This window comes from Pelodiscus sinensis, chromosome 2 (assembly GCF_052426305.1).
Source record: "Pelodiscus sinensis isolate ZL-2025 chromosome 2, ASM5242630v1, whole genome shotgun sequence".
NCBI lineage: Eukaryota > Metazoa > Chordata > Testudines > Trionychidae > Pelodiscus > Pelodiscus sinensis.
Genome location: NC_143053.1, coordinates 260,925,432 through 260,996,873, shown reverse-complemented (window position 1 = coordinate 260,996,873; position 71,442 = coordinate 260,925,432). Strand labels below are relative to the sequence as shown.

At 48.6% G+C, this 71,442-nt stretch overlaps 1 protein-coding gene and 2 pseudogenes across 1 annotated transcript; 2 read left to right on the top strand and 1 right to left on the bottom strand.

Annotated features, from left to right (window-relative positions):
* The first annotated feature begins 21,170 nt into the window (after positions 1 to 21,170).
* Positions 21,171 to 33,917, top strand: LOC102449776 (GTPase IMAP family member 1-like; annotated as a pseudogene).
* A 16,172-nt stretch (positions 33,918 to 50,089) lies between these two features.
* LOC102454919 (GTPase IMAP family member 3 pseudogene) lies at positions 50,090 to 56,735 on the bottom strand (annotated as a pseudogene).
* Positions 56,736 to 68,151: 11,416 nt separating this feature from the next.
* LOC149525481 (uncharacterized) lies at positions 68,152 to 69,780 on the top strand. Its single transcript, XM_089776030.1, has 3 exons — positions 68,152 to 68,352; positions 68,656 to 68,895; positions 69,544 to 69,780. Exons 1-3 carry the CDS (start codon positions 68,152 to 68,154, stop codon positions 69,778 to 69,780), a joined length of 678 nt encoding a protein of 225 aa, XP_089632156.1.
* The last annotated feature ends 1,662 nt before the right edge of the window (positions 69,781 to 71,442 follow it).

Here is a 71,442-nt window from a genome sequence, read left to right as displayed (position 1 = left end):
AGCAGCAGTGGAGAGTCTACATAACAATTATTTTGAAATAGCTATTTCAGAATAGGCATTATTCCTCATAGAATAAGGTTTACAGAAGTTGGAAAAATCCATCTGTTATTTTGAAATTATTTCAAATAATGGAATTGCCGTGTAGACCTTTGCAAAGTTCTTTTGGAATAACAGCCATTATTCCAAAATAACTTTGCAGTGTAGACACACCTGTTTGGGCAAAGATCATATTGGGTCACTACTCAAGGAGGATTGAGTTAAGATTGTATAGGCATATACCTTACAAGCAAGGGGATTTAATTTGGGTGGAATGTGAGGTGCCCACTTTACCCCTGTAAAGGAGGGCTGAAGACACCCACACTTTAAAAGCTGATGCTATCTGCATTCAGGTAGCACTTTCACACCCCAGCATATTTTCAAGCACTTGGGCAGGAACCCAGAAATTTGAGGGGGGGGGGGAATATGATACTAATTAATGTCATTGTGTGGAAACGTAATAGAAGGCAAACAGAAATTTTGAACACGCTTCCCCTGAACTGGACATTGCACAACTCTCTAGCAGTGACTCAGGGGAAAATGTGATGCTATAATTCTATATTTTTATGGAAACAATTTTCTGTGTATTGAAATGCATAACTTGAATATGCTTTATGCAAAACAGAGCAAGAAATCTATCATTCAAGAGCCTGTGATCCCTGAATGTGTATATTCTTTTTGCATGTGTGTATCATTCTTGCATGTGAAGCTAGAAACATTGAGTGGAAATCTGTTTTATTAATTCTAGTTCTTCTAGTGAAAGGTATTTAAGGAACTTAGTGGTCTGGCACTCAAAACAATGATTTGCAAAGGATTTTGTTTTTCTTGTAATCATGAAATGTGCTTGGCCCTGCAAAGGCACATAACCCCTCCCACCTGGACCTTGTATCCATTCTGAATTTTCTACCGTTCTGGGGTGGGAGAGAAGGGAAACTGCACAAAGGTTTCCTGTCTTGGGGAAAATCTATTTAAATGGTGAGAGGCAATCAATGATCATCTTGAGCTGGCTTTTGAAATTGCCTATCCACCTGAGGTAAGAGAAAAAGAGCAGATCTTTCTTGAAGGATTTTACTAGGAATAGGCTGAGAAATGTGATTGGCAACAATTTATTTTGGTGTATTAGGCATACCTGGTATCTTTTGTTTATTTAATATTAGTGACTCATTTTGATCTGTTTTTCACTTGCAATCACTTAAATAATATTTTTCCCCTATTTAATGAGACACTTTTGCTTTTTATCAAACCCTGTGTAAAAAATTATAATGGGGGAGGGAGCAACAGTTGTTTCTATCTCATTTTTATTGATAAAGGGGGCAAATGTTATGAGCTTTCTCTGTGTAAAACGTTCATACAAAGACAGAGATTTATTTGGGGATCTGGTTCTATTTGGGGCTGTGCTTTTAGGTGTTGTCTAGTCCCTGTAACTGACCATTTAGAGCTGGGCTGGTTCAGTGTGTGTTACTCTGCAAGGGGGCTATTATCTCAGCTCTGTGGCTGTATTGGTGCAGACCAGAGATCAGAGCATCTGGCCCAGCAGGGCACCCCAGAGGGCAGGAGAGGTGGAGCAATGCCATGAACAACACACTGGGCAACAGTGCTAAGCAGATCTCTGAGATCCACCCTACCATATGGGCACCAACAGTCCCACAGTTCCAGGTTGTACTCTGGGGCTACATCTACACTGAAGGCTTCTTGCGCAAGAATGGCCGTTCTGGTGCAAAAACTTGCAGAGCGTCTACACTGCACACGTGTTCTTGCGCAAGTAAATTTACAGTACAGCATCGGAAAACAGGGCCTTAGACTGTCCACACTTGCAAGAGTGTGCGGAGTATAGACACCCATACCCAGCCAACACAAGAGTAAATAGCAATGTAAATGGTGAAGGACACCAGAAGCCAGGGGTGGCCAAACCTTTAGGCCTGAGGGCTACATCAAGCATCTCAAAATATATGGAGGGCCAGGTAGTAACCCACCTCTTGTCTTCTAGACCCCACACCTCCTATCTAAAACCATTTCCCCCACCACTTACGACTCTCCCCTTGTCCAACCACCTTGCTCCCCCAACTATGTTGCCTGGGGCACTGGCACAAGTGCAGCCTCATGGCCCAGCCAGTAATGTAAGCACACCATGGAGCATTGAGGTAGGCAGCTTGGCATAGAAAGAGCCTGGAGTGCTGTCACCCATAACATTGAGCTATAAAGGAAGAGTAAACATGAGCTATGAGAGAAGACTGAAAGAATTAGGCTTGTTTAGTTTGGAAAAGAGAAAACAGAGGCGACATGAGAGTGGTTTTCAGGTATCTAATAGGGTGTTATAAGGAGGATGGAGAAAAATGGTTCTCTTTGGCCTCTGAGGATAGAACAAGAAGCAATGGGCTTAAACGGCAGCAAGGGAGGTTTAGGTTGGACATTAGGAAAAAGTTCCTAACAGTCAGGGTGGATAAACACTGCAATAAATTGCCTAGAGGGATTGTGGAATCTCCATTCTTGGAGCTATTTAAGAGCAGGTGAGACAAACACCTGTCAGGGATGACATAGATCAGTATTTCTCAACCCGTGGTACCAATACCCTTAGGGGTATTCGAGAGAATTCTGGGGGGGTGTCAACACAACTGAAATTTGGAGAAAACTGATTTTTAGTTTTAAGTTTTACAGCGCTTTATTATTTTTGCACTTTTTATACCCAAAAATTTCATCGCCCGCCCTGATATGATTAAGTTGTTTAAACAAATGTGTTGCAATGATAGAAAAAAAATTGTTTGTCCGAAAACTATAGGTACTGTGGGTACTTATAATTGTTTTTTTAAAGGGTACTTTATTAAAAAAAAAAAAAAGGTTGAGAAATACTGGCCTAGATGGTGCTTGGTCCTCCTGTGAGGGCAGGGGACTGGACTTGATGACCTCTCGAGGTCCCTTCCAGTCCTAGGGTTCTAAGCTATTGAAAGGGGAATAGGAAGTAACCAGAGATAGAAGAAAAAGACTGGAAAACCCCTGTATAAATAAGTGCAATCAACATCCCACAAGAAAATGCAAAGAAACAAACACCTAAGTCTACCCTGAAATCTGAGATGGTCAGTGTGTGCTCTGTGTTGCTCAAACTGTGGCCTTCCCAGAGCTTGTCATCCCTGCCAAATGTGCTCCTCTTCTCCCCTGCTGAGCTCTATTAGTGTCTTTTCTTTCCTTTAGGATAATGGCCCAGAGTAGTTTGGTGACCATGAAACAACATTCTTACTAATGCCCCAGTGGACTCCCTTAAACTATTAATTATCCTTCACACTGCCTGCACTTCTTTGTGCAATGCTCCAAACCTCAGCTTTCCTGAATGCAGCCTATTTTTGGAGGAGTTCTGAAGAGCAGTGAAGAGAGAGGCATAATGCAAAGGGATCAAGGTGGATTCTAAAAGGAAATGGCAAATGAGACTCATCTTGAAAAAAACAGTTAATGCATTTGTGGAAAATAATCCAAACTATAGAATCAGTGAAAGGGAGAAACCTGGGAAGCACTTCAACTACAATAAATTTAAGAGTGGAAACTTTCTAGGAAAAGCAAAATTTTTGTGGGATAGGGGCTGAAGATAAAATGGCATCATAGGAGAGAATAGGAAGAAATAATACTTCTGTATATTGCGGTGATGGTAAATGTTCCTTGGCATTCGCCCAAGAAATATTGAGAAAATGGGGAGAAGTCATAGAAGCATAAAAATTATCAGAGGTCTGAAAGATTAAACAACCTAAGGTTATGTCTACCCTACAGCATTATTTTGAAATATCTAATTTTGAAATAACGTGTCTACACACAAAATAAATTTCAAAATAGCATTTTGCTATTTCGAAATAGCGCGTCCACACTGATTGGACGCTGAATCTCATTTAAGGCTGGCCGGAACTGGTTCCAGCAGGGCATCACGTAAGGAGTTACTTTGTGTGGCTGCTGCCTGAGGCTATCTGAGGCTCCTGCTTAAAGGGACCCTCCCCCACACAGCCAGTTCTCAGGTTTCCCTGCTTGCTTGCCTACCTTGTTGAGGGACAGCAAAACATTTTTTCTCTGTGTGCTCAGGACACAACAGTACTCTGCACCAGGTAGCTGGAGTCGTCCCTGGGAACTCTGGTGCTTCTCCTGGACGTGTTGCTGCGAGCCTGGCAGCACATTCTGCAGGTAATAACAGTCTCCCTGGTGTGCCCCACTGGGGCCTTGTGCCTCATTCCTCCCTGACATCCTTCTGCTTACCCCTCCCTAAGCCCCCTTCCTGCTGTACAATAAAGACACATATGTTGAAGAAAACAAACTCTCTTTATTGAACAAAATTGGGGGTGGGGGAATGAAGATGGGAGAGGGGAGGGGTAAACCTGGGAGGAGGGAACTGGAATGGGGAAGCATGGGGAGGAAGGGGGAGGAGAGGCTCAGGATTGGGGGTCTTGTTGGCTCTCTTGTCTCCCAGCACTGCAGGTGCGGGGGCCTCAGTGTCCTCAGTGTGGTGGAGGTTGGGGAGGGATGAAGGGTATGTAGAAACAGGCAGGAGGTGGAGCAGGAGTGAGAGAAGGAGCAGTAGCTGGGGAGGCAGTGGGGGCTGGATCAGCAGGAGGCAGCAATCTCTGCACCAGGGTCTGCAGACGGTCAGAGATGTCACAGCCCTTGGCAAGCAGCTCCTGCCAGTTCTTCCACCAGAGCTGCTGGTCTTCGTGCACCCAGTAGTCCAGGGTGCCGTGCATGTCTCGCAGGATCCCCAGGTGCTGCCGCTAGTACTCCTCCTAGTTACAGGTCAGCCTGCTGGCCCAGGTGTAGGAGGATGTCCTGGGCGGGGTGGTACACCCTGCACTCGTAGCTGCTGCAGCTGTGGAGAAGTGGTCAGTTCTCCCTGGGGACACAGTTGGTGAACTCCAGCCCCCCTCTACAAGGCGAGGATGACAGGTCTCCGCACCATCAGAGAAGATAGGCTTGCACACAGGCCATGTTCGGCATGTTCTGCTATCCCCGGGAGTGGGAGTTGGCCTGGGACTGCACCCATGCCCCTGTGCTGTATATAGTGTGGGTGTGCAGAGCGGGGAGAGATTCCCCTGCCTCTGCGTAGAGGGGGCTGGTGGAGGAGGGCAGTGTCCCACCCCTGGGTCAGGAGCATGTGATGTGCTTCATACATACACGTGTGTGGGTAACAGGCCAAGACCCCTGTGTGGCAGCCATCTGGGCCCACCTGCCCAGGGGTGGTAGGGCACATGCACAGGTTGCTGTGTGATCCATGGTCAGCAAGGCCCATGTGCGTGTTCCCTGGTCTCCCTTCCACCCCTGGAAGGCTCCTGGGAGCTGGGAGACTGGTCCTGGGGAGCAGTGGAGGCCTGGCTGGCACTGGCTGCCTGGCTCATGCTGGGGCCACTGGGTCAGGGGCTGTGACTGCTGGCTCTGGGCTAGCAGGCTTGGAGCTGGCACAGGCACTATGGCCAGAGTCTACCCGTTTAAGGGCTCTGGGGAGGGGGGGGAGGAGAGAAGTTTTCCTGGTTGGGGCCAGAGTGTCCAGTAGAGCACCCTGGGAAGGGCTGGAGGCCCCCTAATTCGAAATAAGCATCTAAATAGTTGAGTGGTAGAAGGTTCCCTTGAGCCTCATCTTGGAATTGTCTGTGCACTGGTCTAACACCCTTTCCTTTGCTTGATTTTTTTTCTCTCTTTTTGGTCTAATGTTGCTCCCTATTTACTACATGGACCTCTAGCTAGGTCACTATAGTACTCCTTGTCTGGGAGGAGGTTCTAGTCCAGGAATTTTCTAGCTAGCAACCCAGATCTACTCTTCACACTCTTCTCTACCTCCCTAGACCTCTGGGGGAAACACAGGCCTGTGAACCCCATGATCCCATCCATCAAAGCAAATTTCCTCATTGTTATCTCCAGTCAGATGAGTTAAGAATTAAATTTAAATTAAAAGGCAAAGTGGCAAAAGTAAAATCCCTACAAGTATAACCGCCACCAGGTGGGTTTGAATCTGGAACCGCGGGAGCTGACTATAGGAGCCTCTACCCTCTGAGCTAAAAGGCAGCTGGCTCCCAGCCCTTGCTGTAGAGGTCTCTTGAGCTTAACTGTTGCTGTGGTCTCAGTACCACTTGCTTTACTCAGTAACCACACTAGGGTTACGTCTACACTGGCAGCTTCTTGCAGAAGAACAGCAGTTCTTCCACAAAAGCTTGTCATCTGTCTACAGTGCACGAGCGTTCTTCCAGAAGTAAATTTATAGTACAGCGTTGGAAAACAGGGCTTCTTCCGGAAGAGTTATTCCTCTCCCCATGAGGAAAAACCCTCTTGCACAAGAGCTCTTCCACAAGAGGGCAGTGTAGACAGGCAACATGAATTTCTTGCACAAGAAGCCCCTCTGGTTAAAATTGCCATAAGAGCTTTCTTGCGGAAGATAGCCATGGATACTCTTGTGCAAAAACACATCTCTCGCGCAAAAGCACATGTCAGTGTAGACACTCTTGTGGAAGAGTTTTTGCACAAGAACTCTTCTGCAAAAGAGTTCTTGTGCAAGAAGCTGCCAGTGTAGACGTAGCCTAGGTGTGTGGGTTACATACTTCCCCTAGGTGAGGAAGTGCTTCCCAAGCTTCCGAGACCCAGTTGAGATCCCAGACGAGCCTCCTTATGTATGGGTTACACAAGCTGCATGGAAACTTTTCAAAAACACCTTAATAAAGGCCCAACTTAAATGTATACCCTAAATTTAAAAACACTGGGGCTACGTCTAGACTGGCCCCTTCTCCGGAAGAGGCATGCAAAGCAGGCAAGTCAGAATAGGGAAATCCGCGGGGGATTTGAATATCCCCCGTGGGATTTAAATAAACATGGCCGCCGCTTTTTTTCTGGCTTGGCACGATCCTCCGGAATAAAGCCCTTTTCCGGAGGATCTCTTATTCCTACTTACAAGTAGGAATAAGAGATCCTCCGGAAAAGGGCTTTATTCCGGAGGATCGCGCCAGTCTAGACGCTCTTTTCTGGCTTTTCCCCAAGCCGGAAAAAAAGCGGCGGCCATGTTTATTTAAATCCCGTGGGGGATATTTAAATCCCCCACGGATTTCCCTATTCTGACTTGCCTGCTTTGCATCCCTTTTCCGGAGAAGGGGCCAGTCTAGACGTAGCCAGTGAGAGAACCAAAAAAGTTCCACAAGTAAAAGAAGTGACAGATAAAAAGATAATTCTTAAAAAGTGAAAGTCAAATTCTATTGAGGAAAATATGATGAGGATGATGTTGGCTAATGCCTTAGGGTGTTCTAGAAGGAATGGGCTGAGTATATGATATGGAAATACAGATGAACATTCTCTAGTTATCTCATGGAATTGGGGTGTCTGTGACTGTGCTAACAGTATTAATAAACTACATTTGCAAATAGACAAGAGTTCCTATAGTGTGAGTGCTGCATCTGTGCCCATCAGGGTTCCCAACCATAAAATAATTGAATAGTAGGCCTGATCCTGGGACAAAGTTCCTGTCAGCCCTGAATGTGGTAACTGGAAATTCATAAGCAATCTTAGATTAGGCAAAACAAGAGAAGGGGCCCAGCCAACAGGCGAAGTCTGAGGGGAGGCAGAGTGATTGTCCCACAGAACCAGGACCCAGCTGACATTAGGTAGAGCCATCTTCACTCTTAAGAGGGGCTGTGCAGCTTGTAGCCTGGGATGACTGAAAAACTGAACGTACACACTGCTGCCTTCTACTGCAAAACTTCATGCACACCCATGCAAGCAAGTGTCTTAGACTCTGGACTCCTGAGCAGTGAATGCACTGTGTGGGTAATTGGTGGCAGTATAAATGACAGTTACAGATGTTTCACTTATTATTGTGTCCTGTGTGTGTTAATTGGCTTTATTCAGCTGCTCCCTATGGATTTCAATTACTAGTCATATTTAATCTTAGTCCATTAAACCCCTTTTCTTCAGGTAAGTGAAGGTGTGTGAAATCACATTTAAGTACCATGGCTGTATAACTGGTATTGTTGAAAAACAGCAAATAGCCTAGGGGTATGTCTACACTACAAAGTTAGTTCGAACTAACGTCCGTTAGTTCGAACTAACTTTCATAGGCGCTACACTAGCGCTCCGTTAGTTCGAATTTAATTCGAACTAACGGAGCACTTAGTTCGAACTAGGTAATCCTCATTCCACGAGGATTAAGCCTAGTTCGAACTTACTAGTTCGAATTAACGGGTGTGTAGCCCCTTAATTCGAACTAGTGGGAGGCTAGCCCTCCCCAGGTTTACCTGGTGGCCACTCTGGCCAGCACCAGGGAAACTTGTCTGCCCCCCTCAGACACCGAGGGGAGCATCTAAAGTGGCGTGAGTGATGTTACACTGTGCCTGAGTGGTCACTAACCCCTTGGCACCCCGGGTCATTCTGAATAGGCTCACCTGATGGAAACAGCCTTGAAAGCACCAGTTCCCCTTGTGCAATTCTTACTATGTATTTAGGTCGTGCCTATTACTACAACAGCTGCCCTTCACCATAATATCTGACCATGCCAGCGGGCAGAGCTTTGATGATGGGCAAAGATTGAGAGAGTATTAGCCTCTGATGTTTGTCTCCTACTTAACCCTGTTGTGCGTAGAGCTCCAGAAACAGAGTCTACAAACAAGAACATTTCAATACATGGAAGAAGTCGACACATGGGAAAGGAATCCAGAGGAAACCAATAAAAAGGACTGAAGGGATTTCTCCCCTTCCTCCGTTTTCTCCTTCACCTACAGTAGCTAACCCCTCAGGAGTATGAGCACTCGGGGCCATATTCCCCCATGCACCCCCACACACTACTGGACACTCTCTTCTTCCCTGCTGGGGGAAGCTCTCAGAGGATGTAAAGTGGCTGCTGAGTCATCTGTCCCATCCTGAGGGAGGGGTCTGAGGCAGGCCAAGGTGTGCATGGGGCAGAGCAGTTTCCCTCCACGGCTCCCAACTGACGTAGGGTCCCTTAGGGATCAGATCTGGATGGAGTAAATTACACCAGCCACTGGGCCTGGGGCTGCGGAAGACGTACCTAGCTCCTTCACCGCCTCCTTCTAAGTGTTGTAGGTCATGGCAGAGAGGAACGTCTGGTCCTTAGTGTCACATCAGAATAAGGCAACAAGGAAGCGCATTATGCCTCTGAGTTGGCTAAAGATACCAAGTAATGAAAGTAAAAACTGATGCATTGCAACTGTGAATTCTGCCTTTGGCAGGTGGGGAGAGTTGGCAGACGAAGCAGAGAAACTGCCAACTGGCACAGCAGGGGTTAAAGAAAGCCTCTGAGCCCAGTTAGCCCCACCCCAGTGTCCCTGCTGCCAACTGGAAGCCTGGAAGTGGGATAAAAGAAGGGAGGTTGGCTCAGCTCGCGCTGACCCGTGAAGAGGCAGAGGCTAGCCGTCTCCCTGCCTGAAGGGACTGAGCTCAGCCCTGCCAGCAAGCACTGGCATCCTGCCAGGTGAGACTGCAGAGGTGTCCCCGCACCACAGGTAACTGAGCGAATCCAGGGCCCTGTGGGGCTCGTCCCTACCAGTTTGTGGTTCCCTGCCCACAGGAGCCTGGGACGGCAGCAAGGTGCTATCCAGACCCCAGAGGGACTCCTGTGGGCAGCAAGCTGCCTGCTAGGCGGACTAGAGGGACCGTGCCCAGACTGAAGGGATTAGTGGACTGATGGGAGTGGCCCTGGGCAATGGATTTGGACTCCCTGCTGGGAGGGACACTAGCCCCTTTTCAGGGGCTGGCATAGACAGAGCCCTGAGCTGAGGTGAGGAAGGGCCTGAGTCCCCCTACTCACCTCAGAGACGGGGGCCCCTCACTCAGCCATCACCACAAAGTCCAGCTCCAGGGGATCAAGTGGGGAACTCGGTTCGATGGGGCGTGAAAACAACGAGTCGATCGCCAGCGGGTTCAGGTCCAGGTTACTGCAGAGGCCACAGGGCCTTGGTGCGTGTGTAGCTGTGGATGTGGTGAATGTCCAACCACTGTAGTGTCTGCATAATTGCTGCTGTGTGTTTGCACAGGGAATTCTCCCCTCTGCTTCTGGGAATCTGGCTTTTGAACCCAGACTGAGGCTCTGCAGCTCCTGACAGCTTTTACACTTTCCTGCTCCTGCCGAAGCTACCGGGGGTTCATTGATTTTCTGTTCATACAATGGTGTAGAAATAGCCTCCAAATTATAGCCACAAACTTAGATTGTTTCCCTCAAAGGATGCACCGTGCGTCTCCCAGGATGCAATTGGTAGATTTTTTTGTGCAGGCAGTCCCTGACCTACGCGGATCTGACTTATGTCGGATCCGCACTTACGAAACGGGCCTTTTCTCGCCCCAGAGCTCACGGGCGGCGGGTCGCCACCCGTGTCCTCCAGGGTGAGAAAATCTTCTCCCGGTCTCCCTGGTCTGCTGTGGGGGTCCAGCAAAGCCGCTGGACCCCCCCAGCAGACAAGGGACACCCGAACAAAGCCTCCCAGGAGGGGGGGTCCCCCCGCCTGGGCGGCTTTGCTCCAGGGCAAAGGAGCAAAGCCACGCAGGCAGCGGCTTTGCTCCGGTCTCCCTGGTCTGCTGGGGGGGGGTCCAGCAGCTTTGATGGACCCCCCCAGCAGACCAGGGAGACAGGAGCAAAGCCGCCCAGGCAGCGGGGGTTTCCCCGCCTGGGTGGCTTTGCTCTGGGGCAAAGGAGCAAAGCCGCACAGGCGGCGGCTTTGCTCCGATCTCCCTGGTCTGCTGGGGGGCAGGGGGCGCAGCTAGTACGCCCCCCCCAGCAATCAAGGCTTTTGTTGCGGACTCCTGGGGTAGAGCAGCTGTGGGCCGCTGGGTTGGTCCTGCAGCGCTGCTCCTCGGCGCTACTGGACCAACCCGGCAGCACCTCAGCTGCTCTGCCCCAGGCATTCTGATTCAGCCGCTGCTGGTCAGTTTCAGCAGCGACTGAATCAGGACGCCTGGGGCAGAGCATCTGGGGTACTGCCGGGTTGGTCCAGTAGTGCCGAGGAGGGGTGCTACTGGACCAACCAAGCAGCACCCCAGCTGCTCTGCCCCAGGCGTCCCCAAGTTACCCGCTGCTGAAACTGACCAGTGGCTGACTACAGGATGCCCCGGGCTTCCTGGAATCAGCTGCTGATCAGTTTCAGCAGCAGCTGACTTGGGGACACCTGGGGTAGAGCAGCTGGGGTGCTGCCCGGTTGGTCCTGCGGGGACCTACCCGGCAGTGCCCCAGCTGTTCTGTCCCAGGCGTCCAGATTAGGCCGCTGTTGAAACTGATCAGCGGCTGATTCCAGGAAGCCGGGGGCAGAGCAACTCTGCCTCGGGCTTCCTGTACAGGCAGTCCCCGACTTACGTGGATCCGACTTACGTCGGATCCCTAGATACGAACGGGGTGAGGCAACTCCCGCACATGCGCAGCAGCATTCCCGGGGCTCGCTCACCTGGGTCCTAGGATCCTCCTCCTCCTCGGGCCGGCTCCGACTGGGGTCCCGCAGAGCTGCCGGGCAGAGGAAAAGTGCCTCCCCATGCCTACTGCCCCCTGCACCCCCCTGCCAGCAACAGGCTGCCCCCTCCCCTGAGCAACAGGCTGCCGAACAGACAAAAGCAGCCTCTCTGCCCCTCCTCCCCTCTATACATGCCGGGCTCCCGGAGCGCAGCAGTGTCCCCGGGGCTCGCTCACCTGGGTCCTAGACTCCACCTCCTCCTCCTCTTCGGCCGGCTCCAACTGGCCTCTGCCTGCAGCAGCTGGCCACAGGGACAGGGATCCCGCAGAGCTGCCGGGCAGAGGAAAAGTGCCTCCCCACACCCGCTGCCCCCCCCCCCCGCAGCCTCGCATCCTGCACTCCTCCCCCCTCCCCCCCTGCCAGCAACAGGCTGCCCCCTCCCCTGAGCAACAGGCTGCTGAACAGCAGACAAAAGCAGCCTCTCCGCCCCTCCTCCCCCTATACATGCTGGGCTCCCTGGGCAAACAACGACTCCACCAAAACAAACAAAGTGCTGGCCTCATTGTGTTAGCAAAAAAAGGACCCTCCTCCTAGAACCCTGGGTGGTGTGTGGAAATAAAGCTATTAGCTCAAAGCATGGTGCAGAGCTGTTTGGTATTTGATGAGTTACTCCCTTAGTCCTGAGTTTGTCACAGGGACAGAAATAGATGTGAAATCTTCTGAACAGGGGAACAGACAGCAAAACAAACATTAGAGGGGAGTTAACCTTTCCCTATGCTATCCAAAACTAAAAAAAATGTTTGGCTAGAGTTTCCCCTACAATATGTACCAGTTCCGACTTACATACAAATTCAACTAAAGAACAAACCTACAGTATCTTGTACGTAACCCGGGGACTGCCTGTAGTCTGCCTGGTCAGTTTCAGCAGCAGCGGCTGAATCTGGAGCCAGTTCCGACTTACATACAAATTCAACTTAAGAACAAACCTATAGTCCCTGTCTTGTACGTAACCCGGGGACTGCCTGTATATGGAAATCAGACACATTTTCTGTACGTCTCCATTCTTCACCACTTTCATGTGTTTGTATGTTGTAATCCCATCCCCTCCTCTTCAGCTGCTTGTGTCTGTGTCCCGTAAGCCCTCATGAGCAGGGAGTGCTCTGGAAGACGGGATCCAACCGGAGCCTTTACTTGCTACCAATAATAGATACAGGTGTGATTATGATTAGTCACTAATGCCAACAATGTGCAATCAAAGAAATATATCCCAGCCTGAGTTCGTTGTCACCTTTTTCAGGGGCACTTTTGGCAGAGCATCAAAAAGGCATGCGTGTGCGCACACACATACACACTTGTGTAGATCTCTGATTAATCTAGTTGTGCACCTTGCTTTATGTCTTCCTAGACTCAATCCTCCATTTTCTCCCATACAATGGCTCATATTTACAACATGGCTATGTCAGCTGCATGCAGTTTATATGATATTTGTGCTACTGTCTTTATGGCTTTAAGTGTTCTTGTGCCCTCAAACACAGAGTGCATTGGCTGCAGGGTGAAGGTTCTAATACATTCTGCACCTACCCACCTCCTGTGAAAGTCAGATTTGTTTATTTAGCAAGTGGTATTTCCTGGTCAGTGGCAGCAGCTGGCACTGCATTTACATATTTAATGCTTCCACTGGGTAGTCCCAGCAGTAACCAGGGCCAGGTTCAATATCTAGGAGTCCATCTCATGCAAAACCAGCTCAAGCCCCCACTCACTAGACTGGGAAATTCACACACCCCTGGGCACCTGTGAGAGGCAATGCTTCCCCACGCGCAAGCACAGAGTATGAGTGTAGCAAAGAAACTTTTAATGAAAGAGAGAGAAGTCACATGGAATTATCTTGGGAAAATACCATAACAGAGTTTGTAACCCCCCTCCTCCCACGAGTAACTGTCCCAGCTCAAGGATTGAGCAATGTCTTTTGCCTCTTAGGCTCACCAATCCAACGAGGTAAGGGTTCCATTCACTTACCCAAACTTTCTCCGTACCCACTTTAGATGCCCTACTTACAGCTCTGTTCAGTCAGTGCAGACCCTGACACTTCATCCGGATGACTCCCCTCCTTGAGCCTGAGGCTAGGCCACCTTTGTGCTGCTCCTGTAGTCTGCTGGCTGTTCCAGCCAGCCGCTCCACTGGCCGCCAGCCGCCGCTCCGCTGGCCAGCAGCTACCGCTCCTACTGGCCGCCCACCGGTCGTTCCCACCAGCCACTCCGCTGGCCACTGGCCGCCACTCCTGCCAGTCATTCCTGCCAGACACTCCACTGGCTGCAATGGGTCTGGCTCCCAGCCAAACCAGTGATTTCTGCTTTTAGGGTATGTCTACACTACCCCCCTAGTTTGAACTAGGGAGGCTAATGAGGGTGACCGAAATTGCAAATTGAAGCATGGGATTTAAATATCCCATGCTTCATTAGCATGTTCCCGGGCGGTTGCCATTTTGAAAATTCACTAGTCCGGAAGAACTGCTTGCGTCTACACGTGGCAGAAAGAGCAATTCCAAAATAAACCCTTTATTTCCAATTACCAGTTATGAGGTTTAACTAGTAATGGAATGAAGTTTAACTGGTAATTCAAAGTAAAGGGTTTATTTAGTGTAGACATACTCTTTGGCTGTGTCTACATTGGCAATATTTTGCAAAAAAGCAACCGGTTTTGTACAAAAACTTGCTACCTGTCTACACTGGTGGGGAGTTCTTGCGCAAGAACACTGACGTTCTAATGTATGAAATCAGGGCTTCTTGTGCAAAAACTATGATGCTCCCGCTCAGGTATAAGCCCTCTTGTGTATCTGCTTGCACAAGAGGCCAGTGGAGACAGGCAACATGAATTTCTTGTGCAAGAAAGCCCGATGGTTAAAATGGCCATCAGCTTTCTTGTGCAAGAGAGCGTCTATACTGGCACAGATGCTTTTGTGAAAAAGCACATCTCTTGTGCAAAACACATGCCATTGTAGATGCTCTCTTGCGCAAATACTTTAATGCAAAAACTCTTGCGTTAAAAGTATTTGCGCAAAATCTTGCCAATGTCGATGTAGCCTTAGTGATTTCAACTCTTTAGCCATCACCTAGGCTGGCAAAAGATTCCAGCTTCCACTGGACTTGCAAAAAGACTCCTCATGGAGTCTGCTTTAGGTCTGTCCTTAAAACCTGGGGAAAAGGGGCAGGTTGAGTCAGTCTTACCGCTCATACCTGCAGGCATGAAGCAGGCTGACTGACTCTGACTCTGACTCTGACTCTGACTCAGCCCCCGCCCCCTCCATCCCCCAGCTCAGTTCACTCAACCCTGGCAGGGGGGAGGCTTGTTCCTCTGAGACCTCTTACAGTGATGGTGTCTCTCCTGCAAACACTAGGGTCATGTTTTACAGTTCCCACATTTAGGGGTAGCATGATTAGTGACCCCCACAACAGCCCCAAATTAGTCACAATACATCACATTCCATCCCAAAACTGAACCTCCATCAGCCCTGGCTGAATTGGATTTACAGACCCACAGCTCGGATTCCTTCCCCCTCCTGGCATGAGCTGTATTTACATACCAACAATTAACAGATAATTAACTTGCAGATCTAAACAACTGGGCTACGTCTACACTGGCATGGTTTTGTGCAAAAGCAATTGCTTTTGCGCAAAAATTTGCTGCCTGTCTACACTGGCCACAAGTTCTTGCGCAAGAACACTGACCTTCTAATGCAGGGGTGTCCAAACTTTTTTCAAAGAGGGCCAGATTTGATGAAGTGAACACGCGTGAGGGCCGACCATTTTGCCTGACATTCTTTGAACCATTAAAATTAAATGCAAATTAACTATTTTATGCAAAGTTTATTGCAAACGGCATACTTTTCATTTCGTCACATGGATGACAAATCTAAACAGGTGTTTGTCAGCCGACGGTCAGGGCAGTGTGTGTGTGTATGTTTCCGAGAAAAGGTTTAACGTCCGTGTCTTTACTGCTAGGACCGGGGTCCCGTCGCAGAGGGTGGCCAGCAGGCCAACAGACGCCCCGTTATATAGGAAGAGCTTATTACACCTTAGATTTTAGCTGCTAGAACACAGGGGTTCCTTCGCAGCGGGCAGCCTAGGAAAGGCTGAAAAGTGCCCCAACGGATCTGTCACCTGGGAGTGACACAGATCCAAACGCCCAAGCTCTCCCTATGTCTGTCCCTTTATGACCGGCTGAAGTGCTTTTAAATTGTGCTTGGTTCTGTTACAGCAACTGCAGGAGTCAGGTTAAAGCTTAAACAGTTACAGGTTTATTAAAAGACTTATAAAAGCATATAGTTACAATGGCTATTGTTCTATTTCTTAAATGCTAGCAAATATATAAATATAGGTCTTAAAAATGATCACAGGAAAAAGGTAAAGATAGAAAATAGAAATAATGGTACTAAGTGACAGCTTAATCTTTAAAGAGCTCTAAGTCTATGTATGTATATACTTAAACAAAGGACCACATCCAGGTACAATTTTTACCCCTTTCTGTGCCTCTCGACTCCAGCGTGTCAGGCCAGGGCCGGTCTCTCAATTCCTAGGAAAGACGAATACGAGGTGGGCGTCCCCTCTGGAACCTCGGGAGATCAAACACCTAACCCGACCAGCAGATAGATGGTAGATTGACACTCAGAGAAAATGTGCTGCTGGACCCATCTATATACCCCTGGGGGCCCGTATCATCTTTCTTATCTAAGATGCCGAATTGTACTGGTCCGTTTTGTGGCGCCAGTTCTTACAAGCAAGTTTCAAGTTAATTTACACTTGCAAGAGAGATAACTAAATTGTGAGTACTAGACATTTTTTTACTGGGCGAGAGATTCCTCCCCCCATGGATGGATGTGTGTTCGTATCAATATGGGTTTGAGTCAAGGACACTCCTTGGCAGCATCTTGGTCAGCAATTGGCGTATCTCTGTTTACTGCCATTCACGGTCACAGCAGCCTGGGCCTTCTGCTCTGTGTGCCCTGTATGCTCCAGGCAAGCAAAAATGGATGTTACAAGGGGGGTTCCTGTCTGGCTACAGTGTTAAATCACTCTGCCTTTCATATCTGAAGGCCAGATGAAAAAAATCCAGGAAGCTGAAATATATGTCAGGAACATTGTAAAGTACATTACATATTATTGGTAATAAAGGTTGTCTGTCAACTTTTAAGTTCAAAAAATATGAACAGGAACATAACACCAAGTATACATGTTGTGTCCAAATATATTTATAACTGATTTAGACCAACTGACATTAACTGAGATTTTACAATGTTTTCATCTCAATACATATGGATTCGTTGGGGGCCATAAAAGATAGATATTGCCAAATTACCTGTGGGGCCGTATTAAACTGGAACACGGGCCGCAATTGGCTCCCGGGCCGGACTTTGGACATGCCTGTTCTAATGTATGAAATCAGTGCTTCTTGCGCAAGAACTATGATGCTCCCGCTCAGGAATAAACCCTCTTGTGCAGCTGTTCTTGCACAAGAGGCCAGTGTAGAAAAGCACCATGAATTTCTTGCGCAAGAAAGCCTGATGATTAAAATGGCCAGCAGAGCTATCTTGCGCAAGAGAGTGTCTACACTGGCATGGATGCTCTTGCGCAAAAGCACATGCCAGTGTAGACGCTCTCTTCTGGAAGAGTTTTTGCACAAGAACTCTTCCCCAAAAGAGTTCTTGCGCAAAATCATGCCAGTGTAGACGTAGCCCTGGAGTGAGCACACCCACCCCCAAGGCAGCTCCCTCCTTTTAGCTGGCTGATAGTAAGCAGTAATTCAGCCCCAGCTTACACATAGAAAGAATTCTTAGTCACTGAGCAGTTGATTTTCATTTTCACAACAGTTCCATCAGCTATTACTATGAAGCTACTGGCAAAAAAAGGAATCCAGAAGACTCAGGCATTTCAGAGTAATAGCAACAGCTGGGAGGACTGTGCAGCTGCTTAATCTAAGAAAATATTGCAGATTAGATCTCCAAGTTGAGCTGACAACAAAAAGTGTGTGTGTGTGTGTGTGTGTGCGTGCATGTGCGCTCATGCTCATATGCCTGTGTGTATGGAGAATGGTGGTTTGCAAGGGGAAGTATTTTACATTACCCACAAAGCTTGAAAAATGAAAACATTTCTGAGCAGAGGAAATGCAGGGAGCAAGCGGATTTATCTTCCCTTGGTATATGGATGCATAAAGCCTGCCTGATACGGGCAGGAGGGTCAGTGGGAATACAGTTTGGACAGAGAATGCCTGAAAAGCACAGCTGGTTTAATTTGTTCTAAAGTGCTACAACCCCAAGGCAGCTGGGTGTCATTTGGGACTCTGCCCTATGAGAGGGTCCAGACTGTCCCAAGTTAGAGGAGGAACAAATGCATTAGAAAGCCACCTTCCTTCCTGCACAATCAGTCCTTGTCTTTGGTTGGCATGTCACTCCCAAGAGAATGGCCCAGAGATGCCAGAGAAAAAAGATCTTCCCTGGCTTGGAGGTTTCACTGAAATAAGAACAGTTCTAGGGTGAGATGGCAATATGTTTTAGGGTGCTCGAACTATCTAAGGGTATGTCTATACTACAAAGTTAGTTCGAACTAACGGACGTTAGTTCGAACTAATTTTCCTAGGCGCTACACTAGCGCTCCATTAGTTCGAACTTAATTCGAACTAACGGAGCGCTTAGTTTGAACTAGGTAAACCTCATTTTACGACGATTAAGCCTAGTTCAAACTAGCTAGTTCGAACTAAGGGCTGTGTAGCCCCTTAATTCGAACTAGTGGGAGGCTAGCCCTTCCCAGGTTCCCCCTGGTGGCCTCTCTGGGCACAACCAGGAAAACTCTTCTCCTCTCCCCCAGCCCCGGGCCCTTAAAGGGGTAGACTCTGGCCAGATGGCACTGGAGACAGACAGCCCTGCCAGCAGTGTCTACCCCTGACTGAGTGGCCCCACCATGAGCCAGGCAGCCAGTGGCAGTGAGACGTCTCCTGCCCAGTCCCCCAGCACCCAGGGGCCAGCCAGGGGCCGTAGACGGCGCGCGGCCCCCTGGACTAGTGCGGAGGTCATGGACCTCATTGAGGTTTGGGGGCAGGCCCCCAACGTCCATGATCTCCGCACTAGGAGGAGGAATGCGGCTGTCTATGGGCGCATAGCAGCCGCCATGGCCAGCAGGGGACACAGGCCACCCACGAGCAGGTGCACATTAAGGTTAAACAGCTGCGGCAGGCGTACGCCAGGGCCACAAGGGGCGGCGCTGCTGCAGGGGATGACATCTGCCCCTACTTCGCTGCCTTCCACCAACTCTTGGGGGGTGGGGCGGTCCGTGCCAGCCCGGGAGGCAGCGAGCCGGGACTGGAGGGCCCTGACCTGGGCACACCAGAAGGGTCACCGCCAGCAGTGTCGTCCAGGGAGACCATACCGGGTACGTAGTTTGAATTAAGTAGTTCAGGGGGGGAGGTGGGTGGGAGACCAGGGGACCATGCGCGTGGGGGGCCATGCCTCCCACGGATCACGCAGACACCTGTGCACGTGCGAGCACGTGCCATGCCACCCTTGGGCAGGTGGCTCCAGCTGCGTGACACCCAGGGGCCATTGCCCAATAGGCACATGCTTGTGAAAAGAGACGTGACATGCTCCCGACCCCAGGGCAGGACCCAGCAGGATGATTTCCCTTCACATGTCCCCTCTACACGGAGGCAGGGGACATCTCCCCTTCCCCCCCACCGCCCCGGCCACACTATACATGGCACAGGGAGATGGGTGCGGTCTTGGGGCAGCTCCCAGTCCCGGGGAGAGCCAGACATCCTGACCATGGCCTCTGTACAAGCACAGCGGCTGTGACGGTGCAGGACATGGTCACCCTCACGTTGCAGAGTTGGGGAGGGGGCTGGGCATCATCCTCTGCGTCCCCAGGGAGAACTGACCCCTTCTCTTCTTTCTCTACAGCTGCACCAGCTGCTCGTGCAGGGCGCACCACCCCGCCCGGGACATGCTCCCGCACCCGCGGCCTGCTCCGGACCATCAGCACAGAGCAGGAGTACAGGGACCAGCACCTTGGGGCCCTGCGAGCCGTGCACCGCACACTACAGGCATGGATGAGGGAAGACCTGCAGGTCCGCCACGAGCTGCTGTCTGAGCTCCGAGGGCTGAGCACCAACCTGCAGCTCCTGCTGCAGAGCATGGTGCCCCGTGCTGGTCCTGCGCCTGCTGCCCCCCCAACTGCTGTCCCTCCTCCCACTCCTGCTCTCCCTCCCACCTCTCCCTCCTCAACCCCCACAACCTCTTCCTCAATGTCCACACCCCCCACCTCAACCTCCGCACCCTCCACCCCATCCCCCCGGGGACGCCGAGGCCCCCTCCCTCACCATGCTGGGAGGCGGTTGGCCCGGCGAGACTCCCACCCCTGATCCTTCAGTTTCCCCACCCCTCCTTTCCCTTGCTTCCCCCTTTCAGCTCCCTCCTCCCAGTTTTCCCCCTCCCCTCTCCCAGCCTCTCTCTTTCCCTCTCCCACCTCCTTTTCCCAGTTTCCCTGAGTTTTGTTAAATAAACAGAGTTTCTATTTTTGAACACACGTGTCCTTTATTTTGTACATCAAGAAGAGGGGCTAGGGAGGGGTAAGTGGAAGGAGGTGACGGAGGAATGGGGCACGAGCCCCCGATGGGGAGGACTGGGCTGGCTCTGTGGGCTTCTGGGGGTGGAAGCTCTCCTGCAGTCCCCCAATTGCTCCCTCTCCCCAGATGGCAGCCTGCGGCAAGTGCAGCCGGTCTGATGGCCAAGTGGTGTGATGTGCCCAGTGTGGGTACTCCGGGCAATCCAAGCCAGGACTGGTTTTCAAGCGGGGCACCCCTGAGAACTGTCTGTCCGGGGTGGGGTTCGGGTCCCTTTAAGCGCAGCCCTGGGCGAGCCTGAGACAGCATCTCCAGGCTCTAAGTCCTCCTCTGATGGCACTTCTTCCGGCCATCCTTAAGCCCAGTTCAGGGTCCACTCTGTGTGGACATGCTAGTTCGAATTAGCAAAACGCTAATTCGAACTAGTTTTTTAGTCTAGATCCGTTAGTTCGAATTAGCTTAGTTCGAATTAACTAATTCGAACTAAGTTAGTTCGAATTAACGTTGTAGTGTAGATGTACCCTCAGTGTTTTCTATTATCTTAAATTCGTAAATTACTTTGCCTATTTTCACTTGCAACCACTGAAATCCTTCTGCTTGTACTAAATAAAATTACTTGTCAAGCCCAGTGTATATAATTGTTACCTGGGGGAGCAATCAGTGTGCACATTCCCCCTTTCTTTGTTAATGGGGACTTACCTGAATGGTTTATTTGGGCTTCTCATTCCATTTGGGGGTTGGGTTCATGGCTCCTGTGCCTGAAACGACATTCTCCTCAGACCTGAAGTGATTCTCAATGTGCATTGCTGACCAGGGAGTGGGGGAAGGGGCAGTGATCTCAGCTCTGTGCCTTGGCTGGGGAAGACCAGGAGATCTGGCCCAGCAGGACAGGGTGGTTAGAAGCCCCAGAAAGCAAGGAAGCGAGTGTCAGTGGCTTTGTCAGCACCCCGAGAAGCACCCCCAAGGGGTCTTCTGTGACTGCATCCGTCATAGCACCATATAAATATAATTAAGAAACAAGTCCCTCTGTCTGCACAGGAACAAGAGGACATAGACCGGTTGGGATTTGGCTTTCATGTGTATTAATTAGTACCATTGATTTTTCAGGAAGAAGCTTTTTAAGGTCCCTGTCTTAGAGGAGAAATGTCAGAGTATCGATCAGTTGGAACAACTGTGTGGGTACGTACTTCTTCTGCTTCTTCAACCCTGGTACTCCGAGTGGAGCATAGGTCATCTACAAGTTTCCTTCACTTCACTGTGTCTCAAGACAAAACGTCTAGCTGACTCCAGGAGTGCCCCAGTTGTTGTTTTCCAGTCTCAGTAGATCTTCTCTACATTGTCCAAGGACTTCCTCTTTTGCGTTTTCCTTGCGGGTTCCATGTGAAAGCTTGACGGACTATGCGGGTGATGGTTTTCTGAGAGTGCAGCCCAGCCATTCCCACTTTCTTCTCTGGATTTGAACATCAAGTGGTTCCTAGAATCATAGAATCATAGGACTGGAAGGGACCTCGAGAGGTCATTGGCAAAACGGGAGCTGGGAAAAGTGCGACAGGAAACACCCTCCTTGGCGAGAGCAGGTTTGAGTCCAAGCTCAGTGCAAAGCCAGTAACACAGACGTGCGCCGCAGGGAGGATGATGTGGAATGGGCGGGAGGTTCTGGTTATCGACACTCCCGATATTCTGGGCACAAAGGGCCCCGGGGAAGCCTCCACCCAGGAGATCACTCGCTGCATCGCGCTATCCTGCCCTGGCCCCCGCGTGCTGCTGCTGGTCACACAGCTGGGCCGTTACACTGCCGAGGACCAGGCAGCCGCCGGGCGGGTCTGAGAGATCTTTGGAGAGGAGGCCATGAGGTACCTGATCGTGCTGTTCACCGGGAAAGAGGACTTGGACGGTGGCTCGCTGAGCGACTATGTAACTGTCTATGATACCCCAGTTCTTCAGGGGCTGGTGGCAACTTGTGGGAACCGCTGCTGCGCTCTCAACAACAGAGCGACGGGCTCGGAGCGCGAGGAGCAGATCCGTGAGCTGAGGGAGGTGATGGAGGGGATGGTGCAGGCCAACGGAGGCCGATGTCTCACCAGTGAGATATATAGACATGCCATGGAGAAGAGGCAGCAGCAGGCCAAGGCCCTGGAGGAGAAGTACAGGACGCTTGAGGAAGCAAAGCTGAAGGACATAATCCATAACTTCAAGGAGAAACATGGTGCTCTGAATCAGGACTTACACTCCAGGCCAGAGGCAGCGCAGGAAATCCATCTCGCACTGGGCCAGGCTGTGTATCGAACTTTAGAAACGCTGTCAGAAGCGCAGAAAGCCACGGAGGCAGATGAGGAAGAAAATCTGCTGAGAGAAATACAGGAATACTACATGGAAAAGGTAAACCCAGCCCGGGAGGAAGCCAGCAATGAGGACAGGGTAATGGGATTAGCTCTGCATTTATCATAGAATCATAGAATAATAGGACTGGAAGGGACCTCAAGAGGTCATCGAGTCCAGCCCCCCGCCCTCAAGGCAGGACCAAGCTCCGTCTACACCATCCCTGACAGATGTCTATCTAACCTGTTCTTAAATATCTCCAGAGAGGGAGATTCCACCACCTCCCTTGGCAATTTATTCCAATATTTGACCACCCTGACAGTTAGGAATTTTTTCCTAATGTCCAATCTAAACCTCCCCTGCTGCACTTTAAGCCCATTACTCCTTGTCCTGTCCTCAGAAACCAAGAGGAACAAATTTTCGCCTTCCTCCTTGTGACACCCTCTTAGATATTTGAAAACCGCTATCATGTCCCCCCTTAATCTTCTTTTTTCCAAACTAAACAAGCCCAGTTCATGAAGCCTGGCTTCATAGGTCATGTTCTCTAGACCTTTAATCATTCTTGTTGCTCTTCTCTGCACCCTTTCCAATTTCTCCACATCTTTCTTGAAATGTGGAGCCCAGAACTGGACACAGTACTCCAGCTGAGGCCTAACTAGTGCAGAGTAGAGTGGCAGAATGACTTCACGAGTTTTGCTTACAACACACCTGTGGATACAACCTAGAATCATATTTGCTTTTTTTGCAACAGCATCACACTGTTGACTCATATTCAACTTGTGGTCCACTATGACCCCTAGATCCCTTTCTGCCATACTCCTTTCTAGACAGTCGCTTCCCATCTTGTATGTATGGAACTGATTGTTCCTTCCTAAGTGGAGCTCTTTGCATTTCTCTTTATTAAACCTCATCCTGTTTACCGCTGACCATTTCTCTACCTTGCTAAGGTCATTTTGAATTATGTCCCTATCCTCCAAAGAAGTTGCAACCCCACCCAGTTTGGTATCATCTGCAAACTTAATAAGCGTACTCTCTATCCCAATATCTACATCATTGATGAAGATATTGAACAGTACAGGTCCCAAAACAGACCCTTGAGGAACTCCACTTGTTATCCCTTTCCAGCAGGATTTAGAACCGTTAACAACTCTCTGACTACGGTTATCCAGCCAATTATGCACCCACCTTATCGTGGCCCTATCTAAGTTATATTTACCTAGTTTATCAATAAGAATATCATGCGAGACCGTATCAAATGCCTTACTAAAGTCTAGGTATATGACATCCACCGCTTCTCCCTTATCCACAAGGCTCGTTATCCTATCAAAGAAAGCTATCAGATTAGTTTGGCATGACTTGTTCTTCACAAACCCATGCTGGCTATTCCCTATCACTTTATTACCTTCCAAGTGTTTGCATATGATTTCCTTAATTACCTGCTCCATTATCTTCCCTGGGACAGACGTTAAACTGACCGGTCTGTAGTTTCCTGGGTTGTTCTTATTCCCCTTTTTATAGATGGGCACAATATTTGCCCTTTTCCAGTCTTCTGAAATCTCCCCTGTCTGCCATGATTTTTCAAAGATCATAGCTAAAGGCTCAGATACCTCCTCTATCAGCTCCTTGAGTATCCTGGGATGCATTTCATCAGGACCTGGTGACTTGCTGACATCTAACTTTCCTAAATGATTTCCTCTCTCGGCTTGTATTCACTACGTTAGGCACACCTCCAGACTTCTCGGTGAAGACCGAAACAAAGAAATCATTGAGCATCTCTGCCATTTCCAAGTTTCCTGTTACTGCTTCTCCCTCCTCACTAAGCAGTGGGCCTTCCCTGTCTTTGGTCTTCCTCTTGCTTTTAATGTATTTATAAAAGGTCTTCTTGTTTCCCTTTATGCCTGTAGCTAGTTTGATCTCATTTTGTGCCTTTGCCTTTCTAATCTTGCCCCTGCATTCCCGTGTTGCTTGCCTATATTCATCCTTTGTTATTTGTCCTACTTTCCATTTTTTATATGACTCCTTTTTTATTTTGAGATCATGCAAGATCTCCTTGTTAAGCCAAGCTGGTCTTTTGGCATATTTTCTGTCTTTCCTACACAGCGGAATTGTTTGCTTTTGGGCCCTTAACAACGTCCCTTTGAAATACTTCCAACTCTCCTCAGTTGTTTTTCCCTTCAGTCTTGCTTCCCATGGGACCTTACCTACAAGTTCTCTGAGCTTATCAAAATCTGCCTTCCTGAAATCCATAACCTCAATAATAACATTCAACATTCCTGTGGTGGAAGAGCACCTCAGCAGTCCAGCACTCTGGCATCTAATTTCAAAAAGGGGAATCACACAAAAATGAGGAGGTTAGTTAAACAGAAATTAAAAGGCACAGTGGCTAGAGCCAAATCACCTAAAGCTGCATGGAAACTTTTTAAAGACACCATAATAGAGGCCCAACTTAAATGTATACCCCAAATTACAAAACATAGCAAGAGACCTAAAAGAGAGTCACCGTGGCTTAACCACCATGTAAAAGAAGCAGTGAGGGACAAAAAGGTATCTTTTAAGAAGTGGAAGTCCAATCCTAGTGAGATAAATAGAAAGGAACATAAACACTGTCAAATCAAGTGTCAAAATGTAATAAGAAAAGCAAAAAAAAGATTTTGAGGAACAGCTAGCCAAAAACTCAAAAAGAAATAACAAAATGTTTTTAAGTACATTAGAAGCAGGAAGCTTGCTAAAAAACCTGTGGGTCCCCTAGATGATCGAACTATAAAAGGAGCAATCAAGGACGATAAAGCCATTGCGGAGAAACTAAATGATTTCTTTGCTTCAGTCTTCACGGAAGAGGATGTTGGGGAGATTCCCAAATCTGCACCGTCCTTTGTGGGTGATGAATCTGAGGAACTGTCCCGGACTGAAGTGTCATTAGAGGAGGTTTTGGAACAAATAGAAAAACTTAATGTTAACAAATCTCCGGCACCGGATGGCATTCATCCAAGGGTTCTAAAAGAACTCAAATGGGAAATTGCAGAACTATTATCTGCGGTTTGTAACCTATCCTTTAAATCGGCTTCCGTACCTAATGACTGGAAGGTAGCCAACGTGACACCAATATTTTAAAAGGGCTCTAGAAGCGATCCTGGCAATTACAGACCGGTAAGTCTAACTTCAGTACCGGGCAAATTAGTCGAAACAATAGTAAAGAATAAAATTGTGAAGCATGTAGAAGAACATAATTTGTTGGACAAAAGTCAACTTGGTTTCTGTAAAGGGAAATCCTGTCTTACTAATCTATTAGAGTTCTTTGAAGGGGTTAACAAACATGCGCACAAGGGGGATCCAGTAGATATAGTATACTTGGATTTTCAGAAAGCCTTTGACAGGGTCCCTCACCAAAGGCTCTTGTGTAAATTACATGGCCATGGTAAATGGGAAGGAGGGGGGCTTATGGCTGGGATTGGCACTTGGTGAGGCTGGACGTGCCACCTTGTGTCCAGGAACCTGAGCGACCTTGGGGGTGGGTGGGACAACAGGGAGTGGTCAGGAGGGGAGGCAGGAATGGGCTTAGTTATGGCAGGGTGAGGGGTGATAGGCAGGACAGAGGGGATAGGAGGGACAGGTGCAGGATTGGCAGGAGCCAGGTGTGCCATCATTTCCTGGCTGTGGATCCATCACTGGGCGTCATCTGGGATCTCCTGGGCCAGGGTTCTCTGCATGTTTAAGAGGACAGCCACGTGCTGTCCCATGAGGTTCTCCTGGACCCGCCTGTGCTTACAGCACCCCCGGGGTTGGGTGGATGCCTAGGAATGGCAAAGGAGCAGGAGTAGGAACAGGAGCTGGGTGTGCCATCATTTTGCAGATGGTGGCACATATGTTTTGGCCTTGCTGCACAAGATGACCCACATTTAGGTCCACCCACTACTGAGCCATTATTCTAGATCTTCTGGGCCAGGGTCTGTTGCATGTGCCAGAGGAAGGCCACGTGGTCCCTTATTAGTCCTTGTGGAACCTCCTGCACTTACAGCTCCCCCAGGATCATGCAGAAATTAAGCTAATTAAGCTAATTCAAAATAATGCATCTAGACACAAAAACTATTTCTAAATAGCACGTCCACACTGAGTGGACCCCGAACTGAAGTTAAAGCTGGCTGGAATCAGTGCCAGCAGGACAACAGGTTAGGACTCAGTGTGTGGGGCTGCTGCCTGAAGCCAACTGAGCTTCGTGCTTAAAGAGACCCTACTCCCACCCCGGACAGACAGTTCTCAGGGTTTCCAGCTTGCTTGACTACCTCAGTGAGGGACAGCAAAGCAGTCCTGTCTTGGAGTGCCCTGAGTGCTCACAATCAGGACACCACAGCACTGGGCCATATGGAGCCAGAGCTTCCCCTTGGACACACCGGTGCCTCTCGTGGGGTTGTTGCCATCAGGCCAGCTGCACTTGCTGCAGGCTGCCATCTGGGGGTCCATCAGGAGGGTGTTAGGATCCAGGAGGCCCTGAGGGAGAGCGTCCACCCCGAGGAGCCCTCAGAGCCACCCTGGTCCTCCCCACGGGTGCTCATGCCCCATTCATCCCTCACATCCTTCCACTTATCCCTACCTAGCCCCCCTTCCTGATGTCAAATAAAAGACACGTATGTTCAAAAATAGAAACTAGGTTTATTGAACAAAACTGGTGAGGGGGGTGGACCTCTGGGGAGACTGGGAAAAGGAGGTGGGAGAGGGGAAGAGAGAGGGTGGGAGAGGGGAGGGGGAAACCTGGGAGGAGGGAGCTGGAAGGGAGAAGCAAGGTGAAGAAAGGGGAGGGGAAGCTCAGGGCTCAGAGTTAGGGGTCTCACCGGACCAACCTGATTTTTATGCAAACCTGTTCCTGGGTTTGCATGTGGCCTTTGGTGGCCAGGCTGGCAGCTATCCTGCCATAGATGGCTGCTTTCATCCATCTAGTGCAGAGATCATGGACATTGGGGGCAAATCCCCCAAACCTGAATAAGGTCCATGATCTCCACCTTGGACCAGGAAGGCGCCCACCTTCTCCAGCCCCTGTCAGGCTCCTGGGAGCTGGCAGACTGCTCCTGGGGAGCGGTGGAGGGATGGCTGCCAGTGGCTGGCTGATTCATGTTTTGGGGCCATTGGCTCAGGGGCCCTGGTGGTCACTGCTGGCTCTGGGCTGGCAGACTTGGAGCTGGCACAGGCACTGTGGCCAGGGTCTACCCCTTTAATGGCTCCGGGGCTGGGGGAGAGGACAGTAAGTTTTCCTGGTTGTGCCCAGAGTGGCCACTAGGGCTCCCTGGGAAGGGCTGGAGGCCCCCTATTTCGAATTAAGTGTCTACACAGCACTTAATTTGAAATAGCTATTTCGAATTTGGCATTACTCACTGTAGAATGAGGTTTAACAAATTCAAAATAAGGGCTCCACTGTTTTGAATTTATTATTTCAAAATAGTGGTTTGCCTGTGTAGATGCTATTAAAGTTAATTCAAAATAACTGCTGTTATTTTGAATTAACTTTGTGGAGTAGACATAGATTAGTAAGACATGATTTCCCTTTAGAGAAAGCATTTTGACTTTTGCCCAACGAATTATGTTCTTCTGTGTCTGACAATTTTATTCTTTACTATTGTTTCAACAAATTTGCCCGGTACTGACGATAGATCTACTCATCCGTAATTCCCGGGATCACCTCTAGAGCCCTTTTTAAAGATTGGAGTTGCATTAGCTATCTTCCAGTCCTTGGGTACAGAAGCTGATTTAAAGACTAGGTTACAAACCACAGTTAATAGTTCCACAATTTCACATTTGAGTTCTTTCTGAACTCTTGGGTGAATGCCATCTGGTCCCAGTGACTTGTTACTGTTAAGTTTATTAATTAATTCCAAAACCTCCTCTAATGATACTTCAGACTGTGACTATTTCTCAGATTTGTCACCTACAAAGGACAGCTCAGGTTTGAGAATCTCCCTAACATCCTCAGCCATGAAGATTGAAGCAAAGAATTAATTTAGTTTCTCCACAATGACATTATCATTTTTAAGTGCTCCTTTTGTATTTCGATTGTTCAGGGGCCTCACTGGTTGTTTAGCAGACTTCCTACTTCTGATGTACTTAAAAACATTTTGTTATTACCTTTTGAGTTTTTGGCTAGCTGTTCTAATTTTGGCTAGCTCTTCTAGTTTTTGGCTAGCTGTTCAAAGATAATGGCCTCAGGCTTTGCAATGACACATCTACATTCTCGATACTACACTACAATTAAATGATGGACAAATTTACACCACCCTAAACCAGAAACCAACAGACCACTACACTTACCTTCATGCCTCCAACTTCCATCCCAGACATATTTTTCAATCCATTGTATACGGCCAAACCCTAAGATACAACCAGAATTGGTCCAATCCCATAGACAGAGACAAACACCTACAGGATCTATACAGAGCATTCATAAAGCTGAAATACCCACCTGGTGAAGTGTAAAAACAGATTGACAGAGCCAAAAAAGTACCCAGACATGAACTACTTCAAGATAGACCCCTCCCCAAAAAGGACATAATTCCACTTGGCATTACCTATGTCATGAATCATGAGTAGTGTGAATGGTTGACATGAATGAATTAATAGTAAGTGAGCTGAAGAGAGTCCATACTAGGGTATGAGTCAATGCCCCAGTGAATTATGGGCTTGTTTATCACTTTGAGAAAAAGACTGTGTGAAAAAAGACTGCATGTGATGAAAGAAGCAAAACAGCACAAAGGAGGCAAAGTTTCCAAATAAAAGGAGTCAGTAGGGAAAGAACTCGACCAAGGACATTCCATTGCTTATCACTTGTGGCTAGGCAAGCAGAATTGGGTGTTGTAAACAGGAGGTTCCAAGATCAGCCGTAAGCACACCCGCAGGTGGTGAAATCATCGGACATCGCCCCCACTCGAACTGTCCCTTGCCGAGGGAATATATACCACACCATTTTGCCGCACAGCTTTGAGTCCATCAGTTCAGCATATTAGGGTGATGTCAGACTTCTGCCTCAACCAAATTAACCAACATTACCTGGGAGTTGGCCAGCCCCAGAGGGTGAGTGTGTGTGAATCTGTTTGTGAGAGTGTGTGTTACAACTGGGTTGAGAATTAGACTGTTACATTAGTTAATAGTCTAATTCTTAACTCATTCAACTTAAACATTGCTTTTAACCTGCTTTTAATGCTTTTTAATTGCTTACTACTAAAATATATATATTCCTCCTGAATTGCTCCTGAATTCATGGTAATAAAAGTTTGTTAAAGGTATATTTAGTCACTGTGGATTTGTCGTTCCATAAAGCTGGTTTAGTGATCTGTTGTGCAGCCTGATCAACCGTGCAACAGCGCCCTGTGATGGGATGCTTACACTCTGCACTGTGGTTGGAGGGAGCACCATAATCTGGGGACAAAGTAACCCCACCACATTGGCCATGTAGCGCATGCTCCCAGGCTGCGATGGCAAATCCACTGCATTTTAGGACCTGGCGGAGGGCGGTGGCAAGAAGTGCGAGTGCACAGCTGGGGGCATTTAGCTACACCGGCATTCCCCTGGCTGGAAATATATGTGTTCCCGGACTGCTGGGGGAGTGGAGAGTGTTGGAAGGAGGATCATTTGGCATGGAGGTGGAGAGGGTGTGGGGGCCCGCCCTAGGTGATTCAGTCCACTGACCTTGAGCAAGAGTCACCCATCGAGAAATGATGAGTGAGCCAGGGGAGTCAACGTTCCTGTCCGGGGCAGATCAGGATTCCTCAGACCCACCTGAGCCAAGGGAAGTGCTCATGGCACCAGAGGGGATAGGTCACCACCAGACCATGGACTCTTGGCCAGGTAGGGATTCCGTAGAGATTGAGACATCAGGGATTGTTAGATCAAGCTGAATGTTCCTCACTTTGGCCATTGCTGAAGCATTCATCCCAACCAGTGTGCCTGGCTGTGACTCCAACTCCAGCGATGGACATTGACTCCTGGTAGGCAGCTGCTACATAGTAGGAAGTGACCAAGGGTGGGAATACTTTAATTACACCATGAGGGTTGATAAGTTTCTGCTCATCCCCACCAACCTGGGTAGTGGACCATTTCCCTGCTGTTAGGGCCCTGGGTCGGGACCCGGTCCACCTACACCCCCTACACCCAACCTGTGGGCTGACCCGTCCACTGGCTCACTCCAGGAGTACCCTGTTGTTGAGCTTCAGCCAAGAAGGCTGTACACCCTTGAATTAGAGACACTTACCTGTGGACTTTAGCTGAGAAGGCTGTGTTTCTGTTGAACCGAGCCCCTCACTGGGGAACCCCAGCCAGGAGAGGGATAGACTTCTGTTAATCAAGGACCCTACTCGTAGATCTTAGCCAAAAGGGCTGGACTTCTGTTAACTAAGGGACCAAGTTTTGTTAATAAAAAGACCTCTGCTGGATGACTGGACGCACGGTGTTAGCATTTATTTTTCAAGGAATTCCAAGGCACGGCTTGGGCTCAACCAGAGCCCATGACATGCCCCCTTCTGACACCTACAGCCCACAACTTAAACCCCTCCATCATATTCTCCACAATCTATAACCTTGGAAAATGATCCCTCACTCTCAGAGGCCTTGGGGAAAAAGCCTATTCTCGCTTACATATAACCCTGCAACCTGAAACAAATTCTTTCCAGTAACTATGCTATGCAGCTACATAATAAGCATCCCGGAACCCAGCCCTGCAATCAGACCTGGTGCCAACTCTGCCCACATATCTTGTGGCAGCCTGAGAGAAGGGAGCTACCGAGGCATCATGGAAGGCAGATATGTGGGGACTATTTGATGTCTGGGAGGTAGGTGGGTGTTAGCTGGTGGAAGGAACAGGGGAGTGGGAAGAAGGGGGGGCGCGACCTACACAGGGGCCGCAGCAGGGGAGTGAGTCCTGGCCTCAGGAGATTTTACCTTTTGGGTGGTGCTCTTGCCCTTTTCAGTCCCCAGGCCCTTCCCACCCTTCGGGGGGCATTCTTAATGACAACTGGAGGTGCCGCGGCAGGAGCGGTTGAGGCTCCGGGGTTCTCATCCATGTATGCCTCCTCTACCATAGTGACGGGGGGCCCAGCAGCCTCAAAGGGGTTGTCATTTTTAGGGAGGGGTTAACAGGGATGTCACTGGACAACCCCTCCATTGTGGTCAGGGGTGGGGAGGAAAAACAAAACCAAACAATTAGGGGAGAACCAAAAACACCAGGAGAGGGAACAATAAGGGAAGGGGAGGGGAGGAAGAAGGTTCACCGCTCCCTCCCCCCCCCCCCCCCCCCCAGGCTGGAAGTGGAGTGGGAAGGCGATAATTCAGAAAGGGGAAAAGGGAAGGAGTAAGAATACAGCTTCCAGCACAGGATGGAAAGGATGGCTCCTCCAGCTGCACTGGAAAGATGAGGGGTAAATTATTATTTAAAGAACATGGGGACAAGTGAAACTGTGTGTGTGGTAACTAAAAGGTAGGGGGAAGCTCAAGCGCCTAACAAAAGAATGGCGGGGGGGAAATGGGCACACAAGAAGGTGGAGAGGACAAGCGGTGGATAGGGAAGGCAGGCAGCGAAGAGATGCCTCCTCAAGGGCGAAAGAGTGGGGAAGGGAGGAGACACAGCTGGGGAAAGGAACCAGTGTGCTCACAGGCACTAGGGTAGCAGGCCCACAGTTCCTGCTGCAAGGCCCAGAAAAGTAAAGAAGTATAAAGAGGCAAGCAGTGGGGCCCAGAATGGAAAAAGGGTTGGGAAAGAGCAACTGGGGTTGGGAAGGAGCAGCAGCAGAAAGCAGGGAACAAGGTGGAGGTAAACCACCCCCCGTCTCCAGCACCCCACAAGACCCTCACCAGTCCTCACACAGGGGTCCTGATGGAAGTCCTGTTAGTCCCTCCCACACACAGGACAAGCTATGGAGAGAGAGAACCCCAGGGGCTGCCCTAAAGCAGCCCCCTTACCTCCTCTGCCTCAGGGAAAGCAGCAGCAGCAGGAATGGTGGAGTGCAGGCCTGCAGAGGTGAAGAAGAAAAGGGGGTGCCAAAATAGGCCCCCAAGAAGATGGGAAGGGGCCTCCCCGCCAAAGGCAGGGCAGCAGAGACCCCCTCCCCCCACCCTTCTGCACCCAGAACCTTCAGTAACTAGCTGAGGCAAAGGAAGGGGGAAAAGCTGCCAGCAAAAAGGCAGGTGGAAAAAAGGGGCCTGGCCCAGAATGTAGGTGTAGCCAGGGCCCAGCTGCCACAAAAGCAGCAGCCTCCCTTCACAGACCCCCCATACCAAAAAGGAAAAAGGGTGCAGGAGAAAGTCTAGCACCTCCAGGGTGCTGCAGCTATGAGGGACTATTTGGTGTCCGGGAGGTTGGTGGGCATTAGCCCACTCACATCTAAAGGACCTCCCTCCCAGCCTGTGGGAAGGGTCCACGGAGCCCAGAAAGCCAACTGATTACGTGGGACAAATAATGAGAAAACAGGGACAGGTGTGAGAGTCAAAGGGTTAAAATGAGGGAACCGGATGGGGACACCGAGCAGAGAACCCCGGACAGCGCCCACTGTCCCCCGAAGGTCTCGAGAGAACCAGCGGACGCTGCCCATTGGAACTCTGCCCGAATACGTGAGCGGATACAGAAACGGAAATAGGCCCCACAGTCGCAGGCCCCTCCCCCGGCCAACCTCTTCTCCCTGGTTTTATAAATTGCCAATTTGGACATAGCCAGGAGGAGGTTGACCAGGAGGTCCTGCGACTGTGTGTGGCCACGGATGGGGTGTGCGTAAATTAACAAGTGAGGGGAAATGTGCAGCCAGAACCTCAACAGGATCCAAAAGAGGGGCTGTAACCTGGTGCACTCTAGGTAGATGTGCGCCAGGGTCTCCCTCACGCCACAGAAGAGTCACGTTTCGGGGTGGGGGTAAACCGCGCCAAGCACACACCCGTGCTCACCGCACCATGCAGGATTCTCCAGCTGATGTCCCCGGTGGGCCGTGGAACCAAGGTCGAATAGAGGCTTGTCCACCGGGGCTCCCCACCCTCTATTGGCTTCTATATTGGCTCTATAACTTCTCTGGGTGGGACACAAGGGTGGGAAAGTGGAATGTGTGAAGCACCAGCGTGTACAGGTGACTCTTTGACGTGGTTCGAAAGGGGACTGGCTACATCTCATGCAGGCAGCTTGGGTGACAAGGGGGAGGCATTTGGGAAAGTACAGGGGGTTGGGGGCCGATGGAGAGATTGAGAGGGCTGAGGGTTAGGGGCGGGCGGGGTGCGCCCTCTACACATGGTAGAACTTCACGGTCAGCCTGTCCATGCCCGGGGATTTATTGGTGGGCATGAAACAGAGGGCTTCCGAGAACTCGAGCAGAGAGGCAGCTCTAGCCAGTCCCAGTCACCCACGCTGACCGTTGGGAGTTCGTTCCAGAGAATCCTATGGGAGTCGGCGTCAGTTGGATCTGAGGAGAAGAGAGAGGTATAGAAAGTACGAGCCCTCTCGCACATCTCCACTGGATCCATGAGGGGGGCACCATCCTCTGCCAGAAGGCAGACTATGTGCTTTTTAGCCCCCCTCTTTTTCTTCAGAAGAAGTGGGAGCCTCGATACATCTCCTGAAGGAGATGGATGCGAGAACAAACAAAGGCACCCCAGGCCTGAAGGTCCTTGAGGGCCCGGAGTTCCTCCCACTTCTCCTGGTAAGCTTCGCAGAGGGGCGGATCCTCGGGGCCGGTGGCAAGCCACCTCTCTAGCTCTAAAACCTCCTGTTCCAACTGCTCCATCGCTGCATCCCTCCACCGACTGGCCCCCCAAGTGTAGTCCCAGCAGAAGAGCCGCGTGTGCACCTTCCCCACATCCCACCACCACCGCGCTGAGGGAAAGGCGCACCACCATCCGTGCCAGGCCAGCCAGAACTCCTGGAAGGACGCTACAAAGCCCACATCCTCCAGCAGGCTGTTATTGAAATGGCAGTAGGCCAGACCCAGGGCCAGCTTTAGGAAGTGTGGGGCCCAATTCCAACAGTTTTGGCGGAGCACCCGCACCCAGGATTTTTTGTTGAGCAAAAAAAAAAAACCCCACCCACACAACAAACCAGAACCACACACAACTATCAGATCAGAAGTAGATAAGATAAAATGATGAAAATGTATATCAATATAGTTGAACATTTTCAAAAAAATTCCATTCTTTATTATGCAAAATTTTACACAGAATTAAATCAGTTGCCTTAAGTGTAGGTCAAATATTTTCAGTTGCAAACTATCCAATTTTTTCAATAAAGTTTAAAGTTTGATGTTTAAAAAGTTACCAGAGAGCGTTGCAGTTTTCTCTTACATTGATTTACTTTTTAAATAGCAAAAATGGAGTCTTTGTTTGGAAAGTGTCAGTTCTGTGGTCAAATTCCAGGCCTTAGTGATTTCAGCACCAATGATTTCACTAGGTAATATGGTACCTCCCCACCATTGCCTCCTTGCACTACCCTTCAACACATTGCCTGCATGTTGAGTCCAAGGTCAGTCTACACAAGATTTTATCAATGATTTTTGCTCAAGAAATCACTGAGACAAGACAAGGACTCTCAATTGATTCTAGGCAGCTCTGCCTTTAAACACTGGATGTAAAGTGTCAGATATAATTGAGGACTCCCAAACAGACTCTACACCCCCAGAAATAAAACCTGTTTCCATCTTCTGTGACTTTCAGTTAGATGTGATTCACTAGCCTCTGCTTAGTGTTCAAGTTATGGTAGACCCAAGCCAGATCATATTAAATTCAGGTCTTTTATCTTTTAATCATACAATATGGATAACAACATTTCATTCTCCCAGCTCCAAGTCTTCAGTGAATTTCAACCCAAAAGAGCCAAAACTGATCACCTTGACACATCAATGGCAGCCTGTGGCAAGTGCAGCCGGGCTGATGTCCGAGTGGTGTGATGTGCCCAGTGTGGGCACTCAGGGCACTCCAAGCCAGGGCTGCTTTGCAAGCGGGGAATCCCTGAGAACTGTCTGTCTGGGGTGGAGATCGGGTCCCTTTAAGCACAGCCCTCGGCTAGCCTGAGACAGCAGCTCCACGCTCTAAGTCCTAATCTGATGCCCTGCCGGCACTGCTTCTGGCCAGCCTTAACCCCAGTTCAGGGTCCACTCAATGTGGACATGCTAGTTCGAATGAGCAAAATGCTAATTCGAACTAATTTTTAGGTCTAGATGCACTAGTTCGAATTAGCTTAGTTCAAATTAACTAATTCGAATTAAGTTAGTTCGAATTAGTGCTGTAGTGTTGTAGCCAGACAGGCCCCCCCCGTCACATCAATCTTGCTTGCCCTCTGAGATGCCTGTATACAGGGCAGAGAAGGAGCAATAAAATCAGCATAGCTTTGGAAGCTTTGATGCGAGACCAGGATATGCGAGTCTCTCTCTGACCCCGAGTAAGCTGAAAACATAGATATGGGAAAGAACGATCAAGGCAATAAACTGACCTCGAGGCCGCGAGAACTGCCGGGCTGGCACCTAATGTTGATACGATCACACAGAACCGTCCCTGGGAGAGGAATCTCCCACTGAGAAAAGAATCCTCAGTACCTCCAATTTAGTTATCTCTCTTACAAGTGTAAATTAAGTTTGCAATTCCTTTGTAAGAGCTGGCGTCACAAGAGACTGACCAGCACCATTTGGCATCACAGATAAGAAAGAGAAATACGTGACCCCATGGGTATAAAGATGGGTCCAGCAGCACGCTCACTCTGAGTGTCAATCTACCATTTACCTGCTGGTCGGGTTAGGTGTTTGGCCTCCTGAGGTCCACGGGGATGCCCACCTCGTATTTTCGTCTTTCCGAGGAATTGAGGAACCGATTCTGGCCTGACACGCTGGGATCAAGCGACGCAGAAGGGGTAAAAATTGTACCCGTATGTGTCCTTTTGTTTTAGTTCATGCATAGAAGAGAGCTCTTTAAAGATCAAGCTGCCACTTGGTACCATTATTTCTATTTTCTATCTTTATTTTCTTTGTAACCATTTTTTTAAGAACTTATATTTGCTAGCAGTTAAGAAATAGAGCAATAGCTATTGTAACCATATGATTTAAAAGCCTCCTTAATAAACCTGTAACTGTTTAAGCTTTAACCTGACTCCTTCAGTTGCTGTAACAGAACAAAGCACAATTTAAAAGAACTTCAGATGGTCATAAAGGGACAGGTATAGGAAGAGCTTAGGCATTTGGATCGTGCCACTCTCAGGTGACAGGTCCATTGGGGCACCTCTCAGTCTTTCCCTAAGGCTGCCCGCTGTGAAGGAATTTTGCATTCTAGCAGCTAAAATCTGAGGTCTGATAAGCTCTTCCTATAAAGGGGCATTTGTTGGCCTGCTGGCCACGCTCTGCAACGGGACCCCAGTCCTAGCAGTAAAGTCATGGACGTTAAACCTTTTCTCGGAAACACACGCACACACACTGCCCTGACCGTCAGCTGACAAGTGTAGACATACCCTTACTTCCTTGTGTACCCCTGGCCAGAAAAACCTCTAAGTTATTCGTTGCAGGGTCTTCTCCCTCCCCAAACGTCTGGCCCACGGGTTGGAGTGTGCCAGCTCCAGGACCCTCTGCCATAACGGCGTCGGTACCAATAGCTGCCGGAGCACCCCGTGTCCCTCCCCGGCCTTTGTTACTCTGTATAAACGATCCCCACGCACTGTGAAATAAGGTCCACGCATAACCTTCTCTTCCTCGTCTATTTCTTCGCCACCTTCCGCGGCCTGCTCCCAGGCTCGCCCCAAGGCCAGATCCTAGCGCTGTTCCTGCACAAAGTCGTCTGCCATCTCCTCACCCTGGCTCAGCCCTGGTCCCCGAGGGGATCCTCGCTCCTCTCCTTGGGGCCCTCCCGGGGTCTCGGTGTTCTGGTTAGGGTTCGGCTCGAGGCAGCGATTAGCCAGTATGCTTTCTACCCCTCTGGTCTGCGGCCCTCTAGCCAGTTGGGGGGTCCAGGACTCGATTAGCCTCTGAAAACCCGGCCAGTCCCGTCCCAATAATACGGGGTACTCCAGATTCTCTGCTATGGCCACCTGGCATATCGCCTCCTCCTGTCCATTGGACAGCCTTACCCACACCGTTGGGTAGGGCCGGAGGTCCCCGTGGACACACTTCATCCATACCGGAACCCCTGCGGGCTCTGGCTGGGACACCAGTGTTGCATAAATTGCAAGGTTCGTCCTCTGGAGGCTACTGTAATTTGCCCACAGAAGAGAGTCACACTTTTAAGCTGGGTCCAACTCAATTTTATTGTTTGCAAACAAGGTTCGGCTAAGAAGCTCAGTGCCCAAAGCAAAGCCGAACCCCAGCATCGCGTAAGCAAGGGGTCTTATAGGGTTAACATCCTTCCTGGTTTATGTGCCTTAACATGGTTGGTTACCTTATTTTGCTTCTAATACCCTTGGAAGTCAGGTTTATCTCCAAATAAGGTTAAGCACTGTGCAAACCTGCTGACTCTGCGGTTACAGTTGTTCGTTACATTTATTTGCTTGCTTAACAATAGGCGGGTTACACTTCCTACTTGCCTGCTTGAACCTGTCAGAAGTGAAATATATCTACATTCTTACTCAACAGGAAATTGGTTTCACTTCCTGCTACACCAGTGAGGCCCGGATCATGGTTTGGCCACAGCCGGAGTCCACCAGAGCCCATACCATCTGCCCTTCCACATCCAACTTAGCCAGTACCTTCCCATTTTCCCAGGGCCGGGCCCTCAAGTGCGGGGCTACGACCTGCCCGAACCAGCAATCCATAAACGGACAGTCTCACTGAAAGTGGCCTTCTTGGCCGCACTTGTAGCATGCCCCTCTATTACTTACCCCCAAACCCAGCCGGTCTCCGGGCTCTTCCTTCCCAGGAGTCTTGTCACCTTTCAGTCCCTCCTCCAAGGGCCCCTCTCTTCTAGACACTATATATTCTCAGCCAACCCTTTGGGGTCCCCCTAGGCCTCGCCCTCAGCCCCCGCAGGGGGTCCTGGTCCGCCCGCCGGGGGGCGTTGGCCCTGTCCCTTCTCCAGGTTCCGGAGCCCCTCTCTGGCTCCCTCTGCAGCCATATATGCCTCCATCAATGTGACAGCATCGGTCTAAGTCGAGGGCTGTTGGTGACGCACCCATTTCTGGGGATCACTAGGGAGGATCTGAAGGAACTGTTCGAGCACAATCATATCAACTAGCTGAGCACTGGTTCATTTTTCGGGTTCCAGCCATCTCCGGCATGCTTCCCGGAGCTTCTCAGCGACCGCCCATGGGCACGCCCCAGCTGGGTAACGCTCTTGCCTAAATTTTTGCCTGAATTTTTGGGGGTCACTCCGATTTGATCTAGGATGGCTTCCTTTACTTTATAATAGTTAAGGGCCTCCCGGGGGTCCAAGCTCCGGTAGGCTAGTTGGGCAGCCCCCAAGAGGTAGGGCGCCAGCAGGGTGGCCCAGTGATCCTCGGGCCACCGGACCACCGTAGCCACCCATTCAAACATCTCGAGGTAGGCTTCGGGGTCATCCTGCGGCCCCATTTTTGTCAAACATATAGGTAACTGGGGAACATTCTCCTGCCCCCCGCTTCCTCCCGCCCTTGAGAGGGCAGCTCCCTGATGGAGCCATGTCTCCCTCTGAGCTTGTTGCTGTTCAGCTAATTCCCTAATTAACTGTCTCTGCTGCTCCTGCTGCTGAGCCGCTAATTGTTGCAGTAATTCGGTCTGCAGCTGTTGGTGCTGGCGTTGCTGTTCGGTCAGCCACGCCCACATCTCCTTTGCCTCCATAACCCAGCTAAGGTGAGGGTGGTTTTTTTTATCTATCCCATTCTCTCTCTCTCTCCTTCCCCTACACTCTAGGGTCGGGGACCACCGATACCCGCATTCTCCACAATCTGTCATGGGGCAGGTCATCCCTCAGGCTTACAGCCCTGTCATCATCGGGGTTACCTTCCCGTGTGCTGCCCCTCACCTGTGTCTCCCTACCGAACCCAGCCTGTCCACCCCGACAATAATGAAGAAAAAGGTCTGAGGCCCGTTTAAGAGCCCCTTGAGTCCCGGTCTCCCTGGGCACTATGGGACGACCACGAGGGAGGAGGGGGAGGAGGGCCCACCCTCTCTCCGAGTCCCGACCCAGGACACTAAAGGCAGCGGCGCCCGGCCACAGCCTGGTTGGTGGGGACTCCCCCGTAACCTACCAACCCATGGGATCTGGTTAAGGCACTGTTGCTGCCTGCTGTCCCCGTCCTGGGTCGCTTTCTCCTCCTCGCTGCACTGGCCACTCCTGTGGTGAGCTCCTCCGTTCCTGCAGCCACTGCTTGCTGCTTTATCCCCCTCAGGCCCCTCTTCCCTGGCCCGAGCATCTTCCCCCCATTCCTCTCTCCCCGGATAGCCTTTGAAGGGCCCGCCTTCCAGGGCCCCACCCTCCATGCCCGGACTCCCATTGATGACATCACCCGAGGAGGGGAGGCCCCTCCGGGTGATGTCTCCATCTCCGGCTATCCCTGTACAGACGGGGCACCTGCACCAGGGTGCCGCCCACAAGCGGTCACGTCTCCGGCTCTCGGAATTGTCTGCCCCGCTGACATTTCCTTTGCCCCTCACGGGCTCAGGAGTGTGGGGTGCCGTAGGTCCCAGGGCTGGAGGGACACGTGCCCTGTCACAGATACCCTCTGCTCCCAGTCTCCCACCCCCCTCATTTTTTCCTACCCCTCCTTCTCTCCTATTTATTTTGGGTCTGCACATCTTAAACTCATAACTCCGGTCATCTGAAGAAGTGGGCTGTGCCCACAAAAGCTCATGATCCCATCTACATGTTTTGTTAGTCTATAAATCGCTACCAGACCATTTGTTGTTTTTCTCTGTAAGGGTATGTCTACACTTGCAGCCCAATTCAAGCGAAGGGTGCAAATGTAGGCATTCGGAATTCCAAATCAAGCCCGGGATTTAAATATTCCGTGCTTGATTTGCATGTGCCCGGCCGGTCGCCATTCTTGAAACTTACAAGCCCGGACTAACTGCCCGTGTCTACACGCGGCAGGGAAACAGGCATTTGAAATAAAGCCTTATTCCGAAATACCTGTTAAACCTCATTCCAGGAGCAGTAACAGTTAATTCGAACTAAGGATTTATTAGTTATTATAAGGACTTAGTTCAAATTACTGTTCCACTGCCCCGTGTAGTCGCGCGGCAGTTACTTTGCGCTAGTGGAATTTCAAAATGGTGACCGGATGGGAACATGCCAATCAAGCACGGGATATTTAAATCCCGGGCTTCATTTGCAACTCCAGTTGCCTGCTTTGCCTACCTAGCTCAAATTAACGAGCTAGTGTAGACATACCCTAACAGAATAACTCAGCTACCCCCTGAAGCTAAGTTAACTAGATAAGTAATGAGGCACTTGAGCGGCATTACAGATTACTTACAATAATTTGATAAGCGCAAAATCTTTTTATCTTTTATTCATTAAAGCAACAAGTTACTTGTTTGCTATAACAGTGGTTTTTAATGCTTACTTTAAATATAGTGATGAAATTCATATTTAGGTTATATAACTTTTTTCTCGTGTTTGACATTCTCATATGAAAGACATGAACCTAATGAGAATGGGAAATATATCAATTAAAGAGAAAAAGTATTACAGAATGTAAACCATAAACACTATAATTTATATTTGTCTGTAGTTACTATCTAAGGGTACGTCTACACTACAAAGTTAATTCGAACTAAAAGACGTTAGTTCGAATTAACTTTGATAGGCGCTACACAGGCAAACTGCTAGTTCGAACTTAATTCGAACTAGCGGAGCGCTTAATTCGAACTAGGTAAACCTCATTTTACGAGGACTAACGTCTAGTTCGAATTAAGGGCTGAGTAGCCACTTAATTTGAACTACTGGGAGGCTAGCCCTCCCCAGCTTTTCCTGGTGGCCACTCTGGGCACCACCAGGGAAACTTGCCTGCCCCCCTCCTGGCCCCAGAGCCCTTAAAGGGGCACAGTCTGGCTACGGTGCCCATGCCAGGTGTAAGCTTTCCAGCACCCAGCCAGCAGACTCTGCACCTGGCATGGTACAAGCCAGCCACCCACTGCCACTCATCCCTCCGCCTCTTCCCGGGACCAGGCAGGCGGCTCCCAGGAGCCTGCCCGGGGCCACAAGAGGTGGGCGCCCGCCTGGTCTCGTGCGGACATCGTGGACCTCATCCACGACCTCCTCACTAGGCACAGGAAAGTGGCTGTCTAGGGCAGGATAGATGCCAGCCTGACCATCCAGGAGCAGGTGTGCATGAAATTCAAGATGGTCCAGTGAGACCCCCGACCCTGAGCCCTGAGCTTAGAATGGCCATACTGGGTCAGACAAAAGGTCCATCTAGCCCAGTAACCTGTCTGCTGACAGTGGCCAACACCAGCTACCCCAGAGGGGATGGACCGAAGACAATGACCAAGCCATTTGTTTCGTGCCATCCATCTCCAGCCTTCCAAAACAGAGGCCAGGGACACCATTTCTATCCCCTAGCTAATAGCACTCCATGGACCCAGCCTCCATGACTTTATCTAACTTCTCTTTAAACTCTGTTAAGGTATGTCTACACTACAGCACTAATTCGAACTAACTTAATTCAAATTAGTTAATTCGAACTAAGCTAATTCGTACTAGTGCATCTAGACCTAAAAACTAGTTCAAATTAGCATTTTGCTAATTCGAACTAGCATGTCCACATTGAGTGGACCCTGAACCGAGGTTAAGGCTGGCCGGAAGCAGTGCCAGCAAGGCATCAGATTAGAACTTAGAGCGTGGAGCTGCTGTCTCAGGCTAGCTGAGGGCAGTGCTTAAAGGGACTTTAGAAAAGAGGAGACTGAGGGGGGATATGATAGAGGTCTATAAAATCATGAAAGGTGAGGAAAGGGTGCATAAAGAAAAGCTCTTCATTAGTTCCCATAATAGAAGGACTAGAGGACACCAAAGGAAAGGAATGGGTAGCAGGCTTCAAACTAATAACAGAAAGTCCTTCTTCACAAAGCAAATAGTCAACCTGTGGAACTCCTTGCCCCAGGAGGCTGTGAAGGCTAGAACTATAACAGAGTTTAAAGAGTAGTTAGTAAAGTCATCGAGGTTGGGTCCATGGAGAGCTATTTCCCAGGGGATAGATATGGTGTCCCTGGCCTCTGTTTGTGGAAGGCTGGAGATGGATGGCACGAGACAAATGGCTTGGTCATTGTCTTCGGTCCATCCCCTCCAGGGCTATGTCTAGACTGCAAGCCTCTTTCGAAAGAGGCTCTTTCGAAATATACTTTCGAAAGAGCCTCTTTCGAAAGAGAGCGTCTAGACTGCACGTTGAACTTTCGAAAAAGCGGCTTGCTTTTTCGAAAGAAAGCATCCAGTGAGTCTGGATGCTCTCTTTTGAAGAAGCCCTATTTACATTGAAGAACGCCTTCTTTCGAAAGAGGAACTTTCGAAAGAAGGCGTTCTTCCTCGTGAAATGAGGTTTATCGCCATCGAAAGAAAAGCCGCGTTCTTTCGATTTAATTTCGAAAGAACGCGGCTTGAGTCTGGACGCAGGGGAAGTTTTTTCGGAAAACCTACACTTTTCCCGAAAAAACCCCTGAGTCTGGACACAGCCCAGGGTACCTAGTGTGGGCCGCTGTCGGCAGACAGGCTACTGGGCTAGATGGACCTTTGGTCTGACCCAGTACGGCCATTCTTATGTTCCCAAGCCGGAAAAAAAGCGGCGGCCATGTTTATTTAACTCCCGCGGGGGATATTTAAATCCCCCGCGGATTTCCCTATTCCAAAGTTAGAAATTAACATGCCTCTTCCGGAGAAGGGGCCAATGTAGATGTAGCCACTCTGTTTTCATGCTACATTTGTAAGCAGAGTCAGGGTAAACTCTATCCTGACATCTAGTGGTGAACTGTGGCAAGTGCTGAAAAGAGACTTCAGGGGCTGAGCCCAATTTGCATAGACACACCCACCCTGTTTAGGAAGCCTGCTAAAAAGCCTGTGGGTCCCCTAGATGATCGAGCTATAAAAGGAGCAATCAAGGACGATAAAGCCATTGCGGAGAAACTAAATGATTTCTTTGCTTCAGTCTTCACAGCTGAGGACATTGGAGAGATTCCTGAATTTCCACCGTCCTTTGTGGGTGATGAGTCTGAGGAACTGTCCCGGATTGAAGTGTCATTAGAGGAGGTTTTGGAACAAATAGAAAAACTTAATGTTAACAAATCTCCGGGACCGGATGGCATTCATCCAAGGGTTCTAAAAGAACTTAAATGGGAAATTGCTGAGCTATTATCTGTGGTTTGTAACCTATCCTTTAAATTGGCTTCCGTACCTAATGACTAGAAGGTAGCCAACGTGACGCCAATATTTAAAAAGGGCTCTAGAGGTGATCCTGGCAATTACAGACCGGTAAGTCTAACTTCAGTACCAGGCAAATTAGTCGAAACAATAGTAAAGAATAAAATTGTGAAGCATGTAGAAGAACATAATTTGTTGGACAAAAGTCAACATGGCTTCTGTAAAGGGAAATCCTGTCTTACTAATCTGTTAGAGTTCTTTGAAGGGGTTAACAAACAAGCGGACAAGGGGGATCCAGTAGATATAGTATACTTGGATTTCCAGAAAGCCTTTGACAAGGTCCCTCACCAAAGGCTCTTGTGTAAATTACATGGCCATGGGATAAGAGGGAAGGTCCTTTCTTGGACTGAGAACTGGTTAAAAGACAGGAAACAAAGGGTAGGAATAAATGGTAAATTTTCAGATTGGAGAGGGGTAACTAGTGGTGTACCCCAAGGGTCAGTCCTGGGACCAATCCTTTTCAACTTATTCATAAATGATCTGGAGAAAGGGGTAAGCAGTGAGGTATTAAAGTTTGCAGATGATACCAAACTGTTTAGGATAGTCAAGACAGAAGCAGACTGTGAGGGACTCCAAGAAGATCTCACCAAACTGAGTGATTGGGCAACAAAATGGCAAATGAAATTTAATGTGGATAAGTGTAAAGTAATGCACATCGGGAAAAATACCCCAGCTATACGTACAGTATGATGGGGGCTAATTTAAGTAGGACAAATCAGGAAAGAGATCTTGGAGTTATCGTGGACAGTTCTCTGAAAACTTCCACACAGCGTGCAGCGGCGGTCAAAAAGGCAAATAGGATGCTAGGATTCATTAGGAAAGGGATAGAAAATAAGACCCAGAATATCTTACTGCCCCTGTATAAAACTATGGTACACCCACATCTTGAATACTGTGTACAGATGTGGTCTCCTCACCTCAAAAAAGATATTTTGGCCTTGGAAAGGGTTCAGAAAAGGGCAACTAAAATGATTAGGGGTTTGGAACAGGTCCCGTATGAGGAGAGGTTAAAGCGACTGGGACTTTTCAGTTTAGAAAAGAAGAGACTGAGGCGGGATATGATAGAGGCCCATAAAATCATGAGTGGTGTGGAGAGGGCTGATAAAGAAAAGTTATTTATTAGTTCCCATAATAGAAGAACTAGAGGACACCAAATGAAATTAATGGGTAGCAGGTTTAAAACTAATAAAAGAAAGTTCTTCTTCACACTGCGTGTAGTCGACCTGTGGAACTCCTTGCCAGAGGAGGCGGTGAAGGCTAGGACTATAACAGAGTTTAAAGAGAAGCTGGATAAATTCATGGAGGTTAGGTCCATAGAAGGCTATTAGCCAGGGGATAAAATGGTGTCCCTGGCCTCTGTTTGTCAGAGGCTGGAGACGGATGGTAAGAGACAAATTGCTTGATCATTGTCTTCGGTCCACCCTCTCTGGGGCACCTGGTGCTGGCCACTGTCGGCAGACAGGCTACTGGGCTAGATGGACCTTTGGTCTGACCCAGTACGGCCGTTCTTATGTTATTGAGGCAGGGGGGATAAAAGTGTTATTATCCTGATTAGGCGAATCAAGGACAATGGAATAGTGGAACTGTTAATGACAGAGGGATTCGCCATAAATTAAGTAGCACTCGCTAGACAAGGGGCATGGGTTCCAAACCCTGTCAAATGGAGAGAGGTTGGGGATAGGTCTTTGTACCTGGTGGTGGGGCCCTGGTTGAGGGCCTAAACAACACTGATTGCACTCCCTCCTCTCTCCACTGTGGAATATCAGAGTTAATTTAGATTCTGTTAAGAGTCTAGTTGTGAGCTGTGGAGTTAACTTCACTGTGGGCCAGTGGAGCACTAGCGCTAAGGATCCTCTGTTATGAGCTGAAATCACTGTTGCTGAGGGGAGCCTGGTGCTAAGCTGCTGGGCTACTAGCAGAGCAGTTTGCAAGGGACAACCAGCAAGCGCAGGCGGACAGCAAAGCAGCTGGCGGGGCGACCTGCGAGTGCGGGCAGACAGCGGAGCGGCTGACAGGGACGACCTGCAGCTGGTAGGAGCGGCAGCAGACATCCAGCAGAGCAGAGGCAGAAGCAACCAGCTGGCAGCCTGGAGCATGGACCGAGATGGTTGGCGGAGCCGGACAGTGGAGGCGGCTCACCTGACAAGTGGAGTGTGGTGGAGTGACTCGCGTTGACGGCGGTGGCAGAACCCCATGGAGAGGCGGAGCCATCGGCAGAGCCACCACCGTACCATGTAAGGTGCATCGATCCCCCACCCCTCCAGGTTGGGATGGTGAAACCCTGCCGGGTGGACTTTTGAACCCTGGGGCGGCACGAACCCAGTGCAGAGACTTTTGGGGTGTTGGACTTTTGGGACTTTGGGGGGATTTGTGGCTGGGGGGAGGGCCTTTGCTCATGTTTGGTCGGTAAATCCGAGTTGTGGTGTTTCCCCAATTTAATGCAGATGTCGGTTACCTCATGTTATTAAAGGTTTGCTACTATACTGAGGCTCTGTGCTTGTGAGAGGGGAAGAATTGCCTCTTTTGAGGCACCCAGAGGAGTATGTAAGATTTCCCAAGTCACTGGGTGGGGGCTCAATCTGGTGTTGTATTACCTCGTTGGGAGGAGACCCCTAGATACTGAACCCGGCCCTTGCTGCTATTTACTCGGCCTGGCAGAAGGGTTACACATTAAAATGCACCTGAGCCAAAAAAAAAAAAAAAAGAGGTCTCAGGGTTCCCTCGCTGGCATACAGATTAAATGAAAAAAACACAGCATGTTAGAGAGTACTAGAAAAAGAAGGTGTGTGCCTGCATCTAAATAAGATTAAAGTAAACCCTGCAAAAAGACTCATAGACTCATAGACTTTAAGGTCAGAAGGGACCATTATGATCATCTAGTCTGACCCCCTGCACAGTGCAGGCCACAGAATCTCACCCACCCCTCCCAGAATAATCCTCTCACCTAGATCTCAGATAGTGAAGCCTTCAAATACTTTGAAGACCCCAAGATGCAGAGAATCCTCTAGCTGTGATCTGTAGATTTCAAAGCTGTTCTGAAATTCCTCATGTGGAAAATGTGGGCAAGGAAATCACATTTATGGAAGGATGACCAGATAGTTTGACTGATGAACAATACTTTACTAGTAATAAAGCGAATATGGTTATTTTAGATGGCCTAGTGGAGTCTGCTTCTGAAAGTGGTGAAATCAAAAGTCTTTACAAAGTACATACAGCACAGAAACTGGAGTGTTATGCACTTTGTGCAAAACATTTTTTTCAGGGAAAAATAGCTGAACGATTTATTTAAATACTAACAACATGGCTCTTTTAAAAAATCTCCATGATAAATTGCAAATCACAACTCAGGCCCGACAAATGTACCCCAGTAAAACACATTCTTTTTGGAGGCTTTTGAGGATGCCTTTTGAGGACACAAAAAGCCTTATGGGTGAATTTAAATGCTTCAGTACCCAAGGCCTACAGGCTAAGAACAGGGCTCTTCCCCCCAGACTGGCCCTGGGTATACATCTTTAAAAAAAACTAATAAAAATGGACAGTTTTACAAAAGAGCAAGCCCCTAACAAGCATGTCCAGACGTGTGCAGAGAAACCTGGCTCTTTTAAAGCTACTCATAAAAGCCAATCCTCAGCACAGAAAAGCTATCCTTTGCATGGTTTCCAATAACCTGCTAGCAGCTATCTCAGAAACAGCCCTCAGCGTCCCTGTGACGGGGCGGCGGGAACTGCCGATGTAGTAAAAACGAAGTGTGCTTCTTCCCCTCCATTGCTTAAGCTCGAAACAGCACGTATCATTTAGCTGATTGCGCATGTCTTAGAAGCCGCTAAACTTTCTGCCAGGGAACTGAGTAAACTTGCAGTGACCAATCACGTTGCGACACGCTGACCAGAAGGAATGTGAAATCTATAAAAGTTTCAGCTCAGGCGATGCTCAAGGTCGACCCTGCTTTGAGCACTGAGCTCCTCAGCCGAACTTGTTTGCAAACAATAAAATAGCGTTGGACCCAGCCTGAAAGTGTGACTCTCTTCTTGAGGCAAATTGAACTAGCCTCCAGGGGACGAAACTAGCAATTTATGCAACACCGAGGCTAGCCCCGATGCCCGCACTCGGGCACCGGACATCCCGGGTGCCGCGAGACCCGAGTGGGTTTGCTGAGACTGTTTGGCGGTGGCCTCCGGCGCAGGCGCGGGAGACTCTCCAGTAGGTGCGCCAAGGGACAGGCGAAAGGACCGGCAAACACATGTGCAGGCGTCCTGGGAAAGGGGCTCCGGCTTCAAAAGGGAGCTCCCAGCTGGGAGAAGGGAAACAGGGACTGGGACCAAGAGACTGTGGGAGGTAGCTGCCCCGGACCACCCAGGTTGGGAACCGGGACCGCAGGACGTAGCCACCCCGGACCAGCTGGGATCAGACCAGACCCGACGGGTACAGCGTTGGGGGATCGGCCCACCAGGACGGGGTGAGGATAACTGCAGGATCTGGCGGGGAGGACCAGTGGACGGCCCGAGAGGAGGAAGCAGCCCAGGACGGGACCAAGGAGGACCCGGGGACCGGTGAGTTGTGGCAGTAGCCCCGCCCCTCCCCCCGGTTGAGCAGGACGTCAGAGACACCTGTTCTTAGGGTCCTGGGCTGGGACTTGGAGAGAGGGAGGGCCCAGGTCCCCCTCCACTCGCGGCCAGCGCCAGAGCAGCGATGCAGGCTTCAAAAGCGAGAAAGACTTGGTGGCCCCCGGAAGGAAGGACCTAGATGGGAGGCCCTACCCCCACGCGGGGAAGGACTCATGACAGTCCCCCATAAACTGCGCCAAATAAGCATGCTAAAAAAAAGCCGGGGGACTCTTAAAAAACTGAGCAATAAAAGACTGGCCCTCAAAAAAGAAAAGCTAATTGGTAAGCAGGCTGGGGGCTTTATTGGTCCTTTGATGAGCTTTTCACTCAGGAAGATAACTAACAGCTAATGGAACACGCTGAAAAAATGTACCTCCTGTCTAGCCATCAGCTGAAACAACTGAAAGGCTCCTTTAGCGGCGAAGAAAGTAACAGAACTACAGCCACCCACCAACTGCATTCAGAAATGAAAGGCATTCTTTAAAGATCTGGCTTATCCGACTATAAGAAGGCTAAACTTTACGAAAGCATCCTGCAAAGATACCTGGTGATTGAACAAGCAGGGGGAAGTGGAAAAGATAAAAATAAGATTCTTGGTTCCAGAGCACACGAGACAGCCAGAGGAAATTCAGCCCCTTGAAGCTGTGGGGAACCCAATGGATTTTGTGGTTCAGGGGGTGGTGGAGACAATAAATCCTTGCTATGAAAAAGCTAAAATATTATTAAATAAACTCAAACTGCATAAAGATGTTTCTTCTTGGGCCAAAAACAGAAGCTTTGTGTACCGGGGGGCAGCTGTTGTGGGGTCTCACGTGTTTAACTTAGTTAGGGGGTTACAGGCTCTTACTCTTTTGCTAACAAGAGGGCTCTTAGGGGGTGGCAGGCTTTTATGAAAACCTTGGTGGAGTTTCATGCGCTAACGTCTGTTGTAGGTCATGCTACCAATAAAGAACATCTAAAATTGGGGCTAAAACCGGCCAATGCCATGAGTACCAGCACCTCTTGTAATCATGTCCCAGCTAAAAAATGGAAAATTGTTTGGTTAATGGTGTAAAATAAAACACTCAAACGAAATTAAATGTGTGCTTTATTAATGTACCTCTTTACACTTGAGACAAGACAAATACATCTGGACATGCCGAACCACGTTCAAAGCAAACTTGGGGCCCTGTGGTATTTTTCCTTTTACAAACCGCACCACCATGTGATCATTTTCTGGTAAATCATTAGAGTACAGTTTTAAAATCTAATCAAAAAAGAAACCCCTACTAGGTTTCTTTAAAAAGTATATACAATAACTAAAAACAATTCACAGCTAAAGGGTCTTATAGTTGTCTCTGCTGAAACACAACACGATTAGAGTTACAGTTTAAAAAAGCCATAATAGATTTAGAAAAAAAGTTACAGTCTGGGGAGAAACTGTAGGAATCAAGTAGCACCTTAGGGTATGTTTAGACTACATGGCTCTATCGCGGCTTCATTTACATGAAAATGGCTGCCACACTGGGCCGGGGATCAGCTGTCCCAGCACTGCGGGACAGCCTAGACGTGCCGTGGTCGACAGGGAAGCCCCTTTCGACTGCTCCGGTAAACCTGACAAAGTGGGTCTTTGCCCACAAAAGCTTATGCTCCAGCACTTCTGTTAGTCTATAAGGTGCTAGAAGACTCCTTGTCGCTTTTGTAGGAATAAAAAAACTCCTCAGGGCCCGGGGTGCATGTGAACAGTAAGCCCAAATGGCCTTTTGGACACGCGGGCCTCTGGGAGCGTGTCACTAGGAAAAACATCTAAATAAGAAGGATCCTTTGATAAAAAACATATTATCTGTCCAGTGTTCATTGTTACATATAGTCAAACAGGACGTTTCTTCTATGGTTCACTTCCAGCATGTTGTTAAACACTCCGTACACTATCATGTTATTTGTAGAGGGCACTGCTGTAGGAAACCGAACCTCCGCTCTCAGGTTGCCGGTTTTAATCAGAGAATAATGATCGGTGCACTCTAGGGTTAGATCAAAGGCGAAGAGCGTGTGACCCTGGGCAAATTCGTCACTGTCTAACAAGAGCAAATGGTCTTTTTCATATTTTCCAGTAGCCTGCACCAGTTACATGTACTTCCTCAAACAGTTTCCACTCAAATGTAGGCTGTAGTGGTTTAGCCGGCACCTGTTCACCGTCACATATATGGCCACAAAATTAATGTTCTAATGTTTGAAGTTAAAAGAGTTTTTTAACATAACTGCCACTGAAGGCGTCGTTATCTATAAACCCAATTACAAGATGTTTGATCAGCTGGCCCAAAAAGAGGTTTTCCTGGTTACTGACACAGCTGCTGGCCAGAATGCCATGAGGCCTACAGGATACTTTACCTGCTTTACAAACAGGGACACAGAAATAATATGTACTTTACAATTCTCAGTGGAGCCCCCACTCATGAGGCAAAAAGCATCTTTGCTACATGAGTTTACTTTTCAAGCCATTCAGCAAAAGCTTTCCTTGAAAAAAACAAATTGCTGTGTAGAGTCCCAGTAAATCCAGCTTTCTGCTGCTGCTGGTTAGTCTGACCCAGTGCACAAAGATCTCGTTACATGCTCCAACCAATGTGGTGCTTTCATGGGCTCCAACTGTATCTTTATAAAATCCACCCTCAGAAAACTGTATCTTGAGGGCATCCTGGCTGTAGTTCAAATTCAGCTCTCTGAAGGCTCTGTGGCTGTGTCTAGACTGGCAAGTTTTTCTGCAAAATCATCTGCTTTTGCGGAAAAACTTGCCAGCTGTCTACACTGGCCGCTTGAATTTCCACAAAAGCACTGACGATCTCATGTAAGATTGTCAGCGCTTTTGCGGAAATACTATGTTGCTCCCGTTTGGGCAAAAGTCTTTTTCCAAAAGACTTTTGTGCAAAAGGGCCAGTGTAGACAGCAGAGATTTCTTTTCCGCAAAAAAGCCCTGATTGTGAAAATGGCGATCGGAGCTTGTTTGCGGAAAAGCGTCCTGCCAATCTAGACGCTCTTTTCCAAAAATGCTTTTAACGGAAAACTTTTCTATTAAAAGCATTTCTGGAAAATCATGCCAGTGTAGACGTAGCCTGTAAGGGTAACAGTTGTTGCTCTGGATGATCAGATGGTCACCTAGAGTGATAACCAGCTGATTAAAAAGTCTGGCAATAGGATAGTTTGTTAGTGCCACCCTTTTGTCATCTTTCATGTCTGAGCCATCTGCTTGTACCACTTTGTAACACATGTACAGCAGGGTATTGTTAAGATCTAAGAAATGATCCCCATGTCCCGAAATAAAAAATGCTAGGGGAGCATTCACCATTAAAGCAGACAGAGTAAGGGATCTCCACGTAGAAGCTGTTCTCGATGCTGGTTTGAGTGGGGACTATTTGAAAGAGATCCAGCTCTAACTTGGCACATACTTCAGAGCCGCAATGAATAAAAGACATTTTAAAATAGATCCCTTTTGCTGTAGATTACGGTACGCTGTCTCTTTTTAGGGTGGGTATTAGGTCTGTGGCTATGGTGACTTCTAGCCACCTTTTTTTTAAGGGCCTAAAGGGGTGTGTGGGGGGGCTCCTCATCACCCATAATCCCGAGCCTTCCTATGCTACTATGATACTATTTTGTTGATTACAGCACTAGACATATGGCTCACCACACCTTTGGTTATGTTTTTGGTAGCTGTTTTCATATAGGGTTTAGTTATTTCAACCTTTTCAATAGCAGGATGGCTTTTCTAAAAAGACTGTGGAATATGCTCTCTAAACCCACCCTGTACATGACAGCTAATCCTGATATCCTGAGAGAGCAAAACCAGGCTGGGTTTAATGGTAGTTTCTATAGACAGAGGGGTACCTGTAGTTTTTTACACTCCTCAATCCTCAACTTTTTGGGGTTGCAAATGAAGTTTAACAATCACCTTCCCAAAACTAAAGGAAACGTGTTTATTTTGATCTGTCTTTATTTCGATGATAATGGTCCCCATGTAGCGGTTGTTCATGGGCACGTGATGCGGATTGTCATAGGTGATAAATTTGTTGTCGCTGCCTCACATGGGGACACAACTCAACAGTGGCATGTAGTGGTTTCCTACTAACTGATGTTCCATTATGTCCGTATACACGAATAAAAAGTTGACCCCCCCCCCCCCATGATGTCTGCGGATTACAGTGCTATCTTACAAGGCTTATTTGGAATCTGTCCCAATATTATGGCCAATTCTCCTTTTGCAGACAAAGAGTGCTTTTCATGTGGCCATGAGTCATCAATGAAGCAACATGGGAGTTCTTCAGACAAACATATTATGGTGAAGTTCTCTACATTACATTGTATGGCATCCTTCACTAATCAGAAAAATTCTGACCCATGTATTTTGCACTATTTTAACACTGATTCAGTACCTGTCCATGTGGTGGGTAGCGGCCATCAACTTTTGGGTCAGCATCTCTGAAAGGGACCATACTGTAATAGGACTTTGGGGTTTGTACAGAGTTATTTCCTGCTTACTCAAAGCAGCATCTTCTGGATCATAACAATGTTGGGCTTATGATGGAGAACAGGGGCACGGCTGGTGGGGCTATTGCCACTCTTGCTTTGCCTCATCCAGGCTTCCACATGCCCTGACACATTGCATAGTGACAGACTGCTTGTTTTGTGATCTAGGCTGCTGGTGTTTACCCTTTAATACCCAGAGTATATGGATGACTATGAATTTAAATAAATTAAGCACATATTCGCAGGCATATCAAAGCCACAATTAAATGCTTACTGACCTGCAACACAAATTCCAAGGATTTGATCCCTGGTATCCCACCCACATGATGGAAGAACATACTTTTCTTACCTTTGCAATGTTGCTTTTCACATACTGGTCCAAAGTAGTCTGATGCGGCTGACTTTCTGGACACCCTGCAAACCTCATATTCTAAGCAATTGTACAGTGGAGCTCTGTTTGTGAAAAAAGTCTGGTATGGAGGGAAAATTTAAATCTATGCTTTGACTGCTGACTCCTGATCAGAATACATTATATGTCATTTTAAATGATGAAGTTTTGATACAATTAGATGTAATGGAAATGCTGCCTCATTTATTATACTGCCACTTTTTGATTTTGCATAAAAGGTACAGCTTTAACAACAAATCTCAATGACTTCATCTAATCATAACTGATATATTTGTCTTTTTCTATAATAGTTGTGAGTAAGAATATGATCTATATAACATAGTAAGCTGTAGGATTGGAATCAAGAGAAATTCTGTCTATGATTATTAATAAACTATATTTCTACTACAAGAAGAAAACAAATAGGAATCAGTTTTATTATCAACAAACAGTCTGGTAGCTCTTTAAAGACAAACAAAACATGCAGATGGGATCATGATGCCATCTACATGTTTTCTTAGTCTTTAAATTGCTACCAGACTATTTGTTGTTTATACAGTACAGACTCACTCTGCTACCCCCTAAAGTTTTATTGTCATTCACCAAACCAGTAATTATAAAATGAAACAACCAACCTCCATCCTCTCCTAAATACATCAATCACAACTTTCCACGCGTTCCAAATTCTGTTTAATACCCTACAACACGCGTTTGAAATGCTGTTTAAAACCCTACAACACGCATTCCAAATGCTGTTTAATACCCTACAATACGCGTTCCAAATGCTGTTTAATACCCTACAACACGCGTTCCAAATGCTATTTAATACCCTACAACACGCGTTCCAAATGCTGTTTAATACTCTATGGAGAGTGCCTTCCTTTTGGTTTTTCATGTGCTGTTCCACTTTTTCTCCAAAATTTCTGCATTTTTCTTCAAAGTTGCCATTGTTATAATGGAGCATCACCTCAGCCTTAACGTATAATTCACTTGTGTAATAGGAGTTTCCATTCTTCCACACCATCCTCTCAGTTATTTCCATCAGCACATGGACCTGCTCTGTCTGTTCTGCTCCAGATGCTTTGTTATTGAAGGCGCAGTATCGGCCCCCACACTGCTGAATCAGAGTCCGCAGAGCTTTATTATCTGAGTGGCTCACGTAGTCACTGAGTGAACCGCCCCCTAAATCTTCCTTCCGGGTGAACAAGATGATCATGTGCTTCAGGGCCTCCCCTCCGAAAATTTCATGTACTTGCCTCACTGCTTCCTGGTCTTCCTCCGTGTAACGGCCCAGCTGGGTCACCAGCACCAGCACGTGGGGGCCTGGGACAGAGAGCAAGATACAATGGCCAATCTCTCGATAAACTTCCCTGCTACAGTTCTGGGGATTGAAAATTGCAGGCGTATCGATCACCAGAATCTTCTTCCCATCCCAGTCCCTCCTGCTGGATCTACAAACTCTTGTTACTGCCTGGGCTCCCAGTTTGGATTCAAACACATTCTTGCCGAGGATGCTGTTTCCAGTCGCACTTTTCCCTGCTCCACTCTTACCGACAAGGACGAGTCTCAGTTCTGAGTCTCCATGTTGGCCACGACCACGTGAATCTGTTCCAAACAAAGATGGGAACATCACTTCAGAGGGAACACAGGCCAGCAGAGACAGAGAGATTGCTGTTGTGCAATTAAAGCAAAGACAGAGATTTCCTGGTTGCAATCCTGCCTAACATGAGCTTTGCTGTGTCACCTGTGTCTCAGTCTCCCACAATGATAGAGTGTCAATTCTGCTATAGTTAAGTTAGCAAGTCACTTACTGATTAAAGTCCTTTAAATTCCACTGTTAATTTGGATTGTATTGAAATTTGCAGTGCTTCCTGTGGGCCTAGAGCAGGCTCAATTATCTACGTTTGGGGTTATTTGAGCAGGAGGTTCCCAAGTTAAAGACCTCCTAAAAATATCATCTTATAGCAACTTTTTTTGATACATATTAAATTCATTTCACCTACACCTGGGGTTCTGACTGTGTCTCTGATCACCCCTATGCAGATATAACCCACTCAGGATTTATCTCAGGAGTGCACCATACCCAGTTCTCCTTTGGTGGAGCAACACTTGAAACTGAGCATAAAGTTTATCTCTTCAATGGGGGCTGGCCCAAACTGATGCTCCAGGGAGAGCAAAATGTGCATGTGAAGCAGCAAAGGGGCTGCTTGATGGCTCAAGATGACATGCTGGGGTCATTCAATCAGAATACTTCTAGTTTAAGAACATATTTTAAAGTGCTAAAAATACATATGGACATTGATTTTAGACCATGGCTATACTACACGATTAAATCAACCTAACTTACATTGTTATACAATAGTCACAATTATTAGTTCCCTAGTACGGGTCTACACTTGGGTCCTTGTGTCAGAGGTGTGCATTCACTCCAAGAGAGCTTGCACCAATGAAATGTTAGTGTGGGGCAACAGTTGATGTAAACAATGTAATGTCCACATGGACACTGTGTCAACCTAACTACATCATTGTTGACTCTATATTGTTAGTGGAGGAAAAATTATTAAGACAGTGTAGTGGGAGAGTGTTATCAGCAAAATGTTAGAATAGGCACTTGCAGAGTTAGAGTAAACTGCCTTTCAACGTAAATCTAATGCAAACTAGACCTTACTTTGGAAGTATTGTAGAGGAAAACTGATTTGACTAGGAGGAAAATAAAAGATAAAATATGATAATTTTTTTCTTGGTGCCTAGAAAATTCCTGGAACAACAATGGGATCCAGAAACCCCAAATCAGGCATCCAAAGGGTTCCATGTGAGGAGATGAGCTTCTTACTGTGGGATCTGCAAAAGCCAGTGTAACCCATGCACTTAATAGGGAGCTATCTCTTTAAGAGACCCCTGTGGTTGCATAGCACAAATTGAGTAGTTTATTTCAAGATTAGGGTGCTGTGTAGACACATCCTACTAGTGTAAGTTACCAATGTATGACCCTGCTGCCACTTTTAGTGTTTAGACCACTATTTTTTTCTCTTGTGTGTTTCTGAAGGTTCTGACCTAGCTTTTTGCTTCAGATGATTATTCAAACTCAGATCACCAGCACTGTTCCCTATGAACTATGCATTTGTGCAGCCACTCAAGAGAGATTCATATGCTGACCAGATGATTATTATAACATCTACAGCTAGGTTTGTATTTCTTCTGGTCATGCACATTCACATGTGCTTCACTGTACATAACATGTATTCCACACATGAATGGAAAAAGTCTGTACTTGGACAGAAAAGATTAAAGGGAGCATTGGTCACCTGTGATATGAATTTGCTACTCTCCATCTGACAGAAGGTGCTTTTACATAAGATGCTTTCAGGAGTACTTGATGGGAATGTTCATAATTAAAGAGCCAGCCGGAGCCAAAAAGGATGTGAAATTAGTGGATATTTTAATGGAAAAATGAAGCAAACATCTTGAACACAGAGTTTTCTTCCCTTATTTTACAGGAAAAATCTGAAATGAGGCACCTATAAGTGTAAAATATAAATGTAGTTTTCTTGTGATCTTACCTATGGGGTCTTCTTCATCTGTTGCCTGCTGTTTTCTCACCATATTTGTTTCTGAAATATTCATAGAAAAACAGTTCCATTTAGAAATGTATAATAATCTAGAAGTAAAATGTGGCAAATATCAATGCAATGCTAAAACAAACACACAGTAGCTCCTTAAATACATTGTGCAATACAGATCCTCAGAGAGCCAGAAGGTTTAGTTGGGAGACTCAAAAATAGCCTGAAGGATATTTTTTCTCTCTCGCCTTTCGTTTTAGATACCTTTAAAATATTCAGGCACTCACGGTTCCTACCTTCATGAAATCATTAAAACTCTGAGTGAAAAATGCTGCATGGAGGCCCCTAACAGTTAATCAAAGCTCTGATTAATCTTGTTTTGATTTTGCCAGTCTATCAGGGGGCAATAAAATCAGTCACACCCCTGAAAAAGGATGAACAATAGGAAGAGACAGGGAACATAAGAGCAGCCATACTGGGTCAGACCAAAGGTCCATCTAGCCAAGTATCCTGTCTGCCCACAGTGGCCAGTTCCAGATGTCCCAGGACACTATTCCTACCCATCCTGGCTCACAGCCATCAGTGCACCTAACCTCCATGAATCCATCTAGCTCTTTTTTGAACCCTGTTAAATTCCTAGCCTTCACCGCATCCTCTGGCAAGGAGTTCCAGAGGCTCACTGCACTGAGTGAAGAAAAGTTTCCTTTTGTTTGTTTTAAACCTGCTACCTATTAATTTCATTTGGTGACCACTAGTTCTTTGTTTCGGTCTTCACCGAGAAGTCTGGAGGTGTGCCTAACGTAGTGAATACAAGCAGAGAGAGGGTAAGTTTAGAAGATAGGATACACAAAGAACAAGTTAAAAATCACTTAGGAAAGTTAGATGTCAGCAAGTCACCAGGTCCTGATGAAATGCATCCCAGGATACTCAAGGAGCTGATAGAGGAGGTATCTGAGCCTTTAGCTATGATCTTTGAAAAATCATGGCAGACAGGGGAGATTCCAGAAGACTGGACAAGGGCAAATATTGTGCCCATCTATAAAAAGGGGAATAAGAACAACCCAGGAAACTACAGACCGGTCAGTTTAACGTCTGTCCCAGGGAAGATAATGGAACAGGTAATTAAGGAAATCATATGCAAACACTTGGAAGGTAATAAAGTGATAGGGAATAGCCAGCATGGGTTTGTGAAGAACAAGTCATGCCAAACTAATCTGATAGCTTTCTTTGATAGGATAACGAGCCTTGTGGATAAGGGAGAAGCGGTGGATGTCATATACCTAGACTTTAGTAAGGCATTTGATACGGTCTCGCATGACATTCTTATTGATAAACTACGCAAATATAACTTAGATAGGGCCACGATCAGGTGGGTGCATAATTGGCTGGATAACCGTAGTCAGAGAGTTGTTGTTAACAGTTCTAAATCCAGCTGGAAAGGGATAACTAGTGGAGTTCCTCAAGGGTCTGTTTTGGGACCCGTACTGTTCAATATCTTCATCAATGATGTAGATATTGGGATAGAGAGTACGCTTATTAAGTTTGCAGATGATACCAAACTGGGTGGGGTTGCAACTTCTTTGGAGGATAGGGACATAATTCAAAATGACCTTAGCAAGTTAGAGAAATGGTCAGAGGTAAACAGGATGAGGTTTAATAAAGAGAAATGCAAAGTGCTCCACTTAGGAAGGAACAATCAGTTCCATACATACAAGATGGGAAGCGACTGTCTAGGAAGGAGCATGGCGGAAAGGGATCTAGGGGTCATAGTGGACCACAAGTTGAATATGAGTCAACAGTGTGATGCTGTTGCAAAAAAAGCAAATATGATTCTAGGTTGTATCAACAGGTGTGTTGTAAGCAAAACTCGTGAAGTCATTCTGCCGCTCTACTCTGCACTAGTTAGGCCTCAGCTGGAGTACTGTGTCCAGTTCTGGGCGCCACATTTCAAGAAAGATGTGGAGAAATTGGAAAGGGTTCAGAGAAGAGCGACAAGAATGATTAAAGGTCCTGAGAACATGACCTATGAAGCCAGGCTTCATGAACTGGGCTTGTTTAGTTTGGAAAAAAGAAGATTAAGGGGGGACATGATAGCGGTTTTCAAATATCTAAGAGGGTGTCACAAGGAGGAAGGAGAAAATTTGTTCCTCTTGGTTTCTGAGGACAGGACAAGGAGTAATGGGCTTAAAGTGCAGCAGGGGAGGTTTAGATTGGACATTAGAAAAAAATTCCTAACTGTCAGGGTGGTCAAATATTGGAATAAATTGCCAAGGGAGGTGGTGGAATCTCCCTCTCTGAAGATATTTAAGAACAGGTTAGATAGACATCTGTCAGGGATGGTGTAGATGGAGCTTGGTCCTGGCTTGAGGGAGGGGGGCTGGACTCGATGGCCTCTTGAGGTCCCTTCCAGTCCTATTATTCTATGATTCTATGAGTCTATGATTCTTATGTTATGGGAACAAGTAAATAACTTTTCCTTATTCATTTTCTCCATCCCTGTCATGATTTTATAGACCTCTATCATATCTTCTCTTAGGCTCCTCTTTTATGAGCTGAAAAGTCCAAGTCTTTTTAATCTCTCTTCATATGGGACCCATTCCCAAATCCCTAATCATTTTTGTTGCCCTTTTCTGAACCCTTTCCAAGGCCAAAATATCTTTTTTGAGATGAGGCAACCACATCTGTATGCAGTATTAAAGATGGGGGGTGAACCATGGATTTATACAGAGGCAATAAGATATTCTCTGTTTTATTCTCTATCCCTTTTTTAATGACTCCTAACATTCTATTTGTTTTTTTTTTAATTTTTTGTTTGTTTTTATTGTCACTGCACACTGAATGGATGTTTTCAAAGAACTATCCACAGTGACTCTGAGATCTCTCTCTTGAGTAGTTGCAGCCAAGTTAGTCCCCATCATACTGTATGTATAGTTGGGATTATTTTTTCCCAAGTGCATTGCTTTACATTTCTCAACAATACATTTCATTTACCATTTTGTTGCCCAATCACTGAAGTTGGTGAGATATTTTTGAAGTTCTTCACAGTCTGCTTTCATCGTGAGCAGTTTGGTATCATCTTCAAATTTCACCACCTCACTGTTTACCCCTTTCTCTAGATCATTTATAAATAAGTTGAATAGAATCGGTCTCAGGACAGACCCTTAGGGGTCCCCACTAGTTATCTCTCTCAACTGAAAATTTTCCATTTATTCCTACCCTTTCTTTCCTGTATTATTACCAGTTAACAATCCATGAAAGGACCTTCCCTCTTATCCCATGACAACTTATTTTAGTTAAGAGCCTTTGGTGAGGGATTTGTCAAAAGCTTCCTAGAAATCTAAGTATAATATATTCACTGGAACCCTCTTATCCACATGTTTGTTGACCCTCCTCAAAGAAATCCAGCAGATTAGTAAGGCATGATTTCCCTTTACAGAAACCATGTTGACTTTCCCCTAACAAATTATATTCATGCATGTGTCTGACAATTTTATTCTTTACTATAGTTTCAAGTAATTTGCCCGGTAGTGATGTTAGACATACTGGTTTGTAACTGCCAGGATCAACTCTAGAGCCCTTTTTAAATATTGGCCTCATGTTAGCTACCTTCCAGTCATTAAGTATGGAAGCTGATTTAAAGGATAGGTTACAAACCACACTTAATAGTTCAGCAATTTCCCATTTGAGTTCTTTCAGAACTCTTGGGTGAATGCCATCTGGTCCTGTGACTTGTTACTGTTAAGTTTATCAATTTGTTCCAAAACCTCCTCCAATGACACCTCAATCAGGGACAATTCCTCAGATTTGTCACCTAAAAAGAATGGTTCATGTTTGGGAATCTCACAAATATCCTTATCTATGAAGACTGAAGCAAAGAATTCATTTAGCTTCTCCGCTATGACTTTATGATCTTTGAGTGCTCCTTTAGCATTTCAATCATCCAAGGGCCCCACTGGTTGTTTAGCCATCTTCCTGCTTCTGATGAACTTAAAAGAACATTTTTTTCTTACTTTTTGAGGTTTTTGGCTAGCTGGTCTTCAGACTCTTTTTTGGCTTTTCTTACTATACTAGCCAATTAGTCCGTCATAAGACGGGATTTTCAGGTCTTCTCTCCTGAGCTCTCTCGCTCCGTCTTTCTCTCTCTCTGTCTCTCCTCCTACTGCCTACCCCCTCTCTCTCAGCTCTCCTCTGCCTCCTGCCTCTGTCTCTTTCTTTCTCTCCTCCCCTTCCTGCCTCTCACTCTCCCTTTCTCTTCTCCTCCTCCTCCTGCCTATCTCTCCCCTCCGTCTCTCCCTGCCCCCCTTCCCCTTCCCCTTCCCTCCTGCCATAGTGCTCGGCTGAGTGCTGTCTGCTCAGCTGGGCTGCCGCGAGGAAGGGTGGCGGGGCGTTGACGTATCTGGCCAGGGCGCAGGGCTGTGTACGTCATTGCCCTCCCTTCCCCTCCCACCCTGGGGGAGCCCAAACAGCCCTTTGCGCTGCTGGCTCCCCCGGCGGCCCAGCTGAGGGGCGCAGCACTCAGCTGAATGCCAGAGCGGGAGGGGAAGGGGGATGGTGATGTACACGGCCTCACCCCCTGGCCGTGTATGTCACCACAACGCCCCCTTCCCCTCCCTCCGTGGCGGCTCAGCTGAGTGTTGTGCGCTCAGCTGGGCCGCCGCAGGGGAGGAGGGGTGGGGCGGTGACATACACGGCCAGGGGGTGGAGCTGTCTACATCACCGCCCCCCCACCCCTCTCCCGCGGCGGCCCGGCTGAGGGGTGCACCACCCAGCACCATGGTGGGAAGAGGAAGGAGGGGCGTTGACGTACATGGCCCCGCCCTCTGGCCATGTACATCACTGGCCCGCCTCCCTTCTCCTTCCACCGGGGCTCAGCTGAGTGGCGCAGCGCCAGTGCCACTCAGCTGGGCCACGGCAGAGGAGCAAGCGGCCGTTTGGGGTCCGCACTCCCCATGCATGGGGAGCACGGACCCCAAACAGCCGCTTGCTGCCCGGGGCCCAGCTGAGCGGTGCTCCCGCTGAGGCTAGAGTTTCCAGGTGTCCGGTTTTCTACCGGACAGTCCAGTATTTGCACCATCTCTCCAGTAAAACAATTCAGAAAATACCGGACATGTGCAATGTCAGGTATTTTGTGAATTTCCGGCTGGGAGGCAGAGGGAAGCCGGGTGGAGGCAGGGGAGCGACTGGGAGGTGGCGCGCAATTGGCTTTGGGAGCCCTGTGGTTGAATGCAAAAGCCAGGTGGGGCGGGGGCCGGGACTCCCAGCCCCTCCCCCCGGCCCGGCTTTTGCATGGGACCAGAGGCTCCCAGCGCCAGTCATGGCCCGTCTCCCACCTGGGAGCCTCTGGTTGCGAGCAGAAGCCGGGCCGGGGGGAGTGACTCCCAGCCCCGCCTCCGCCAGGCTTCTGCTGGCAAATAAAGGGAGTGCCTGTTGGGGGCATGGCTGGAAGGACTCTGGCTGTGGCCAGTGGCTGCACCCGCCCCCCTTCGCCAGGTCCCCCCCCTCCTCCCGTCCAGCCCCATGGCCCCCAGACACCCCCCCCGCCAGATCTGCTTCCTGCCCCCCTTCCTCCGGGCCCCCCATTCTCCCCTCCAGCCCCACAGCCCCGGATCCCATCCCCAGCTCTGCTTCCTGCCCCCTTTCTGGCCAGCCCCACCCCCCCATCCCCTCCCTCCATGGCGCGCTCAGCTGGGAGCGCTCAGCTGGGCCCCTGAGGGGGAGCAAGTGGCAGCAAGCGGTCGTTTGGGGTCCACACTCCCCATTCATGGGGAGCGCGGACCCCAAACAGCTGCTTGCCGCGGCTTGCTCCCCCACCAGAGCCCAGCTGAGTGGTGCAGAGTGCCATGGAGGGAGGGAAAGGGGAAGGGGAGCTGACGTACACGGCCAGGGGGCACGGCCGTGTACGTCAGTGTTACAGACGCACAGACAATGGGCTACTATCTTACTATATTTTTACACTTAATTTGATAAAGTTTATGCTCCTTTCTGTTTTCCTCACTAGAATTTGACTTCCACTTTTAAAAAAAAATATCTTTTTATCTCTCACTGCTTCTTTTACTTAGTTGTTAAGCCACAGTGGCAATTTTTTTGTTCTCTTACTGTGTTTTTTAATTTGGGGTATACATTTAAGTTGGGACTCTATTATGGTGTCTTTGAAAAGTTTCCATGTAGATTGCAGGGATTTTACTTTTGACACTGTGCCTTTTAATTTCAGTTTAACTAACTTCCTCATTTTTGTGTAGTTCCCCTTTCTGTAATTAAATGCCACAGTGTTGGGCTGCTGAGGTGTTTTTCCCACCCCAGGATGTTAAATTTTATTACATTATGGTCACTATCTCCAGGTGGTCCAAGTATAAGGAAGTACAAGTGGGGCCCATCACACTCTGATAGTGATTGATGGCCTCTTTTTGTAGAGGTATGTACCACCAACAACCAGGGCTGACTCTAGAGAGCGCAGGGCCTGATTCCGGGGGCGTGGCCGCACGTGCATGGGGCCCTGGGCGGCACAGCACATGCGCCTGGGACATCACGACGCATGCGCCATGCACCCAGGGGGCCCCTTGCAAGCGTCATGCTCCCAGCGCCCTGCGCATGCGTCGCTCACCTGGTCACGGGGCCCCCTCAGGCGCGGGGCCCAACGCCGAGGAATCGGTCGAATCAGCCTAAGGCTGGCCCTGCCAACAACATATAGAAAAGTATTAAAAGTCCATTAAAAGTCAATGTGAGAAAGTCAATAGGATTTGTGCTCTTAACTGGCTTCTCAAATGAGCTTGATGCATTTATGAAGGGGATGGTATGATGATATTGCCTGCGATGGCATATGGCCCAGTGATGACTACCAAGAACAAAAATCCCAACAGCTGGAGATGAAACATGAGGGCCTGCTCTTCACTAGGACTATTCCTTGTATTTAACCCCTACGGTCAGTTATCTAAGCAATGCAGCCACAATTAGGTGTCGTGGAAGTTGTATATTATACTCCTACTTTTCTCAAGAAGTAATGCTATTCCTCACCATTCATGTAACTGCTGTGGTGCCAGAAATCTGACCCTATTGGCATCCAGGAAACCTCCCACACATATCCACTATAACGCTTTGGCCACATATGACATCTCCAGTGCTCTTCTCCTCACACAGAGCTCAAATAGCTCCGGGAATCAAAGAAGGCCTATCCTATGTGGTTAGCTTTACAAGCCCTGTGTGAGCTAACAGCACGCCAAGAAATAAGTACCACCAACATCCCTATGGACCCTCAGGTGGCCACAAGCACTTCTGCTCCCATGGCCTCCATTGCCCAGGGAGGCAGAAAAGCTCCCACCTGGAATGCAAGGGAAATCCTGGACCTCATTGAGGTCTGGAGGAGAGGAATCTATAATCCATGAACACCACAACAAAAAACAGTGCAGACATCTACAGCAGACATCTAGAGCAGACATCTAGAGCAGGCCCATTTACACTGAGCCAAATTTTGGGGAAAAAAACCTCTTTTGGAAGAGCCCTTCTTCCTTGTGGAAGGAGGAAGATAGAGTTTCCAAAAGAGCACATGTGCTCTTATGCAAAACAAAACAAAACAAACCAAAAAAAAAAGCAGACGTATTCCCTGGATGTGATGGAGTATTTCTGGAATACCTCTGGTATCCTGGAAAAAACCCATAATGTAGACATAGCCCTGGACACAATACTCCAGTTGAGGCCTAATCAGCACAGAGTAGAGTGAAAAAATGACTTCTTGGCTGTGTCTAGACTGGCAAGTTTTTCCGCAAAATCATCTGCTTTTGCAGAAAAACTTGCCAGCTGTCTACATTGGCCGCTTGAATTTCCACGAAAGCACTGACGATTTCCTGTAAGATTGTCAGTGCTTTTGCGGAAATACTATGCTGCTCCCATTCGGGCAAAAGTCTTTTTCCGAAAAACTTTTGTGCAAAAGGGCCAGTGTAGACAGCAGAGATTTGTTTTCCACAAAAAAGTCCCTATCGCTAAAATGGCGATCGGGGCTTTTTTGCAGAAAAGAGCATCTAGATTGGCCACGGACGCTTTTCCACAAAAAGTGCTTTTGCGGAAAAGCGTCCTGCCAATCTAGATGCTCTTTTCCGCAAATGCTTTTAACGGAAAACTTTTCTGTAAAAAGCATTTCCGGAAAATCATGCCAGTGTAGATGTTCTTGTGTCTTGCTCACAACACACCTGTTAATGCATCCCAGAAACTTGTGTGCTTTTTTTGCAACGGTGTCACACTGTTCACTCCTATTTAGCTTGTGGTCAACTATGACCCCTAGATCCCTTTCTGCAGTACTCCTTCCTAGACATTCACTTCCCATTCTGGGGCTATGTCTACACTGGCATAAATTTCCGAAAATGCTTTTAACGGAGAAGTGTTCCGTTAAAAGCATTTTCGGAAAAGAGCATCTAGATTGGCAGGACGCTTTTCCGGAAAAGCACTTTTTTCCGGAAAAGCGTCCATGGCCAATCTAGACGCGCTTTTCCATAGTAAAGCCCTGATTGTCTTTTTCGCGATCGAGGCTTTTTTGCAGAAAACACTACTGTGCTGTCTACACTGGCCCTTTTCCAGAACAGTTTTCCGGAAAAAGACTTTTGCCCGAATGGGAGCAGCATAGTTTTTCCGGAAAAGCACTGATGATTTTACATTAGATCGTTAGTGCTTTTCCGGAAATTCAAGTGGCCAATGTAGACAGCTGGCAAGTTTTTCCAGAAAAGCGGCTGATTTTCCGGAATAACTTGCCTGTGTAGACACAGCCTGGCTGTGTCTACATTGGCATCCCTTTCCGGAAAAGGGATGCTAATGAGACACTTCGGAATTGCAAATCCACGGGGGATTTAAATATCCCCCGCGGCATTTGCATTTACATGGCTGCCGCTTTTTTACGGCTCGGGGTTTTTGCCGGAGAAAAGTGCCAGTGTAGACGCGATTTTCCGGAAAATAAGCCCCTTTCTGGAAAGATCCCTTATTCCTACTTTGCAATTCTGAAGTGTCTCATTAGCATCCCTTTTCCGGATAGGGATGCCAATGTAGACACAGCCCCTGTGTGTGTGAGACTGATTGTTCCTTCCTAAGTGGAGCGCTTTGCATTTGTCCTTAGACAGCAATAATCTCAAAGGGCCAGCAGGGGCATAGGTGGAGATGGGAACAGCTAATTACTATATATTTCAGGGAGTTTGTCAGTTTGTGCGTCCAAGTGTCTGTCTCTTTGCCTCTCTCCCAGTTGGAGGAAATGTACCCCTCCTTTGGCTATGCACCCTACACCTGCAATGGCCATGAAAAGGTGCTTCTTACCTGGCCCCAAGCTGCTGTGGTGAAAAAGGGGACAGCCTGCATACTAAACCCCTCATTCTCAGCCCCACCCCAGAACAATGGTTTAAATACAGAAAAACAAAACCTATTTGAGATAAGTACCAGAACAATGCCAGGTAAATATTTTATTAATCCAAATCGAAACACAGAAAATGTAGGGATTTTATTTCAGATTCTCTCATAGTTGCTAAAGATTTTCAAATAAAAAAGTCATTCCTTTGTAATATAATCTGGCTATTTTGCTTAGTGTGAGTTAACATGTCTCTAAATATTTAATCAACTGCTCAGTGACTTAGAATTCTTCCTATGTAAATGCAGTGCCAGCTGCTGCCACTGACCAGGAAATACCACTTGCTAAATAAACAAATCTGACTTTCACAGGAGGTGGGTAGGTGCAGAATGTATTAGAACCTTCACCCTGCAGCCAATGCACTCTGTGTTCGAGGGCACAAGAACACTTAAAGCCATAAAGACAGTAGCACAAATATCATATAAACAGCATGCAGCTGACATAGCCATGTTGTAAATATGAGCCATTGTATGGGAGAAAATGGAGGATTGAGTCTAGGAAGACATAACAAAGCAAGGTGCACAACTAGATTAATCAGAGATCTACACAAGTGTGTATGTGTGTGCGCACACGCATGCCTTTTTGATGCTCTGCCAAAAGTGCCCCTGAAAAAGGTGACAACGAACTCAGGCTGGGATATATTTCTTTGATTGCACATTGTTGGCATTAGTGACTAATCATAATCACACCTGTATCTTTTATTGGTAGCAAGTAAAGGCTCCGGTTGGATCCCGTCTTCCAGAGCACTCCCTGCTCATGAGGGCTTACGGGACACAGACACAAGAGCTGAAGAGGAGGGGATGGGATTACAACATACAAACACATGAAAGTGGTGAAGAATGGAGACGTACAGAAAATGCGTCTGATTTCCATATACAAAAAAATCTACCAATTGCAACCTGGGAGACGCACGGTGCATCCTTTGAGGGAAACAATCTAAGTTTGCAGCCATAATTTGGAAGCTATTTCTACACCATTGTATGAACAGAAAAACAGGTAAACCCCTGGTAGCTTCGGCAGGAGCAGGAAAGTGTAAAAGCTGTCGGGATCTGCAGAGCCTCAGTCTGGGTTCAAAAGCCAGATTCCCAGAAGCAGAGGGGAGAATTCCCTGTGCAAACACACAGCAGCAATTATGCAGACACTACAGTGGTTGGGCATTCACCACATCCACAGCTACACACGCACCAAGGCCCTGTGGCCTCTGCAGTAACCTGGACCTGAACCCGCTGGCGATCGACTCGTTGTTTTCACGCCCCATAGAACCGAGTTCCCCACTTGCTCCCCTGGAGCTGGACTTTGTGGTGATGGCTGAGTGAGGGGCCCCCGTCTCTGAGGTGAGTAGGGGGACTCAGGCCCTTCCTCACCTCAGCTCAGGGCCCTGTCTATGCCAGCCCCTGAAAAGGGGCTAGTGTCCCTCCCAGCAGGGAGTCCAAATCCATTGCCCAGGGCCACTCCCATCAGTCCACTAATCCCTTCAGTCTGGGCACGGTCCCTCTAGTCCCCCTAGCAGGCAGCTTGCTGCCCACAGGAGTCCCTCTGGGGTCTGGATAGCACCTTGCTGCCGTCCCAGGCTCCTGTGGGCAGGGAACCACAAACTGGTAGGGACGAGCCCCACAGGGCCCTGGATTCGCTCAGTTACCTGTGGTGAGGGGACACCTCTGCAGTCTCACCTGGCAGGATGCCAGTGCTTGCTGGCAGGGCTGAGCTCAGTCCCTTCAGGCAGGGAGACGGCTAGCCTCTGCCTCTTCACGGGTCAGCGCGAGCTGAGCCAACCTCCCTTCTTTTATCCCACTTCCAGGCTTCCAGTTGGCAGCAGGGACACTGGGGTGGGGCTAGCTGGGCTCAGAGGCTTTCTTTAACCCCTGCTGTGCCAGTTGGCAGTTTCTCTGCTTCATCTGCAAACTCTCCCCACCTACCAAAGGCAGAATTCACAGTTGCAATGCATCAGTTTTTACAGAATTGCACAAGGGGAACTGGTGTTTCAAGGCTGTTTGTGTCAGGTGAGCCTATTCAGAATGACCCAGGGTGCCAATGGGCTAGTGACCACTCAGGCACAGTGTAACATCACTCACACCGTTTTAGAATGCACAAGGCCACCTTCTTTCAGGTCTGTGCCTGGCTCACTTCCACCCTCCAGAGAGGTGACACCCATATGCAGCCCACCATCCCCATCCAGAAGTGCATTGCTATTGCCCTCTGGAAGCTGGCCACCCCACACAGCTACTGCTCGGTGACCAACCACTTTGGGGTGGGGAAGTCCTCTGTTGGGACCATCCTCATGCAGGTTAGGAGCTTTCGGGTGCAGTCCCTTCCCGGGAGGGGGGGAAGGGTTCTAGATAAGGGGGAGTCTTGGAAGGGGGGGCCTGGGGACTGTAGGGAGTGGACTGGGGGTGGGAGGAAAGGCCTGGTCCCAGGAACTTGTGACATCCTGCCCTCACGCAGCCCTGCAGCCGGGGAAGGGAGGGGGTATGGGATTGTAGGGCGTGGCTCCTGGGAGGTGTTGGGGCAGAGGAGGGGACGGGGACAGGCACCTCCCAAGGACGCATGCAACTCCTCTCATTCTCTGTTCTGTGTGTTCCTTCTGCAGGTCATCCGGGCCATCAATACCCTGCTGCTCTTCAGAGTCATTCGCCTTCAAGACCTAGATGCAACCATGGGCAAATTTACTGCCCTGGGGTTCCCCAACTGCGGGGGAGCCATCGACAGCACGCACATCCCCGTCTGGGCCCTGGAACATCAAGCAGCCCAGTTCATCAACCACAATGGCTACTTCTTATTAGTCCTGCAGGGCCTGGTGGATCACCAGGGTCACTTTACTGACATTTATGTAGGGAGATTGGACAGGGTGCATGATGCCTGAGTTTTCCAGAATTCCAGCCTGTGCGCCAAGCTGGAAGCAGGCTGGGATTCTGAGGTGGCCAGTGTGGGAGAAAAATCCAATAACTCCAATTGTGTCTAAGGGGGACCGTGCAGGGAATCAAAACTCTCTAAAAGAAAACTGCTGTAAGGGTTAAAAAGTTTTCCAGGCCTCTCTCCCTGTAACAGAGAGAAATCATCTTAACTCTAATCAAGACCCTTACAATGCCTCCTACCTCAAGTTCATAGAGACTCCTAGTCTGTCACAAATTGTAGTGTAAACTCTTATCTTTGTCACAATTTGCCTTGTAGACTCCTCACTCAGGTTCTCATGTGCCTTTGTTCTGTAAAACTTACTTCTAGCACACCTGGTGTGAACAGAAACGTCTCAGAGTACTTCTGCTGAGACTTTGATATGTTAAAGAAAACAATCAACAACTAACCTGTCTGAACATACTGTATAAAGGATCCTGAACCTGTCTCTCAGGGCGGCTGCTGCTCTCACTCTGGTAGCTGTCAGCCTGCATGCATGCATAATAAAGTTTTCCTTCTAGATTTCTCTCCTGCCTCACTTCTTTGACCTCCAGCCTCGGACCTTTCTGGGGATTCTGTACCCCAGGGGAGCGAGATTTCCCCAACACCAGTCATGCCAGTGTGCATCGTGGGGGATGCAGCATACACACTCTTGCCCTGGCTAATGAAGCTATACACCAGCCACCTTGATCCCAGCAAGGACCTGTTCAATACCCACCTCAACCAAGCCCGGATGCAGGTGAAGTGTGCCTTCTGGCATCTCAAGGGACAGTTCCGCTGCCTCCTCACCAGCCTGGACGTTGGGGAGTGTAATATCCCCTAGGTGGTGGCAGCATTCTCTGTGCTCCACAATATTGCGGAGTGCTAGGCGGAGGCCTTCCTCCCGGGGTGTGTGGCAGAGGCTGACCATGAGGACCAAGCGTTTCAGCAGCCCAGGACTGTTGCCGCCTACCAGATCCATCAGTTGGGGTTGCACATTCAGGATGCCCTGAGGGAGAGTTTCTCTGAGGCCTCCCAGTAATTGTCCCAGGGTCTCCCCAGCAGGGGCTTCTGCCTTTCTGCTCTCTCCCTTCCCCCTCTCATCCCCTTCCCTTGATCCTTCTCTGACCTCCCAGTAAACACACCTGTTAGGTTTGAAAACAAACTGAGTCTGTTTTTATTCAACATACACAGAAGGGGGGCAGAGGGAGGGGAGTGAGGATTGGGAGGGTTAGTGGGATGGCCTGCTCTGCCACCTCAGGTGTGGGGACCTGAATGGGTTGGGCAGGAGGGGCAGCTACAGATGGGTCAGGGTTGGCAGGAGGGCAGGAGGAGGGGCCATAGACATCACTTGGGAGGGGGCATGGGCACTGGTTATGGAGAAGGAGCAGAGGCATGGCATGGGGAGGGAGGAGAGGCATAGCAGGGCGGGCAGATGGATTGGCGAGGGCCATAGGAGGGGGGGCAGGAGAGTGGAAGGCAGGGGCAGTGGCATCGGACTGGTGTTCCCCAATGCGGGACAGGATGTTGCTAAAGGTGCTGCAATGTGACATCATGTCTGTCCATGCACGCTCCCACCATTCAAGGTTGGCATTGAGCCTGCATGACAGGGTGTCATGGATGTCACTTATTATGCTGATGTGTTGCTGCATGAGCTCCTCCCCAGTCCTGGCCTGTCTGCAGCTCCCCCAGGACGCTGGCAGGTGGCTGTGGCAGTGGTGTGGCTGGCCCTCCATCCCAGCTCTGTCCTGGCTGGTCTGACTGTGGAGAACACAGAAAAGGGAGAGGCCGTCAGTCGTCCCTGAACACACATTTCCTGTGGCTGTGCCCTCCTGTGTGAATGGTGACTGCACCAATGCGTGGCTCGCAGGAGGGGACTTTCCCAGATGCAAGACCATGTGTGTCGCAGGGGCCGTGAGGAGGCCAGAGGACCGTGCTGCCCTCTCCCTCTCCCCCGGACACACACATCACAGCCAGGCAGGCAAGGGAAGTGTTCGGCCAGAGTGGGATCCCATGGGCAGGAGAGGGGCCTGGAGCAGCTTGGCCCTCCCACACACACACCTGCGCCTGGCAGATCTGTCTGTGGGAGTGGGTGATGCCTCGTGCATGCAGGCATGGCCGTGTGCTATATGTGACACTCTTCGGTCTATGCGGGGTCATGCATGCACTCTTGTGCCCAGTCTGCTTCCGTCAGTGTCTGGTGAGGGGAGGATGTGTGTGGGTCCTCCACCCTGGCTGTGTGCAGCAGCCTGTGTGTGCTCCGGGCCTGGCTCCTAAGACCACGTGTTGAACACTGCTGATGCACATACTTGCACATGCATGGCCAGTTGCATGCTGTCATCCCCTGTACTCTCGGCTCCCCCACCCTGTGTGTGTGACAACCTGACAGCACTCACCTGATGTTCCCTCCCCAGCATCAGATGATGCCTGGGAGATGTCCAGGGCCTGCGGTACCGGCTCAAGGCTGAGGGTGATGACACTGCTGGGTGTCCTTTTTGTCCTGCAG

What these genes read in the sequence shown, in the direction of transcription:
- LOC149525481 (XM_089776030.1), top strand. Translation starts at nt 68,152, where the DNA reads ATGCACAAGGCCACCTTCTTTCAGGTCTGTGCCTGGCTCACTTCCACC. An exon ending in TTGGGACCATCCTCATGCAG is followed by an intron (nt 68,353 to 68,655) that starts GTTAGGAGCTTT and finishes TTCCTTCTGCAG; the next exon opens with GTCATCCGGGCCATCAATAC. An exon ending in GTCACTTTACTGACATTTAT is followed by an intron (nt 68,896 to 69,543) that starts GTAGGGAGATTG and finishes TCTGTACCCCAG; the next exon opens with GGGAGCGAGATTTCCCCAAC.